The 72089-nt window shown below is 33.4% G+C and overlaps 4 protein-coding genes and 1 non-coding gene across 6 annotated transcripts; 3 read left to right on the top strand and 2 right to left on the bottom strand.

Moving 5' to 3' along the window:
• Nucleotides 1–3439: 3439 nt before the first annotated feature.
• On the bottom strand, nt 3440–7409 carry LOC132046757 (large ribosomal subunit protein uL23-like). 2 transcript variants are annotated; one of them, XM_059437497.1, is made up of 3 exons: nt 7219–7409; nt 3963–4521; nt 3440–3633 (listed from the first exon to the last, which is right to left on the bottom strand). In XM_059437497.1, the coding sequence occupies exons 1-2, from the start codon at nt 7366–7368 to the stop codon at nt 4012–4014; spliced, it is 660 nt and encodes a 219-aa protein (XP_059293480.1). In that variant the 5' UTR covers nt 7369–7409; the 3' UTR covers nt 3440–3633; nt 3963–4011. The 2 variants fall into 2 exon arrangements, with proteins under 2 accessions (XP_059293480.1, XP_059293479.1); XM_059437496.1 differs by having other exon boundaries at nt 3440–4521.
• Nucleotides 7410–20090: 12681 nt separating this feature from the next.
• On the top strand, nt 20091–20181 carry LOC132048498 (small nucleolar RNA snoR126). Its single transcript, XR_009413025.1, has one exon. It is a non-coding gene; the product is annotated as a small nucleolar RNA snoR126 (small nucleolar RNA).
• Nucleotides 20182–23485: 3304 nt separating this feature from the next.
• Nucleotides 23486–27648, bottom strand: LOC132046756 (growth-regulating factor 1-like). The gene is made up of 4 exons (XM_059437495.1): nt 27078–27648; nt 26162–26383; nt 24894–25248; nt 23486–24601 (listed from the first exon to the last, which is right to left on the bottom strand). The coding sequence occupies exons 1-4, from the start codon at nt 27445–27447 to the stop codon at nt 23791–23793; spliced, it is 1758 nt and encodes a 585-aa protein (XP_059293478.1). The 5' UTR covers nt 27448–27648; the 3' UTR covers nt 23486–23790.
• A 23241-nt stretch (nt 27649–50889) lies between these two features.
• Nucleotides 50890–51895, top strand: LOC132048313 (short-chain dehydrogenase virD-like). The gene has a single exon (XM_059439220.1). It carries the CDS (start codon nt 50985–50987, stop codon nt 51831–51833), a length of 849 nt encoding a protein of 282 aa, XP_059295203.1. The 5' UTR covers nt 50890–50984; the 3' UTR covers nt 51834–51895.
• Nucleotides 51896–53443: 1548 nt separating this feature from the next.
• On the top strand, nt 53444–57664 carry LOC132046755 (AP2-like ethylene-responsive transcription factor ANT). The gene is made up of 9 exons (XM_059437493.1): nt 53444–54645; nt 54742–55381; nt 55485–55567; nt 55706–55714; nt 55822–55910; nt 55993–56066; nt 56169–56219; nt 56315–56394; nt 56984–57664. The coding sequence occupies exons 1-9, from the start codon at nt 54324–54326 to the stop codon at nt 57559–57561; spliced, it is 1926 nt and encodes a 641-aa protein (XP_059293476.1). The 5' UTR covers nt 53444–54323; the 3' UTR covers nt 57562–57664.
• Nucleotides 57665–72089: the final 14425 nt, after the last annotated feature.

The raw sequence follows: 72089 nt of genomic DNA, 5'->3' as shown, positions 1-72089 counted from the left end.
TTTACATGATTTATCACGATGATTTATATCATGGGTTTTAGTGTTCTTATGTAGCCAACCTTTATTATCTCATGAATTAGGATGTAGTTTAGGGATCCGTTGATAGAGGATTTTTACCATGTATATAGTTGAATTCAGGAATAAGTTTTCGTAGTTTAATTTTTAATGTTTTCCTTAATTTTTCAGTCTTATGTCTCAGAAAGTACCGGAGTGGTGTCGATGAGATTATTTTTGTTATTGCAGATACCACCTGCAGTATAAACATTCGATATGTATTTTTCATATGGATCTTCATCTAAAAGGCAAGTTGCATAAGGTATATAATTTTGCTCCTCTGTACGATATATACATAGCTATTCAATTATTTTTTGACTTATGTTACATGTAATTTTTATAGGAGAACAAAATGAAAACGAGCCCTAAGATAAACGGAGCTAAGAAATAAGTACTTTTAACAAGAATGATCCATTACGCTGGACCTTAATCCTCATGAACCTCTTAAAAATCATCTGAATGTAGATTCCAGAAGAAGTATCACAAATTATTTTTCTTCTTTGAGTGGTTTACTAATTACTGGTGTTACTAATCTTGATAATTACTAATCCATAGCTTAATGAAGACTGTATTCCATTATTAATTTTTTCTTTGTTCCTAAGCCGAAGGATGATCCTGTAGGTGTTATATTATTAAGTGGGTCATATTTTTGAGGCTTGCTAAAAACTCCTTCGTGATAGGATATCATTTACTTCGAAAATTATATTGTGCGTAACTTTTTGCTTAGTATGGAGTTCTCATTTTCATGAGGCTTTTGGAAGACTTGAGTTACTGTAACATATATAATGGTAGAGGTCTTTTTCTTATTCCATAAGTTAATGGCCAAAACCTTTATAAATTCTTGAGTATTCATATTTAAATTCACGATCTGCTTCAATTCAATAAAACATTTAAGAGTAGAACTAATTTTTGAGGAGGTACCGACCGAATTATTCAATCACGGGTGATTTAATTATTGTTAATAGCAATGAGAGTGAGACTATTCTCTATTAGCGCATATAGTTTTGGTGTTCTCAAATTAACGTCTGTAGTCCAATTGGTGTAGAGGGTGGTTTTGCAATTTTTTTGAAGGTTAAAAAAATTCGCTCTAAATGTGAATATTATACATATGTTATTTTTTTAATTAAGCTCGCAAGCAACTGACATTGTGACATATATCTATGGAATGAGTACTTGAATGGAGTTAATTTTTTTTTTTTTTTAACAAGTAACTGACATCGAAGCAAAAAACGCCGATAATCCACTTGGTGCGAGGGCCTTTGATACTTTCTTGCAGGTTAAAAATCTTTTACACTCGAAATTTGAATATTGTACAAATATTTTAAAAAAACTTGCAGGCAATGTTGTACGTATAAATTTGCTTATAAATAAGTACTTGAGTTGAAGTTAATCCCTTAAAAGAAGTATTTGAAATAGAAGCAAAAAATTATAAGTTGTGTGGATGTATAGTTATGTACTTCACGCAGCAAAAAGAAAAAGTTGGTGAAATTTGAAGACTTCTGAGAGAATATACCAATAATATGTTGGTTGTCTTTTTTCTTTATGGTTTTAGTTTAGTTAGATTTTATTTCATGTTTCTTTTATTTGAATTACAAATTTTTCCTTTTCCAAGAAAAAAATTGGATAATGAAAAATGCAATTTATCTAAACTTTAATTCAGATAAATAAATAAAAATTCAATAAAAATATTATCTTTGTGTTTTAATCAATATAATAAAATTAATTTTATGTCTTCATCTCAACTAAATCTATAAAAATATTAGTTTTTAAAAATTTATTGATATCTTTCATAACCGTGCGAAGCGCGGATAAATTTACTAGTTAATAATTGACAAGTATTAGCAAGTGTAAATAATAAATTTCCAACTGGTGATGATAATGGACAGAATTTTAGAACAACATAATGATACCCTCCTATCCAAATTAAGTTATTTTTGCTCTCTATTTTAAGTTGTTCTAGAAAGCAAAAATAACTTAATTTGGATAGGAGGGTATCATTTAATTTGGATAATTATTAACATACTCTTTTCCTACCAGTTTTAGTTGCGACCAAACTTTTGGGACAATTTTCTTTTCATGTTTAGTTAGCATTTTTCTTTTAATTCGACCTAGGTGGGGTAAGATGGTATTAAAGTAATAATTGTCGAAATCAATTGATGCGAATGGAATAGACAGGTGAACAACCAGAGATCACTATATGGAGAAATTTAATTGCATTATTTGGGTGGTGTTCTCTATTTAATTTAATTTGAAGGAATTGGTAGGTCACTTCCCCATATAGAAAAAAAGGTACGAGTATCAATTAAGGGTTTCGAAGTGAGCATGTTTTTCTTCCTTTCTTCACCTCTAAGTTTATTAAGATGAGATAAAGGCACAAGTATCAGATTGTAATTCATATTACTTACTATTTTCATTTTAGCTTTACTTTTCCAACTAAAGGAGTCATAGTAATATTTAATTACGTATACAAGTGCTGCATGCAAATTTTTCCACCCAATAATCTTAGTTTATAAGTGGAAGTCTCCAAATTCGGGAAGTAGTAGTTTATGAAGAACATCTAATAAGTTTCGACTTGAGTAACTGAACATCCATATAAAACGTGCAAACAAGAGGAATCCAAATAATTTTCGCATTTATCCTGAAAAATAGCTTTCATAAAGTACTTCACTTAATTATGTTTGTTTTTGTAATATTAACGTCATTGTAATTTGAAATATTATTCAACTAATCCTGTTTTTATACTTCTTTTTGTAACAAGATTGTATTGAGATGATCATGTTTCTATAACATTCCAAAATTATCCATGCACGGTTTTAACGATTGGATGTTGATCTTTGTATCCCAAAAAAATTCTCCCCCCAAATTATTTTTGGCTGCAGAATTGGTGTGATTTGTTATTAAAATCCACGAAAGTTTTGGACAACCATACAGTGTTATATGTATTAGGTGACCCAGAAACTACAGTTCATCTTTATACGTAGCTGACAGTGCTGGTTCAAGATCCATGAGAAGGATAGCACAACATAAGAAAATGGAGTAGCAAAAGCTATAATGGAGGAGATAAATTTCAGAGGGGCAGACATAGTCTATGTCTAGAGAAAATTGTGCCCTTGCTAAGGACGCTAGCAGTAGGACAATTTTCAAAAGAAGCCAATGATAAGGAGGATTAAGGGGTCTCACCAAAATTGCTGTGAAATATCCAAGATAGATCCACCAGGCCCCAGGGATGATCATTTTTCCATAAAGCAGAATCAGTGAGAGTACTGTGAGAGACCTTTGAGAAAATGATATAATAATTAAGATAAGTGAAAAAAGGACTTATTATGCCTTCCACTTTTGTCAATACTTGGTAGGAACTAGGAAATGTCAGCAATATGTCACTATCTTTCCCCAACTAATCTCTGCATTATTGCATTTGCAATGAATCCAAAAAACATCAGTCCAATTACAATGAAGAGTCACATTTAAAAAAGAATGTAAGCTTACTCAACTAATCTCTGCGTTACTCAACTAATCCTGTTTTTTATACATCTTTTTGTAGAAGAGTCAAATGGCTCCCATGTCATCAGCTTGACAAACCTACAGGAGAAAACAGAAATAGGGGAACTGTTATAAGCTGATCCTACTGTTATCAAGTATTTGGATGTAAGCTTGAAAGCTTATGATTTCCCACAGATTATTAGTTTTCCCAAAATTTTGGGGGAAAGGTTGAAGTCGTTGAACCAAGACGTATATGCATACAGGAACGTTTAGCCAAACCGCAATGATTGAGCACTCTTACTTCCTGGAAGCGGTCAAAATTAAGTTGAAACTAGAAGATTATACCTATAAAAACTAGAGACCATTGCAGCATAAGATCACCTGCATACAAGTATAAATCATAAGCTTCTAGTTTCTAATTCCCGCACCTTATACAAATGTCAGGTTGGCATGCAAATGAAGAAGGAGAACCAATATTTAAATGGCTTTGATTCTTTTTGCCACATCTATTGCACTATGGTTTGGTGTCAGCACAACATATGCTTTCTTTGTCCCATCAGGCATGATTGATGTATTTATTTTCTTCATTTCAATCTTAAACAGCTTCTTTACAGCATCCCTTATGCTCTTCTTGTCAGCGTCTTTATGAACAACAAAAACCAAAGTATTGTGACGTAATATATTCCCCATTGTAGACTCAGTTTTCAAAGGATATTGGATGACCTGGTAATATTCGATTTTGTTCCTCTGTGATGCACTATTGTTGAGACGCTTGGGATTTCTTTCCATTCTCAGCGTCTTCTTCCATTCGCATGAGACTGAATTTTGGATATCCAATACATGCCTATTGGTTGATTCACCCGATTTCAATTTAACGGCATATTCTAGCCTTTGTTTCTTGGCATCTCCCTCAACTTCACAAGATACAGGACACAGAAACCTTGGTAGAAACTGAGAACCTCGGGCACTGAAGCTTGTCAACATTTCCTGATATCAAAAAGGGATCAGAAAACCTCTTTTCTTTTTAAGTGCAACTGATGCTGGAATTAAACCTGTTTTCTAGTCCTGGAAAAGTGATGCTGGCAAACATTAAAATGGGGGATCGTGTAACATAGATCAAATGCCATTCCCATCGGCAAAAAACATTTTTATGAACAAAATTTCACATTTGCAGTTTTGCCTTTATTTGTCACCTTAGGTAAAAAAATAGGCTAGGGCCTCGAATCATGAGAGAAAATCTCAATATCCTTCAAGCATCTTGTCACGTTTCCTTATAGATGACTATGCATGTTTAAACTTCCTATACATTCAATTTGAAAAGCTTTGAAGTATCTTATTCATGTAATGCAACAACAGGAGTAAACTCATCTGAATTAAAAATAAACTAAAAAAACATTTAAGAATATGTGATCCCAGTAACAATAGAAAATATACAGTATACACAAGCTGGCCAGGACACCATGGTTATCAAAGAAAAAATTGACAGTAGTAAATGCAAATGTTTGATTGCTTTAGAGTGGGTGTGAGGACATTTCAGATGTCCAAATGGGTTACAATTGGAAGGGCTGTAGACCTAATTATAGCACTTATCCTCTTACTTTATCCTTGTTAATTTGATCAATACATTTCTGTCAGCTTAAATCTTTTGGTTTAGGCAGCAGCCTAAAATTTCCCTTGCAAAACCCAGAATATCGTCCAAGGTTCTATAATCCTAACAATGAGGTGTTTGTCAGCAACCAACAGGAAGCTAATACAGCTTCTCATTTATTATTGTACATTAGATGATCAAACTGCCCTAGTGGGTAGAACTCTAACTAAGCTTAATCAGAACCACATTTTAGATCCACCAGCTCCTCCTAAACCAAAGAATACAAAAGGAAGTGGGACACAAACATAGAACCGAGGATCATACATTATGAATTTCAAAATCTACCTACAAATTATCAAACTCCATCCGTCTCAATGTATAAAAATATTAACACCATGCAATTAAAAATATTAATCTATGCAACTTGCAGAACTTTCAAGAATCCAAATTCATTTTGTTATTCAAATCTTATCTTTGAAGTAGTTGTTTTTTCTATCAAATACGATAACACACACCTCATGAACTTCATAGCGACTCAGTAGTAAAATTAATTAGGACTTCCACACAACGCAAACTTTGTTACCAAGCATCTAAACCAAATGTCTGCCAAACAATACAGTATCTCCGGAGAGCAAGAATTCGACATAGGCATACATGTCAAAAGTTTATAGCCATCACCGATGCAATAATCATGCCTTTCGTATAATCTTGGGTTTAAGCACTTGTAAAGTTAAGAACGTAGAGAAGTAGATGCCTTCTAGACAATCAAAATAGTCAGAGTAAGCATTTTAAACCTGAGATGCAAACTTCGCTTTCTCCCGATATACAGCAGGAGATAGAAGTTAATAGCAATAGCTACTTTTCCCATCCTTTCTCAACTTCAAATAACTTTATAATCTTGACTCATAAGGATGTATGTATCGTGCTCTGGTGATTTATGAAAGGGTGCAGATGTCAATTACACTGGTAAAGGGAAAAGCAAGTTGCAGGGAGAAAAGGATACTTCGAAGTGATCATCAAAAAAGAATGATTACCTACTTTGAAGAAGGTATTTGCCCAAGGCATGCAGCAGACTCAATTTTTGACGAATGAAAAAACTTTGTTTTTCCTTTTGACAACTAGAAAAACATTGTTTATCCTTTTGACAATAGTGACAGGTCCAAACACATCCCCAATACTTCCAAAAGAAAAGGTAAAAAAATTCAGCAAAACTGGTATAATAGGCCCAAGTAAAAACTAGAGCATAGGTTAATTCGAAGCTGAAAAAAATATCTAAACAGAGGAGATGAAATGAAATGAAAGAAGGATAGTCACATGAGCTCAAAATAACTGACCACATGAACTAGAAATCTTAAAATCAGGGAAATAGTTTCTGAAGATGATAACCAATTTCTTAAACATTTCACCTACCAGTTCTCTTATTTCAAGATTATTCTCTTCGGGACTAACACAAGATATTTGAGTTGGGCTGGAGAAAACGGTTTTTTTTTTTTTTTTTTTTTGCTATTAGAAGAAGGACAAGAGAAAAAGAACTAATGAACTTGAACTTATGACATATTACATTTTTATGCAAGAATGATCCCCAATCGTTCTATGATTCTCGATGTTTGAAGGTTATATCAAGTCCCTGTACTTTTAACAACCAGAAGAGGATGATTCTGTTATGTTTTGGAAAATTAATCCCTGAAGGTCGAATATTTCAAACCAGAAGAGTTCTTTACCTCTTCTAGGTGTCTAGTCAGCAATCACCATTTGGCGGACTTATACATTAGCCTTAAAAGGAAATCCTAAATCCGAGCGATATGTGTTATTTTTTTTTTTTGGGAGCGATATGTGTTATAATTAGAGAAAGCAGTAAACTAGAGCAAAATGTAAAGCCTGGACTTGGAGCTATTTGCCTACATCGCAGACAAATGCATACATACTTTCTCAAAAGGATCAATCTACTGGCGATAATAAGAGTGTTTCAACCTCGAAATATGAATATTTCCACTTGAAAATTGAATTTACACGCAATAGAAGATGACGAAACAGTCTATAATTAAACATCAAGTATTTAAGAATCAATAACATGTATATCGGGAAAAAAGACTGACACTGGTGGTCTGACGAGAATTGCCGAGAAAAGAGCAGAGCTTTATAGAAGACGACACTTGAAATGGACACGTGGCCCTGGTGATTGATACTGAAGACTTGTAAGTTTGACCGTTAATAATAGCCGCCGGAGAGGCTATTGCAGCAGCCATTGGACTTATGCAGAGCAATGAGTAAAAAAGATTAGGGTTTTAGAGAGGAGGAATCAACAGGCTTTCTCATTGAACATTGCACCAGGCGGGTGATTCGCAAATATTCTGCTTTAAATTTTATTCCACTTTGGTCCCTCTTTTGTTCCCTCTACCAATGGACAACTTTAAATTTTGGCTTAATGCATATGCAGCCCCTTAAATTTGTCCCTTTTTTTTCACTTTGACACCTCAGTTAAGTGTTATTAAATCAACTCTCCCGGCCTTTTGTGTCAATCAAACACGATCCAACTTACATAACATATATGGTGAGTTTCACTTTCTTTAGCCTTGCGCGTGAACGTCAATCGCATCCTACGTGAAAAATTCAACCAATTAAAACCCTCTATGCATTTTAATTATACACATAATTAAAATATGTGTCTAATGACCTTTTTTCAAGAACCAAGCAATTCAGCCAACCGGGAATTGAAGATCAACCTTTTGAGATTGATTTTGAAGCTTTTTTGGGATTCTAGAATAACATAATAGGATCTGGTGTTGCTTAATATTTTTGACTTCTTATTTTTCAGTTTTCAGTTTTAGTTTCCAATTCTGATTTCTTACTTTCCAGTTTTGTAATTTGATTGGTTTAAGCGGTGCTTCTTCACTTGTATAACACAGTAACACACCTTTTCCTATCTGATGTGTATAATTAAAATGAGTGTGGCGTTTTAATTGGTTGAATTTTTCATGTACGATGCGATTGACATTCACGCGCAAGGCTAAAAAAAATAAAACTCACCATATATATTACGATGTAAGTTGGATTGTATTTTGAGGCCAAGTTCAGTGGTTCAATAGGAACAACACTTAGTTGAGGTGCCAAAATGGAAAAAAATGACAAGTTTAAGGGGTTGCATATGCATTAAGCCTTAAATTTTTGGTACCCATATATTTGGAGGAGCTTTTAACCAAAATCATCCCTCTTGTTTCATCCCAACTTTCACTACATCCTTATAATATTTCACGTAGTCCAAAACATCCTTTAAGTTTTCCAAAGTTGACCAAAAACATCCCTCTATTGACATTTCCATCCATATTTAACAGATTCTTCATTCTCACGTGATTTTTTCTTTTTCCAGAAGGAAGAGCCTTCAACTTCAGCGAGCTTTTCATTATTAACGAAAGAATGTTGTATCGTCTTTGGTGTTTTCCGATTTCTTTCTGCGAAATCAATTAAAAATATTTTTTTCCCCCAAATTATCTTCTCTTTCCTTTTTCTGTTTCAAATTTTCTATTACTAATCAATCAAAACTTGTTATTTCTTTTTCCTACATTTTTTTTTTTTGTTTGCAGAATTGAATTCAATACCTTTTTAAGTATTTGAGTAGAAAATCATGTGTAGAAACTGAAAAATATGCAGATTTTGGTCTGCAGAAACTTTAAAAAAGTGAAGATTTTAGTATGCAAAAATTGAAAAATGTGTACAAAACTCAAAAGTTGTGTGCAGAATGCAAAAAAATATGTGGAGAATGCAAGTATTATGGTGCAGAAACTGAAATTTAAGTACAGAATCAAGAAAAATATCATGCAAAAATTGAGAAAATGTGTGCAGAAACTGAACATTAAGTGCAGAATCAAGAAAAATATAGTGCAGGAATTGAAAAATGGGTGCAGAAACTGAAAAATGTGCACAGAATGCAGACACAACTGCAGAATGCAACAAATTACGGTGCAAATGAAGAATCTGTTAAATATGGATCGAAATGTTAACAGAGGTATGTTTTTGGTCAACTCTGGGAAACTTAAAGGATGTTTTGGATTAAGTGAAATGTTATAAGGATGTAGTGGAAGTTGGGGTGAAACAAGAGGGATGATTTTGGTTCAAAGCTCCATTTGGAGCAACAAATAGTTTTGACGGATTGCTCAGATGGTAAGTATCTTCCGCCTCCAACTCTCAAAGTTGAGGATTCGAGTTACCAACGGAGCAAAAAGGAGGAGCGTTACTAATTACTCTTTCTATCCCAAAATTAGTGTCACTTTAGAAAAAGAAATTGTCCCAAATTAATTATCACCTTAAGAATTTAAGACAAAAAATTGGCAAGTATTTCAAACTATATGTCCTTAGCAAGAAGTAATCCTCTTTAATATTGCTCATTTCTAAAAAAAGACATCTAATATATAGGGATAGTTTAGTAGATTACACATTGTATTTATTGATTCTTAATGAACGTGATTTTTGCTAGGTGATATACTTATTTTGGGACGGATGGAGTATCAAAAACGAGCACAGTTGTAATTCAGTGAATTTACTTAATAGTCTCCATCTTGATTCAACATTTACTTAATAGTCTCCATCTTGATTCAACATTTACTTAATAGTCTCCATTTTGATTCAACATTTAAATTCTTTCTTATTTGCTCTTGGAGCAGCAATTACTTTTCCTCATGTGATCATTTACTGAATGGACAAGTAGTCGTCAATTTCTAAATTTTGCAATGTACTGTATTTAAGTTTATTGAGTTACAAGCACTCATTTTACCTAGAAGTTCTTGTTAGTAACGTATTCGAAAAATATACTTAAACGTTTTCGGAAAATCGAAGAACGAAGATGTATGTGTAGGAATTAAATCGAGCCCACTGAATGCACAGTGTGTCCTTAAGGAAATTATTCCCCTCAATGTACCCGAGGCTGTGGAATATATCCTTCCAGGATAGAACGATTTACTCACCATAGTAGCGGTACTACAAACTTTGATGACAACGAACCACTCGAAGGTTGTAAAATCACACAAGAATTTTATGAAGTGCAGAAGAAGAAGAAGAAGAAGAAGAAGAAGAAGAAGAAGAAGAAGAAGAAGAAGAAGAAGAAGAAGAAGAAGAAGAAGAAGAAGAAGAAGATAAAAGAATTCAGAATTTTTCATCCGGAAATGAAGGATCGAAAATATAGCCATTGACGGTTTAGTGAAAAGGTGCAACTCAAAAGTTGCAAATTTTCAGTTTAGTTGCATCTTTTCAGAAATATTTCCCATTCAACTTAACTAAAACCCAACAATCCCCCACATGAATGGGGAATGGCTATAAGAAAAAGGAATGCACGGACTAGTGTGTGATTTACAAGCAAGGATTAATTGCATCTGGATAAGTAGGTTTCCCTTTGAACTTTCCGTAGTGAACATATGTCGGATATACTCGGTCAATCGGTAGATTTGATATCTTTGAACCGTCGAGCTTTGGTGTATACCTAGACAACCACATGTCACACAATCAACCCTTTACCGTCTATGGATCTCACGGTTGTGTTCGTTTCAGCCATGAACACTGCCTGGTTTAATGAGTGTATAGAGAATGGGCTTTTTTAATCATTCTCTTTGAAGCGGCTTACACTTCACACTCACATAGGTGATTCCTAAAACGTTTCATCACGTAGATACACTATTTGGTCATACCTGCCAAACTTAGAAACCATTAAACAACTTAAGCTTTATTAACTCGTTAAAAAGCCTTAATGTTGTATCCTTATCTTGAACATTGTCATTATCACGAGAATGGATTGAGTTATTTGACAATGTCGAACCGTCATTCATAACTTTGTTTGATCTCTTTGAACCTAGCTCCTCCATATTACCGCCATGATGACTTGTCCTAAGCCTTAAACCCATTCCCTTCGATGATCTTTCAACTACCTCTCTAGTTAAGTCTTTTGTAAGCGGATCCGCGACGTTATCTCTAGACTTTACATAGTCAATAGTGATAACTCCACTAGAGAGTAGATTTCGAACGGTATTGTATCTCTGTCATATGTGACGAGATTTCCCTTTATACATAATGCTCCCCGCCCTTCCTTTTGCTGCTTGGCTATCGCAATGTATGCATATTGGTACCAACAGTTTGGGCCAGAATGAAAAATCTTTCAAGAAATTTCGGAGCAATTCAGCTTCTTCACCGATCATGTCTAAAGCTATGAATTTAGACTACATTGTGGAGCGGGCGATACAAGTTTGTTTAGAAGACTTCCAAGACATTGCTCCTCCACTAATGGTAACACCATATCCACTTGTGGATTTTATTTTGCCTGACCCGGTGATTCAATTGCATCATTATACCCCTCAATAACTTTGGGATATTTATTATACTGCAAAACAAAACTTATAAAATAGGATATATCGTAGACCACTGACTACACTTAAAGTGACATCATGATATTTGTGGATGGTTGACATCAGTTGTGTCCACAACCTTTTAAGAATATATATATTTCTCAACCATTCCACTTCTTGTAAGTCTACTTCTTTAAATATCCAACTACTAGCGCATTCACCAATGTGAAAATCCAAGCTATTGTCGATTTTTATCATTATCATCAATTGGTTCTTCGATTTATAAACCAACGAATTTATACATTCAATGAACCGTCTTGTCTTTTCAAAGAATTATCTTTCAACAGACACATTTTATCATGAAAAGTCACAACCTTTCAAGTGACATCCGTTCACGAAATTAATGAACATGACCTATAATGAAAGGCATATGATCAACCTCATCAAATTAGTAGTTCGATCAACTAGTCCTTACCAAGACAGAACGAGTTATGCGAATATTTCACTAACTACCACATCAATACCACCAAGGGCATACCATGTCAATATCACCAAGGACATATATCGTGGGGTTGACATAATAGAATAATGTCAATAAGTCAACATTTTCTGAATCTATCAAACTTTTCTGATTTGTGAACCGAAACCAATATCCTTTACTATTGGTGGCACATCCTACGAAAACACAACCAACAGTTTTCGGTCCTATTTTTACCCTATTAGGTTTAGGAACTTGCACTTTAGCCAAACACCCCCACACTTTGAAGTAATTCAAGTTGAGCTTTCTTCCTTTCCATTTTTCATATGGAATAAATTGTATTTTTCTATAGGCACTCGATTGAGTATTCTGGTAGTCATAAGGATAGATTTCCCCCACAAGTTCTAGGTAAACCAGAACTTATTAACAAGGCATTCATTCTTATCAATTATTAATTGATTATCATAATTATCAATCAATAAACATCGGATAGCCTTTCACCAACATCCATGTCAATATAAATAATCGTATTTTAATAGACACGTCTTTTTATGAAAGTCACGACATTCCTAGTGATACACTTTGATGAAAGAACATAATTCTTCTGAACAAATATATAACCAATTATCAATTTGGTATACTAGTTAATCTCAACGACCACCATATCAACAATCCCTTAAGGATTTTGTGGGTCTGGCATAATACAAGAATGTCATTAAATTTCATATCTCTTATTCTTCCTAACTAAATTAGATACTAAGTCTAATATTGATTCTTAATGAGAAGACAAGACCTCCACATACGTGCCAAATCTGTTGGCAACTCAAAATCCTATTAATGCCAAACAAATGCACAAAATATTTATACTTTATTTTTCTCATTAGAAAACATCAAATAAGTATAAAATGCCCCTCAACTTAAGCTTAAGTAGACCCAAAAATGACATTCATATTATTTTCATGATCTCAAAAATAATTTTCAAGTATTAATGTAAGCCTAATTGATGACTTACTAACTTGAACATCATCATCCACATATTTCATGCATGCTACCAAATTGTATATCACTTAATTAATTTTTATGCCACGCAAATAGAATATATTTTGAGATCATCAAATAATAAACGTCTACCCTAACATTTATAAAAATTGAATTTCATACAGTATAAAGGGTAGAAAATTTTTTTTTTAAAAAAACGAACAGAGAAAGAAAATAGAACCCGATTTTTAGTTCCATCGAGCCATTCCAATCCCTCTGAATAATAGCCTTGCAGATTGCTTGCCAAGTTACTGGCTTTTGCATCCTCACGCCTCACAAATGCCATCATAAAAAGAACCGATCAAACCGTTATGATTGTTAAATCCAAATAAAGTCATCTTACCAAAATATGGACGACCTTGGCAAGTCCATTACAGTTGCACAAAATAATCTAATTTAAACATTGAGATTGCCATCATTACTTGCCATCAACAAATGATTGCAAACATTATGCCAGAACTTGGAGAAAACAACGGTTCAGTACATTTGTTTTCGTTGTCTTTCTCAACTGTCACACATAAACCATTTTAATATGGCCTTTAAATCTAAAAGACACCATCTTCCAATAATCCAGGAAACATGGATATCCTCATATGCTCAAGGCAGATTTATCACGTTCCTCATCCAACTCTTGAAATAAATTCGATGTTACGGCTCGCCGCACAAACCAATGCAGTAGTGAAGCAAACAGTACCGCATTAATTGTTCGACCACGGAACATTTTTTCTTTGGTGCCGGTATCAGTTTCAAATGCAAAACATTAAGCAAGCGACAATCTTTCAGAAAGGTCAGGCAGATCAACGATAACGGCGCAGAGACAGAGTCTGGTTCCTCTCTTTATCATTCGATAAAGTAAATTCTTTAACCGTATTTAGTAAGCGGCGAAGTTTTTTTTTATATCTTCAAACTGAATATAAAACGGTCAGATTTAATAAACTAGTGAAATTTTTATCTCTTCAAACCGAATAAACAACGAACAATAATTTTTAATATTCTTTAAACCGTCACATTTTTTAATCTCCAAACAATGAAAAACCACAAAGAAGTACTTTTTATTTTTGAAAAGAATACTTTTTTTTATCTTCTGTACCTTTTTATCTCTCTATTCCCTTAGCCATTTAACACATTTTTTATCTTCAAGCAAATACATTTACTCAGAAGTTTTATATCTTCAAACCGAGTAAAAAATGAATAGAAAATCATTAAGACTTTAATCTCAATAATGGAATAGAAAATTCAAAGATTTTAATCTCCAAAACGGAAGTAGAAATCACTAGAATTTAGTCTCCCACAAACGGAATACGGAAGGCCTGAAAACACACAGTACATTCTTTTCCAAATTCTCAATTCAAACGATGCAAATGTTTCCATAAACAATATCATCGTATTTATTTAAATATGCCACCGCAAGCAACACTTCACGGAACTCTTTCCCATAGAAAGTAAATAAGAATAATAATAAAGTGAAGCGGTGCCTAGTTCCAAGGATTATCCATTATTTTAAACATAGACATCATCATTACACTTGAAAATCATATTGGACTTTCAGCTTTTTCACCATGCATTGCATCTATGCCGCTACAATTTTTGTCTCTAAATAGAAGTTCTATTGACTACCATGATATTCCTTGCCACGTGTCCAAACAGAATCATATCAGGCATGAATTGGGTTTAAACCAAAAATGCAATGCCATTTTCTTTGACAAAAGAAAAGTTATCAAGAAGATTTTAAGATATGAGACAAAGTTCACTTACAACTTTGTAATTAAGAGTACACAAAGAGAACAGACAATTTCGGTTACGACTTTTGGGAATGCAAATCACTTTTCGGATTGCAACTGAATTTCGGATTAGAAGCAGACCAACACCCCCAAATTTTTTCCTATCATCTGTTGATAATTCTCTTTCTCGTTTTCTTTCCACCAAACATATGTTCAGAAGAGAACAGAAAATAAATAATATAATTTCCTTAAGATTGTTAGTAACTTATCTATACTTAAACAGAAACGAAACAAATTTTGAAAATGAAAATCGAACTTGTGAGCGAGCCCAAATTAAATTATTCCCCTCAATGTACCCGATACCGCGAATATATCCTCCCGGGTGATCATTTACTCACCATAGAGCGGTACTACAAACTTTGATGACAACGAACCACTGGTTGTAAAATCACACAAGAATTTTATGAAGTCGTCAGAAGAAGAAGATAAAAGAATCTAAATTTTTCATCCGGAATATCCGTACTTTATATAGCCATTGGTGTGGTTTAGTGAAAAGGTGAAACTCAAAAGTTGCAAATTTTCAAGCACTTTTCAAATATTTCCCATTCAACTTAACTAAAACACAACAGTTCTTAATTACCCTTATATGATTCTTGCTGAAGTGAATACTCGGGGAGCATAGGTGAAAGGAAGACGATTCTAAACGTAAAATTTGTTTCAATTGTAAGAGCTTGGATCAACTGGTCACTCTATTAGTTATAATGTCAATTTGATCCAAGCACTCTTATACATCGGAAATGCTCAATTATATACCGATTCACTCCAAGCCATCTTTAATTAACTTGATCAAGATCACCACTAGTTGACTGAGGCAAATCACCTCCACCGCAAATTAGACAAATTTTCGAGTCAATTGCAGGATAAATAATGCACCATTAAGTAGCCCAAGTATATACTGTAACATAAAAGAAAGAAATATCCGCCGACATATGCACATATACAACATCGAAAATATACTACGTGTATAAAGGAAAAAAAATTAATCAGTTGAATGAATCACAACACAGTTTATGGAACATACGTATACGTTGCATATGTATTGCCTAGGACGAAAACTAATAGATCGAGCTGAACCTTTCAATTGTAAAATGCATCATAACTTACGACACGATATACTTTTGAGTAAATCAATCTTCGTCTTCATTTGTCAGAGCCTTGTATGATCTCCCTCTAGGTCTAGGGAGAGGTGGAAGATTAGATAAGCTCACTATGTTACCAACTTTAACTTCACTTGAAGCCTGCTTGCAAGAAAAGATACACAAAGAGCTGCCCTTCTTTGATCCCTTTGATAATGCACTACTCTTTCTTTGCTCATAATCAATAGGAGGCATTTTGCTGTTTCCAACATAATTACTACTTTTGGTGCACTTAATTAACGCTGCAATAAAAGGGTCATTGCCCCTCATTGAAGAGCTTTTGCTAATTATTGGAGACCGAAAGGCTGTGTACGGCGGTGGCGGCGGAATCTTTTGACGGTTGAAATGATAATTAGACGAAGAGAAATTTTGTTGCATGAAATATTTAGGCACTCCAGGTGAATCTTCCCATGAAAATGCTACTACACTTCTTTGAGGATCAACCCTTCGATGACTCATTTTTTTCTGTGTGTTGGAATAAACTGATTTTCGCTTTTAATTGTAGCATTCCCTTTGTATTATGCACGAGAATTTAAGTACGTTCTCTTGGCTAACACACTAAGATCAGATTCCATGTCAGGGCCAGCAGTTGAAATGACGTCAAGAAAAAGATTATTTTGCTTGCTAGGGAATTTAAGAGGTAAAGTTCAATCATTGGAGGATTCCCAAAGGAGGTTAATTTGTACGTCCCTTTGTTATTTGCTTTAGTTCTACTTAATACCCTTATTAGCAAGAAAAGAGTGCTGAAACTAAAGTAATACAGTATGATTTTTTTTTTTTTGTCAAATATTTTTTTTAGTCAACAATAATTTTATTGACAGGGACCACCTTCTGTTTCTTTCATTAATTAGTTACTTATGGAAAACATATGCGCCCAAAAAACGAAGGTAAAATGTCACTATTTGCTTTCCTTTCTCCCCTTTCAGGGCATCTTTAGGTAAGATGGATGATGTTCTTCACTGAACTTATCTTGTAATAATTACTTTAATGACTTTTATGGTCTAAAACAGAATGCCATCGATAAAGATCGCATGCGACTGGCAAAAATTTTAATCCAGTGAAAAGCTGGCAACATGTGGAGTATGATTATTTAAAGTTATTTCGTATATATGTAGCAATTGTACAAAAATACTCTAAATTAAAAAAAAAATTATGATTAAATCATTCTAAGAACAGGTAGAAAATTCATAATGTGAGATAAAAAGTTTATTTGACTTCTTGAATAATACAGCGGACATAAAATGTGGGAGACAAGTAAATGATACATACTCCATTTGTTATATATATATATATGGTTATATCTTTTTCTTTTATTTAAGCATTTGGTATCCGAAATTCGCTAACTTGGCTAATCCAGGGTTTAGGTCGTGGAAGCCCGCCAAGGAGGCTAAGCATTTTTTAGTTGCATGTAGATTATGATATTAATTTGAATAGCTTGTTGTGCCTTCGCCATCGAGCTCTTTTATCTGCTGTAAAGCAAAAATGCAAACAGCTTTCCCTTTAGAAAACAGAGAACGATATTTACCATCTTAATTTACATCATCTAGTTAATTCAACTAGAGAACTTGAAAAGGAGATACTCTAGTTCCTTAGTTAGAGTTGAGGCTTCATTAGAGTTGGTGAATTGTAAATCTTGTTTTTATCAGCTAACATTACGACTAATCTTCTGCTGCTTCTTTTTTAAGATAAGGTTTGGTAACAACTACTCCAAGAGTGAAATCATTACATAGATATAAAAACATATGTGAAAGGTGATGGTTAAACTGGCAATTGCACGTTAAATTGCGCCTTAAGCAAGCAGGTTGGTTGGAGGTACCAAGTAGAAGCTATTAACTTGGTCCGTAAAATTAGATTTGGTAATTGGACCACCATGAAACAAAATTTCCAGCTTGTCGTCTCCCTCATCGAGAGCTTATGACTTAGTGTTCGCATGATAAAGGCTTTTCTTCTGCAAATCATAACGAAATTGGGACTTATTAGCGAGCAACACGTTTTTTTTTTTCACCGTCAATGATAAAAAATATTGGTTGATTCTGGTCTGCATATTATATTAGGGAAGATACAGGAATGCCGATCACCAAATTAAACTTTACGTTTCATTTGTGTTATAGGCAATTAGGCATGTACGATATGTTACTTGCACCCGCTAAATCTAATTGCTAAGATGGTTTAATCACATTGTTTCACAGTTAGTTAGTGATCCACGGCAGAATTTCTTTTAAGGAAACACTAGCCACTGAAAAGATTACTGGGAAAACGAAGTAAATACGAACTAGAAAATGTCTAGTGAATGTTTAAGAAGACGAAAAATAAGACTCATTTTGCAAAAATTAACACCATAAGCTATTCGTCCTGTCCGCTTTTGGAAAATAATATTTCAATATTTGCGAGTACTGAAGTTAGGGGTGGGCATGGTACGGCATTTGAAATTTCGGTACGGTAATTTCGGTTTTTGTTTTTTAAAAATACTATACCATTACCGTACCAAATTAATTCAATATGGTTCAGTATTTTAAAGTTCGGTTTCGGTATTTTACGGTACGGTAAATCGGTACCATAGTTTGTCCAATTTCGACTTACATATACTCATATCGTGGAGAATTATGACTTCTGCTACTTAAGAAACGTCTCAATTATTATGTACTAAACACCTTACATATGTAAAAATATTCAAAAGAAAGTACAAGCAATCCCCTTTGCAAATCAATTACCCAAAAAAGTCATTTAAATCAAGATAGAGTAGTCAAAGTTCCAATATTTAAACAATTAATTTTCTAATAATACTAGTTTATATATTTGTTAGTATTATAATACTAAGATATATGAATTGTACATGTAATTATATACTTCGGTATGGTATTCGGTATTTCGATATTTTTTTAATAAATACCGAATACCAAACTTTTTAAAAATGCATACAAAATACCGTACCAAATATCATAATCCCGAAACCGCAGTATAAAAAATTTCGATTTCGATATGATAATCGGTCTCTACCATACCATGCCCACCCCTAACTGAAGTTCGGTATTTCGAAAAATTGATAAATTTGAATATCACAAAAACTTGTTTGAAAATTATACCAAGTGAAGTAATAATTTTTCTCACAATTTTTTACTTTTATTTCCAAGTGATATTTATATACAAATATTTCTATTCAATTTATATTTGGAATACAGCTAAACCTCTCTATAACAGCATCTGCAGATAACAGAAACTATCTATAACCACAAGTTTTTTTGGAACCGATCTTTTTATGTTATATTTTATTTCTCCATAACAGCATTTTACCTATAACAACAATAACCAATTTTATAACAATACGCTCTTTATAAAATTACCCTTCAGATAACAACTGTCTTGTATTTTTAGTATTATAATAATTAACCATCTTTATAAAAATAAAATATATGTGGTTACCAATAATAAGTGTAGAGATTTTGACCAAATATTTTATCCTTTAATACACTGTTTATGACGAAGAATATCATATGAATATGTATATTTTCATCAAAAAAACAAATTTCCTTCGTTATACAAAGTGTGATTAAGCATAGAATTTGACAATTAAAAATGAAAAATTAGATTTTATGCATCTGTTTTATCTATAACAATAAAATATTATTCAAATGTCATTGATATTATAGGTATATAACAGTCATTCTCTATAATAACCAAAAAATTTCGAACCCAATAATGCTCTTATAGAAAAGTTTGAATGTACTCTTTTTTCTCTTTCAACCAAATATTCTCTACTCCTAGTCCTCCGAAGTAAACTCGTTACAACTTTGCATCTGGTCCAAAGCATCGACATTGTACGTAAAGCCCAACTCAAAGTCCATGTTCAAGCCCAAAAAGGGTACACCTTCGTAGATTGGAGGCTAGGGTTTTCTGTGTGTATAAAACGTTGTTCGTCTTCTTAAGCTCCTAGTTTGAGGCGGTGAAGACAAAAATGCGTTCCTGAGATAATTGTATTTCTACAATTCTCATTAATTTGATGACCTCCTGTGCGTGTCGTCTGAGCCTCTCCTCTTTGCTTTTCTATTTTCTCCAAATTTCCACATTATTATGAAATTTTATAGTTAATATGAATGTCCGCTGCTAGTGTCGAGAGGGGAGTAGTGAACATTCATATTACTTGTAATAATTCATAAAACACATGTTTTTTCGTTTTTTTTCGTCTCCCTTTATTTTTAGTAATTTTTTAAGAGGCGATGAAGAAAGAAAACATTTCTCGATGCTGATATAACAATAGTATGTTATATACTTTTGATGACCTATTTGTGCGTGTCTGAGCCTCTGTTTGTTTTATCTTTGATCAATTTTTGGTTTTGCTTTGCAACATATTTTCCAAAGTTCCTTGTTCCTATTTCAACATAAAGAGATGACTTATGCAAACTTTGCTTCCTCAGGCAGATGGATGGATCATCTTTGATGTTTTGGACTTAGTTTGAGGCATACTAATTATATATAAAGAGATAAACTAAGCTCAATAAATAAATAAAAATCAGTCTCTGTGGTATTAATCACAAGCTGATACTAATCTTAATTCAACTTGAAGTCGATATTTTAATCTAGAAATGTTTTGTGGTTTCTTTTTACACTCGTACTGCAACATTTCCCAATCTCATTAAGCAAAACTTTGACCTTAATATGTGGAAGTTTAGAATCTGATTATTGCTGGTCAAAAAGGGGTGAAAATAGGACATGCGTGCCGCAGCTTGGCTGACCGCTGACCGGTCTGACCAATTTCTAATCTGAACCAACTATCATAGTAGTATTAGAGACTACTAAAACATGGAACTCAAAAGACCTAATTCTTCAATAGTAAGTCAGTGACCTGATTCTCCAACATGGAAAGTGTTCCAGTCATAATGATGCAGTTCATCAGATATTTTGGTTTACCTTTAATTTTACAATTGAAATATTCCCATCAGAATAAATAACAATTGCTGTAATTAGTTTCGACTATGTCCTCAAAACTTAGCAGTTTAGTTCAGGAAAATCTGTCCACCTGATAGGATGGATAAGTCCTTAATCTAAAGATCTAGACTGCAACAGGAAATAAATCAAACCATTGATCTAACCTCAAATCCAGCTCACAACTGAAGTTTCAGTAGTAAACCAGTCACTGACCTATTGTTCTTTTCACAAGGAAGCAGGCATCATCCCAACTATGTGGTGAATGGAATCCGGCACCGAAAGCATAGAAAAAGATTTGATTGCGTTAACAATGCACAATTGAGTTTTTTGTCTGGTGGATCTAATTTGTAGTTAAGGGGCAGTACGCACCAAAGAGGTTCCAAGAAGGGAGGCACATAAGAGCAGGGCCGGCTGAAAGGGCAGGCAAGTAAGGCAATGGCCTAGGGCCCCACCTTTTTGGGGGCCCCACTTTTTTTAACATCCTATATGTATACTAGTTTCACCAGGCCCGTGCTAAGTCCGGGCCCAACTCCAGATATAAAAAGTAATATTTTAATTAAAGAAATAAATTTTATGTTGGTAATAATTAAACTTCAAATAAGTATATTTTCAATATATAAAAGCAAAACTTTCATTTCACTCCAATAATATCTTAACTTTCATTTTGATGAAATTATTTACTCCAAATTAAATGCGGAGCCATAATTTGAAATACATGAGCTTTGAATCCTAATTTTTTAAGTTATTTATTTCTAAATTAATAATTTGGACATATTTAATGAACTTTTAAGACAAATACGAAATTTGGACTAAAGTACTTTGCGAATCCGACCAAATCGGTAGTATCGAGGCTCTAATTTCGCCCTACTTCAAACTCATTTTTTGTTTAAAAGATTAATTTTAGTTAACCAAATAAGAGATTTTAAAGATAACCCGATCTTAACTGATAATGTTGTCTTTATTTTAACATTATATGGCATCATTTAATAATTTTTAAAACTATCTGAAAATCATTTTTGTACTAATCTTGGTAAACACATATGAGCTCATTAGAGTATAAATATAAAGTAAAAGAAATGCTTACATGTAAAAATTTATAATAAGCAACAAATGAAAACGAAGAGCAATAAGAAAGAACATCTAGCGAAGAAATGATTATTTTTTAGGTTAATAGATAAGATCAATATAAGAAAGCAACAGGGAAAATAAAGTGCAACGGATGGGGTTGTTCCTCCCTTAACAAAGGATTTCGGGGTCGAGCCTGGCAAAAAAAATTCTGGGTAGGGAGCGCTCCCCCAATTGGGCCCTATGCTACACAAATCTGGATTAGGCGAGCTCCAATGGGTACCGAATACCTGATAGAAAACAGGTAAATAAGAAAGAATGTTCGACAGCTTTTAAAAAGTAGGTCATAAGAACAAAAAATAAATTTGACTTTAAAAAAAAAAATTATGACCTAAAAGTAATTAATTGAAAAGTTTAATATTTATTGGGAAAATTTTGTGAGGACTACAAAAGTCCTTATGTTCTCTCTTATATATAATAGTAATATTTACTATTTAAAAAAAAAAAAAAAAACTTAAATTGGAAGTTTGAAGATATATGGGGAAGAAATACAAGAGTTATTTCTTCCTTTTATTATTTGTTGATTTGGGGGGGGGGGGGGGGGGGGTCCGCATTGGGGTTTTTTTGGGGAGATAAATGGTAACTTCTTCCCTTTTATGGAGGAGTAGTTACGTTGAGCATAATTGGGGGAATGGGATCACTATTCTTGGTAATTTTATATTTGTAGTATCCTTATTTATTTGGGTAAGTATTATATTGTTTATATTTACCTATTTTCTTCTTCCTTTCATCATTCTTGTACTCTAATTATTATTGAAAATTCTCCGTTCTCCTAAACACCTAAACATTCTGCTGCAAAACTTAGTACTTACGAAAGATCAAGATTTACTTTTTGGCGTCTTTCTTCAAATTATCAAGCATTGCAACAAGCATGAAGCAAAGTTAACACTACTTTGATATCATTATATCAACTTATGAAATTCTTGAACCAGATTTTATTGTTCTAACTTTATCTTATATTTCACTGAAAATTTGTCATTGTTGACATTCTTATTTCATAAGTAAATATTTTTGTTGTAGTTATTATTAGAACTTATTCAATTTAAATATGTCAACTAGAAAATATGAATCCGATTATGCAAAAAGAGATTGAATAGATTAGCCATATTATCAATTGAAAAAGAATTGTTAGAACAAATAGATTATAAAACAATAATTAATGAGTTTGCATCTAAAAAAACTAGAAAAGTAGACTTTAAATAAAAATATATATGATGATCTTTCTTTATTTCTTTTAAAGAAAATTAGGACCTCTCTATGAAGTTTGGCCTGAGGCCCCCAATCTTGTTGAGACGGCCCTGCATAAGAGCATATAACTAACCAACTCTCAGACCTTTAGAACCATCTTTCCTGTATACAACAAAAGCTTCCTCATAAACTAAACCTAAGGCATGTTCTATAGCGAGAAGCTTGCTCCAGGTTTTGCTAGAGGAGAACGACCAGGAAGCAAAGAAACAATTTGATCAGTTGTCAAAAACTTATTCATTATGCATTATAAACTAATTAAGAAGCCTTACACAGCCAGCAAATTACACTCCAAACTGCAATTTTAGATATGCAAATAACTTATTTTTTTATGTAAACCTCCAATAAAGAAAAGCTTACGAAAACGAGAATTCCACATTACTTTTACAGGAAAAACAAGGTAACAATCACAAATACACTGAGTTCTCCGGAAGGATAAGCTAACATCAAATGTATGTTTAAGTTACAACAGGACATACTTATCAAAAGTATCTGCTTTGATAAACATGCAGACCCTGAAAAGCGAGCAAAGGGGAAATAACCGTCAAAGTAACTTTCTACTGCTGAGGATCGGTCGAGTACACTACTAGTGTCTTTTCTCAATGAACCACGAGACTTACATCGAGGGAATACACAAAGAACTCGCCAGCGTAGAACCGATCACCTCATCACACATGCCAATACCCTCATGAACCTTCTTGCTGTCACCTCGTGGACTACTTCCTGAACTGCTGTTTGAGAGTGAAACAAAGGTTGACTTCTGCAGGACACCTGTGGGAGATGATCCAAATGGAGGGCTGTTATCCCAAACCTCTGTTGCCAAGTTCAGAGCTGACGCATTCTTTCCATCTCCCGCACTACCTGCAGTACTGTTAAGGACTTCGCCTAATGGACCACCAAGTGAATTTCCCCAGGATACTGGTACCCAGTTAGCTGTCTTTTGCATCGGTTCACCATAGCTATTTGTCACTCCTAAGCCCATTTGGATGGGGTCAAAATCACGAGATAACCTTAAAGGTGAAAGAGTGAGCTTCTCTTGCTGAGGAGAACTTGAGGACGATGAGAAATCTGAGGCAGCCATGGGAATGGACATGGACAGTTGAGTCCAGTCTGATTTAAGTTCATCTGGCCAAGATGCAGAGGCGCGTGATGAGTGTTCCTTGGTCCAACCATCAATGAAATGGTGAACTGGATGTTGTTCACTTTGTTCTTGGTCATTGAAATCTAGGAAAGCATTAGGATTCTTAGGATTTACAAAGGAATTTCTTTGTGAAGGATTGAGAAGAGAATCCGATGAAACTAGTCCAAAATTTGTCTGCGAGGATAGTTCAAATCCATTATGTTGCTTTTGAACTGAAATAGCTGAGTCCTTGGGCTTTAACCCAATTGTTGGAGATATCACAGAGACACCTTTATGATCTTGCATTCTGTCATATACATGCTTATCGATCAGGACCAAAGAATAATAACTATGTAAGGTAATGCATTTCTATTTCCTTTTTCCCCTTATTCCCCAGCAGGGTTCTGAGAAGGTGAGATGGTTAAACAAAAATGCTGTTGACAATCCTTTTCATGATCAAAATCCTCCTAGAGAAATATTGTCTAATTTCTGTTTCACTCTTAATAGGAAATAAAAGGCATCTACATCAAGGTTGACAAGGAGATGAAAGCATTAAAATGGGCATATCCATTAGCTGTCAGGACTTAAATATTTAATACCTGTTGACAAGCTGCACAGTGGAAGGATTAGCAGCGCTGGGCTGCAAGCTATTGAACTGGTGCTGAACAGCACCAAGGCTGTTGGATACACCGCTGCTGGATATCACCGACGCTGATGAGGAGGGCGTAACCGATGCCACCTTTGAAGTGGTGGATCCAGAGACAGCATGGCCATTTTGGCCTTCCACAGGCTTTCTTGAACGATGGCGGCCTCTGTTTATGTGCCTTTCACAGTACTTCTGATCAGGAACAGCTTCTCGTGAGCACCGCCATTTCTTTCCATCTGTTCGACGACACCTACCCGGCTCGGGATCAGTGTTGTTTGCAAAACCAAGATGGAAAGCACCCCATCCCCCTACATGTACCACAAAGTAGGCAAAAGATTATTAAAAAACAAAAAACGAGAGAAAGAAAAGAAGAAAAATTATAGGAGACTAAATCATTGGTAAATGACTTCATGGCAAGAAAGTCAAAAAACTACAAGAATGTGTATCCCATACACTGCGACACTGTCTTCTACCCTTTCGAAAATTAAAAGGTCTATGTAAATTACCTATGAACATTCTGTAAGTCACCTAAAATGTGAGACTGAACAAATATGTGCCAAACAGTAGGGAAAACTGAAATACAAGATGAAGTCTGGAAATATGCCAATTTTTACGAGATAAAATTACTTCTGAACTGTATGCAGAAGAATATTACTTCCAAATATAAGCCATAAGATCGATTTCTATGAAAAGAAAAACAGACCAAAAAAAAAAGTAACAAAGTTCCAATTGTCAAAGAGATGATAGGTAACTGAGACAGATACGCGACAAGGTTTTGGACTCTTCAGAGTTGTTTGGTTGACGGCCTTGTCATGCAGCGACAGTAATATATTGACTGTTACGCAAACTAATACATGGATTTCTATGCAATGAATGATTAATATGGATTGTTACGCATAGATTGGGATACCAAAGGCAACACCGACTTTATCTAATAGACGTACTTTACTTCCACATTTCATCCCCTATACTAGTAAAAACTATAGTACTTAAACAGTCGTTCCACTAAACCTCATATAATTATGCACGTATTAGGTACAGATAGTTGTATGCCAAAAAACCAATGTTCTATTAGCAGTGTCGTATATGGAAGATCCTACGTCGTATAAAAGTGAATTCACATACGACAACCAGAAGACATCTGAATGGATAAGGTATAAAGACATGTTCCATTTTGGCACAATTGATGCCAACATTCGGTACGGAAAGTGAAAACCTTACAATTGGAGGCATAGGATCCAGCGGATAATCCGGAAAATGCATAAGGGTTCAGAGACTTTTTAAGAGGAATAAGCAACTGGTGAGGGACCGGGACATTTGCCACGAGGTGCTTGTAGATCAAAGCCTGATGTTCCAACTCCATCCACTGAGAAGGAGTAAATGGACCTCTGAACCTAGCAAACGGGCCACGCGTGCTCTCATTCGATACTCCAGAGGCATAAGCTGAACCAAAAAAAAACACAAGCTAAGAAAGCTGACTTGTTGAGAGAAGCATAGAGCAAAATTTATAATCAGAACTTGCATAGTATGAGTAACTGCAAATCAAAAAGTAAATAAATAGAAAGATCAATTAGCCAAAGACATCTTAAGCTTGACTGGGTGAACTTCATAAATATCTGAAACTCAAATATAAAAAGAGTCTCATTCTTTCTTTCCTTTTCTCTCTCCATTTTTTTTCCTTTTTCCTTCGTGCACTTACTTTATTGCTCCCTTTACTTTTTCCTTCCTTAAATGATTTGTGAGATTTGTCCCAAGATGGAACATGAAAAGACCAGATTTTCCACCCAGTATAGGATATCATCAACAAAAGATTCTTCAGCAGTTCTATTTTTTTTTTCCTTTTCTGTTTTTCTTTTATTGACAAGACCATCAAGAATGTATAGCACAGTGGTGGCATACAACAAAATACCCTTTTTTCTTACATCTACAGTATTATTTCTTTGAAAAGACCCATCTATTTCTCCTGTACAGGAAAATAAAACAGCTAAACATGATAAAAAACAGATCTTTAACAAATCCACGTCATCATCATCCAAATCTCCAAAATCCCATTATTTCCCAGTCACCATCTAAACAGAATCAGGCACCCAAATAAAATTTTTAAAAAAAAAAATTAACACATCAACATTTCTGATACCTGAAGCAGCTCTGTTGTATTGGGATCCAGAATCAAACAAAGGGAAAGCAAGACTTCTAGATGAGTCTTGAACAGAAACATTATTATTGGTACAAAGAAATGGTATTTCTTCAGATTTTGGAGATGAAAAACTCAACATAGTAGAGTGACCACGTCCATCATTTGTTGATGAACTAGATCTCATAGAAAGACCAGAAAAGTCATCAGCAGGTCTGGCAACTTTAGAAAGCCTCCAATTAATATCATCACATGGCCCAGATCTCTCTTGTTTCATTTGCTGTCCAGATCCATTATTAGTAGTAGTCTCAGATTTTGAAATGTTATCAGATTCTTGAATGGTCTCCATTGTCATCACACCACCAAAATCCATAACTTAAAGTTGCATAGAGCATTAGTTCATACCCAAAAAAAAAAAAAAAAACTCACAGACAAGACAGAGAAAAAAGAGGCAGAAAAAAAGAGTATTAAGTACTTGGAGTTGCTTTGGGGTTAGTGAGAGAGAGAGAGAGGACAAAAGGAGTACAAAGGGCAAAGACCATCTTCTACATCTTGGACACTGGAGACATGTTAGCCCATATATATATATCTAGTTTTGTTTCCCAAAATGAAGCTGAGTTACATTAATAGCTAACCTATATTTAGAACCTATATTTAGATAATTTTGTTAACATAATGGTGTAATTTCATCCTATTCTAGGGGTTTGTGGTAATTGCCCAACTTGCCCTCGCTTTCATTTACTTACAATTTAGACTCACACAATCAGAAAGAAAGTGACGTTTTCGTTTGACCCTATTATGAGTTACGTAGGTCCAAGATGTTTCTTTGGATTAATATTTTTAGGAACTAAAGTAATATTTTTTTCGAAAAAAAAAAATATTATACCAGGCTGTTGGAGGAGAAATTACTAAACGTCTAAAGATTTCCTCACGCTTGGCGCCAATGAGGTTTTTATTTGAGAGAAAAAAGAAGTCACACCAATGGCAAAAACACTCTATTGGGCTGACACTACGCTGAGAGACGAAAGCTAGGGGAGCGAATGAAGTTGCCAGAGTACAATTAACCTTTGGATTTGAAATCACTACTTATATACCCGGTATTAGCCATAATTCACAAGAACATTGTGTAGTCTTAGTAAGAGGGGGAAGGATTAAGGATACCCGGTGTGAGATATCACATTGTTCGAGGAACCCTAAATGATGTCCAAGCAAACGATTGTCAACAAGGGCGTTCTAGTGCGTTGTAGATTCTTATCCAAGACTGGTATCATTTTATGATGCCATGTGAATCGCTAGAAACATGTGAAGTTTATGGCTAACCCAATAACGAAAGTTTCGTAAGAGGACTGGAGCAGGCTACCATTTGAAGAAAAAAATTAAAAAAAAAAAAAAAACTTCTCCAAAAATCTAAGTATTTAAGGGAGGCTATAAAAAGCAAAACCCTAAATCAGGGTAAAGAAAGGAAATTTTGATAGTTTTGACTACAAAATTATACATTTAGTGCATAATTTATTTTTAGATAAGCCCTAAAGTAGATAGTCATGTTTTAAAATGGTAATGGTAATTAAGACTTCATTTAGAACTTTGCGCAGGAAAAGTATGTTTCAAAATAGAGATTGACCTCTAGATAAGCAACCTCTAACATATCAGCGACTGTCAGTAGTAAAACGTACTTCATGAGACTAACGTCTATATAAGTATGTTATTTGTTGCATGCGCGTTTTACGTATTTGAGTTATTTGTCATATTCGCCTGAATTAATACATTATACATTCTTGATGCTTTAGATCTTGTACACCCTGACATATTTTCTCAAAATATTTCTTCAATTATTTGACTATAACTTGTATAGTATGTTGTTGCTCTACAATTTTATAATTTTGATTATTTGGATATTTTGAACATATACTATAAAACCGACATAGTTAAATGTATGATTTGTACACTTTTTTTCTTTTGAATTTTACAAATTTCATTATATATTTACAATTCATATGTTACAACTTATTTTACTTGTTAAGCTCATTAAAATTTTAAAATTCATGGACGCTTACATCATGTCTTATGATAGGTAAAAATGCACTATTTAAGCATTCATGCAATATTACCATGATCACCGTCAATTGAGGATTATGTCAGGTTTAACTAGTCATCAAATAGAAACGGAGCAATTCCTCTTGCTAGTTCCTTGTGGTGAAAATGTGGATACATTTTTACAAGTTCTCCTCTTTATTCGCGTTGGTTGGGTGAGTGGTTTTTCACATGAGAGATCTGATATCGATTTTTTTTCCTAGCTCAATTCCAGAAAAAATGTGGAGATATATACATACTAGCTATCAGAAAAAATGTGGAGATATATACATACTAGCTATTCCTATTAAGGCATATTAGTTGTCTTTATTTTGAGATCAGATATAGTGGAATGATGTATTAATATGACGAACGGCCAACAATAACCGATGGAAGAGCTCTCACAATTATTTGTTTCTTGTTAATCAGTTAGCTACACATAAATAAAAATTGTCATTTAGGAAAATAAGGCTTTACTTTCGTCGTGGGTGGAGGGCCATGCCCATTGGATTATTATGCATCCCAAGTGACGCGTGGCAAACATGCAGAGGGGTTCACCACACGACAATTCTACTAGTGTAACGCTTTACTTCTAACGACATTTTTAACAATTTCTGTCCTTTTCCTCTTAATTGTGGAGGCTAAGTACTCACAATAAATAAAAGAATTTCCGCATTCACATGATAAAATCCCCTAGGGAAAAGATAGTAGAGTCATGAATAACAAATTATAAACTCAAGATTACGTACCCGCATTACAATGAATAACAAAATGTAAAGCCGTTCAATAGACACATGGACAGGGGCGGAGATTAGATATGAATGCGGTCGATTCAGTATCTTTTGCTTAAATAGTTTAGTTTTATTAAGAAACTCATTAATATACGCACAAAATAAATTTAAGATTTAATTATTGACACTTGAAATTATCGTTCTAAAATTAAGAACTTATATATAGAGTTGAAATCCTAGCTTCTGTAAATGCATTCTTTGGGGAAAATTACATGACGTATACTTATTTCTTATGTAGTGATAAATCCCCAAATCACATTAATGAGACCATTTGTGTGAAAAACATTGGAAAAGCAATGAAATCTTTCGGGTTTGCTCAAGTTTTGGTTACTCAACCTCGACAGATTGATGGGTATCGTTTTTTTTTTCTTTTTTCAAATGCCCTATGTATCCTGATGTTCTGTTTTTGAGCTTTTTAGTCTCCAACCTTATATGCTGAAAATCAGTGTTAAATTTTCTTTAAATTTAACAATATTGTCTTAAATTTAAATTTTGTCTTTGAAAGTTTGGCTCCCTTTTGAAAATATTCAAACTCAAAAGAACCAAAAAAAAAAAAACAATGTTATAAAGGCATATAGGTCATGAAGAATAACTTAGTGGCTTAGTTCAATTAAAATATCAAACTCTAGGCCACAAAGTACTTTATTTGGAAGGAATGAAGCAAAAAATTAAATCCCAAGATTAAAAATCCAACACGAAAAAATAAAAAACGAACTGAAAAATCCGATTTCAATTGGATAATCAATTTGTCCTGTCGAATCTAAAATCTGAATAAGTCAAAATTGATTGAACTAATCGAATGCTAAGACAGGAAGATGAATCTCTTTTTCCTTTTCTTTACTCAGTGGTGATTAGAGTAATTTTTACGCAGCATGTGAATCAAACATACAGAGGATCTGGGGGTAATTGTAGGATCAGAACCCAAAGCATATCACCTAGGTAACGTTCCATGCTCCGTCACTTTCTTAGAATGTCTAAATCTAATAAAAGATTTGCATTATTAAGTGTTGGTAGTATTTTTTAACATAATTAAATGTTTGCAGGTTTACATTAACTTACTCAAAATGAAGTGTCTGCTTTCCATCAAGATAGCTAGCCCACCCTCTATTATTAGAGTCTACAAGGCCAAATAAGTTGGTGGGAATATAAATGAGAGATATTCTCAAACAAGGAAGATGAATTCTTTTTTCCTTTGATCAAATAATTACAGAGGATCTGGGGGTAATTGTAGGATAATTAAGTGTAATTGATTTGCATTATTAAGTGTTGGTAGGTAATTAAATGTTTGTAATTGCACTCTCCAATTCTCAGGTGGGGGTTGAGAATTGGGTGTAATTACACTCTGTAATTACATGATTACTTTTTAGTTTGTTTCTTTTTTTGTTTATTTTTAATTTCTTTTGATTTTTAATTTATTTTTTATTTCAATTATTTTAATTTCTTTTGATTTTTAATTTCTTTTTATTTCTATTATTTTAATTTCTTTTTTACTTTAAATTTTTAATTATTTTTATTTTTTAAAATATATTGTTCTTTTTATATTATTTATTTTTCATTTTCTTTCTTCTCATTCCCAACCTTTACTTCTTGTGGTTCCATGTAATTGCTCGTATTTTTTTTTTATTATTCATTTAGCATAACCGTCTTATTATTCTAATTTTTGAAACTACATTTCTTAATATTGAAAAGAATGAGTCATTAAAAAACTTGACATATAATGAGTGACGTTATGAAAATAGAATTTCATTGTGAATGAGATTATAGACTTATATTTTCCCTTTCTTTTGAATTTTTTACTTAAGTTACATTGGAACTTACTTATGTAATACTGAAATTTGACATGAGAGTATTATGTTAAAAAAAATTCTTTTGGATTTTGAATTTAGGTTATATTTTCAATTTTAAGTTATTTGCAACGTTGCATGTTGTTTATTTTTCACTTACATTTGATTGATTTTTTGTGTCAAACATTTGAATAATGTTTTGGCATTGTATTTATAAATATTATTATTTTTTTCAAACACCCAATCCATGAAGTTCTCACAAAAAAGTCTTCTTTTAAGTTTTATAATTAATTAAAATTAAATATTATTAATTTGAAAAATATATAACAATTATTTTTTACAATATTAGTTACAAATATTTGATTATTAATTAATATATTTTCAAGAAACAATGTGTTATTAAATAACTAATTTAATATCATTTATAAAGGCAAATATTTTTTAAATATTTATTTTAAATTTTTTTATAATTAAATATTATTTTTAAATTAAACTAATTGTGTAATTACACTTGTGCAACCAAACAACACGCTTGTAATTATACTGTAATTACGTTATGACAAACAAACAGGTCGTTGTAGTGTAATTACTTGTCACGACCCAACCGGAGGGCCGCGACGGGCACCCGGTGCTAACCCACCCGGGCACCTCTTAACATACTTTCACATTGCATCTAGGTGAGCCACATAGCTAAATCATACTTTTCATTCATCAATCATACTAATCCCATTGGGCAACAATACATTTATACCATCATTAGCAACTATGCCCATATCAATGTACTTAAGCCGACGAGGCTAACAAAATGATATCCAAAATATAGGCTGACAAGGCCAAACACATCTAACCATATATATACACATGTCTACGAGCCTCTAAGGAGAGTATGTCATATCATATAAATGACAGACCCCGCCATGCCCATAAATATGTACACAAAGAAAAGCAATACCAAAAGTCAGAAATCTGAATGAAATGGAGCTCCGCTATGTAGTCCCCGGGTAATAAAGCTATGGATCAAGCACAGTATCCCCGGCCACCTGCGGCATGACGCGATCATCCACAAACAAAAGGACGTCGATTTAAGAATGTCCGAGTATGTAAAGCATGATCAATATCATTATGAAAGCATAATAGACAATATAAGAAATAGCATAGGATGGGAGATAGTAGTATTATCATCATAAACACTTACTTGCTCTTCATAGGGACTTTCCATTTCTAATGCGTGATTGTGTACATACATCCATATCCGTATTCGTAGTCATATTTCCCTTCATACTCGTATTCATTCACATATTCATATTCATATTCATATTCATAGCATTTACATAGCATACCCGACCATGAAGGTTCGGTGTTTCACATACCTGGCCCTACCAAGGCTCAGGGTCATACATACCTGGCCCTACCAAGGCTCAGAGTTATCCGTACCCAACTGCAGTGGTGTGCACGCAATACATATCTATATACATATATTCTACCCGGCCATATAAGCTCGGGATTTCATAGTAGCCATACATAGGCACATATACATAAAAGCTCATAAGCATCTTTAGCATCATTACTATCGTCATTCATTACATCTATCCCTAGAGGATTACTCATCATCTAAGGAATTTAGTACAATGGTAACATATCGAGAATCATGAGCTTGGTAGCTTTTAGAAATCGAATCATTTGGAGGACATCATAGGCTCATAGAAGAATAGATATTTGGCCAAAGAACCATGCCTTATGAAAGAAAGGTTAGCCTTACATACCTTTTCGTTCAACTATTCTATCACTTGCACGTTCTCCTTCAATGCTCACGTTTCTACCTTCATTAGAGTTATACTACCATTAGAAAATCGATAGCTTAGCATACATAACTAAAGCTAGAGAAAATTGGACAGCATCTCCTTTATTTATACGACTTCCTCCATATCATATATCAACTCCCAAACCTCAATAATAACATTCACAACATCATAACAATAGCCTTTATTCACCTACATTATCTTTACCTCTCAATTCACTTCCAATCATCCATATTCATGGTCATAACACCCGATTACGATCATTCATATACAATGTCTATCTCGTGTTCTTAACATCATTTATAACATAACCATAATCACAACACATTAAGAATCATGACTCAATCCAAACTATTACTAAAAAATGACACTATTCCCACATTCATGACCCATTTTCTATATCCTTTTACAATCCAAGTGTTTCAACTTTCAATACCTTAAACAACATGGAAGTACCATAAAACTTACCTTAGATGGTGTAGGAATGAACCTTGGGTGCAAACACTTCACTTGAACAAAACCCTAGTTTCACCTTCACTTGGATTTCTTGTCTTGGATGAACTTTAATGGGTTTCCTACACTTGATTCACTTGGTTTGATGAAGTTGATCACTAATATCCCTTGAATTTTTATGGGAGAAGTGTTCTAGAGAGTTCTTAAAGAGAAGGGGTGTGAAGGGAAATGAAATGAAATGAAACTTGGTCCCTTTATTAATAACACCAAATGCTCCGACCAACCTACGGACCAACATACGGTCCGTATAAATTATATCTTGACCGTATGTCGGCCGTAGATTTGGTCCAGAGAGGGGTGCTAATCTGGGCTGATTAGACGGTTAAACATACGACCCGTATGTTTTATACGGCCAGTATGTTTGGCCGTATAATGCCCAGTTTTCCGAAGTTCGTTCTCGTCGACTCGTTTGATCTCCAATCCTTATGGACCCTTCTTAACACTTGTTTATCACCTCATTTACAATCTAAGGGACGTTATAACTCTTCTCCAAAGCATCATTAAATCATCATTAACTTGGTACTCGTAAATCTCTTCCGATACTTATCGTATGCCTTGCCTTCTCTTGGCAAACTTTCTCGTCTAACATCGAATGTCTTTGAAATCTTACTTAGGATCATCAAATGTCATTCCTTACTTATTGCAACACCGTATACTTCGTGCTCTTCGTTAGTCTATTCACTGTGCATCAACGGAAAATTTTCCGAAGTGTAACATTACTACCCTAGTAATTACACCAATTCCAATTACCAGGTGGCTTTCCAAACAGGCCCTAAAGGACATTTGAGATTTACAATTGATTTCTCTTTTCGTCACAACTACGATTGTACCCCGAAAGTTTTAAAAGTATTTCATCGAATTATCATACTGGATGGGCCACACATATGTCGATTTTCATAATTAAATTTATACTCTCATTTCCAATTTAAGTTGGCATATACATAATCCATATAACTTGTACTGTCATGAGGTTTCTTGTGCTTCCACAATATTAATTACCGAAGGATAGCAGGACTTGGAGGAGGGATCTTTGCACAAATATTTTTCTAGTGTATTTCTTTAAGAAATTACTACATTTTTGGTTCATTTCTTAGTGTCTAAACGACAGTAGCTGACATATAGTAATGTAAAAGGTGTTGGATATGGTTGTGCATAATGTATTGGTGATATTTTTGGATAATAAAGTTTAACAATGACATGTTGGCATTGATTGGAATTTGGAACAACCAAAATTGAATAAGAGTTCTAAGTCAAAAGGAAAAATAATTGACTATTCAAATAGTGATACTATCTTGCAAAATAGAACAAATTACAAAGTATATTATCACGTTGCAGCTCTTCAAGTTGGATCCTTAATATCTATCTTGCCATCCTGCAGGAGTGCTGGTTGCACCCAAATTTGAATGAGATTTATGTTCAAATGTAAGTATTCATTACTTGTCGAGATATGCATAAATTGACAGAAAGTGATTAATTTAAATACTGCGTAATTTAAATTAATATAACTTTTACCTCGTGTAACTCTATGTTAGAAAAAAGGTTGAGATAGTGCTGGTGAGTATAATATAAGATAAATCGACCATATTGATCATTTGACTGATAGTAAGGTAGAATTGTGAGCGACATTCTGAAAGAGGAGGAAATGGATGAGACATTGAAGGGTAACGACGTGGGAAAATGAGCAAACATTTTGGTTCCCATACTGAGTGGCATATCCAAAAGGACCACTTCTATTTTCCAGTTTACTGCTATATTCAACGTACCCACCTCCAAATAATTAAAAGCCTTCTCATTCTAAGCAGATTCTGTATACTGCTCCCATCCACCCAACATATGCCAATCTTTGGTTTTTTGTGCACATACACCGCCATTCCTTTTCATCTTCTACCCATGTTTTTGCATTTACTCACCATATTTCGATTCTACGCATCTTTTGGGCTATCCACTTGCCCTTAATTACAGGTAAACAAAAATCACTTGCATAACCAGAAATTTGAACTGTAGAGGAAATTTTTTTTGACTACCCCATCCACTATATATCGTATGTAAGTATTCAGAGACAATATTCATAATTTTGAATCTATGGCTTCTGAAAGTTTAATATGGTCTAATAAATTATTTATATATATTAAGTGAATTTTTTAACATAAATTAAAAAAAAAAAATTGGCTAAAGTTACCAAGGTCTATCACATCCATAGCTAGATCAATTCTAGTTTTGCCCTGGGGTGAACTTAATTATATATAGGACCACAATGATTGCTCTTTCTACCTGTTATAGCGGCCTGGCTACAACTGATTATTCCGTGGCTTAATATCTTTTTACGAAATTGTAGTATGAATTTGCAGTTGTACTTTTCTCTGTCAAGAAACAAAAGCAGAACGGGATTCAGTAAGAACGGTTTGACAAAATTTTCCACTGTATTACTTAGAGCTTTCTGCTCCTCCCATTCTTCATTTCTCCAAAAGTTTTGGGTAGGTTCCAATTATATGCAAGTAGGTATATTATTTGGCATTAACCTCTGCTAGCGATCACATCAAATGTAATGAAAGATTTTCCTTATAGATTTAGGATTTAAAATGCACGCATATATTTCTTAAAATTCATTGATAGTGTAAAATATTCCTTATACTATCATTGTTATAACTTAATTCACACACACATTTAGACTTATTGAGAGTACTTGCTTAGTTGACAATTCATTTCCTTAGGCAACTATGTGCGGAAGATTCTTTTATTTTTTAAGAAAGATTTCAATTAACAAGTGTAATTGCTTTTTTCTCCACTTATTTTTCTTTAATTCTGACAACTTACCTTCTTTGATAAGGAAGAAACCAAACTGGGGTGACTTACCTTTGAATTTACTCATTTCCTCTCTCAGAAAATACATTTTCTCAAGTCAATTTCATGAAAGTCAAAATATTCAATTGGAATATATAGACTTAAAGTCTTCCTTTTATTACTTTTTGTTTTTGTTTTTCATTGATTCGTTTATCTTACTTAGAAATGAAGTTTTTGAAAAATCGTTTTACATAATTTATTATGTATTGGAATTAAATGTCTGTAAGAGAAATAAAAGCACTGATGTCGCTGCACAACCAACAAATCATAACTTTTTTTTCCCTAAAAAAAAAAAAAAAAAAAAAAAAAAACAAACCATAAGGTATCACGTTCTTGAGAGTTGAGGGGATCAGAAGACATTGAGAAAAAGCAAACTTTAGTTTCTCTTATTTTCGTCTCATACTTCTTTAAAAAATTCCATTCCTATTATTGCCTGTAATTCGTCACTTACTTTTTAACTATTCGAACAAATACTTACCGGTTATTTCTTTCGTAATGACCGAGTTTCAATTCATTGTTTGTAAATTGAATCTTTTACTATTAATTCTGAAATTGGCAACAATTAGCAAATGCCAATGAAACAATGCTTTAGTAATAAACATGTTAATGTGGATGTATGAAGTTCTCGTACTCAATATATCGTAAAACGTATAGGTTCGTGCCCGTTTATAATGATGTTGTTTTCCTTGCTAGTGTAACGTTAGATGATGTTAACTTCACTACTAGAAATAATAAATAATTACTGAAATATAATCCTACCGTCTGATACAGAGAGTAATTTTGGAAAAAGAACAATGAAAAAAAGAAAAAAAAGAAAAAAGAAACAAGGTATAGCAACATTATACGTGGGCCTTTAAGTTTGTTGATGTCTTGGGCCTCTTGTAAGCTAGTCGTTTTGCTACCAACGGGTCATTTGCCCTTCTATCCCAATTTGGTCCTGTCTTTAATTTTGTCCCTCATACTAAAAACTTTTTGCGGAAGTAAGTTTATATTTTTCGTTTCATAATATTTAGACAAGTTATTCCCCCCACGCACTTAAATGACTCATGGCCCGAGATATAAGTTAGATTTGAAGGGCCAAAATTTAAGGACCAGCCCATTTGAAGAACAAACCGTGCAATTAAATGAACCGGACCCAAGCACTTTTGCTGCGTCTTGGGCCTTCGCTCTAGAGTCATTTGGATTTGTCTAATTTGAGCGACCCAAGAAATCGTTTTGTCTAATCATTTGCATGATTGACCTTCAAAGGCATTGGTATGTAATTTTTGTCCTTAGCCTGATACCACGAGGTTACGGTATAAATCCTGGCTCAATACAAAAAAAAAATAGAATTTCGTAGCAAAATTAGGCCTATTTGGGCAAAAGTTAGGCCTTTAGGCAGAGTTTTACAAAATTATAACTGAATAAAAAAAATTTTAAAAATCGCCTTAATGCAAACTTCTACCTTAAGCCAAAACTCTACCTTTTAAGGTAGGCAAAATTCTACATTAAGGAAGAGTTTGCCTCAAACTCCACCTAAAGGTAGCAAAACTCTGCCTGAATGTAGCAAAACTTTGTCTTGCGAATCCATTTTTGACTAAGCCAGGATTCGAACTCGGAACCAAGAAATTTTTAGCGAAGAGCAAAAATTAAAGACCAATGCCTTTGAAGGACATTATGCGCAAAAAAAAGGAAATTTGAACGGCTTGAACGGCCCAAAAAAATCTACTTTTGAGGGTGGAAGGTATGGGGTGGTCTTTAATTTTTGTCCCTCAAATCAATGGTCTTTAATTTTCTGAGAAAACTTTACTTTGTGTGAATTTTTTATTTTTTTTTATTTTTATTTTTTAAACTCTAATGAGTTTTGAACCCAGAATCTCTGATAGACAACGAATAAGGTAAATTTGGCCCACAAATTTTTATTAAATGAGAAGCAGAGACAAAAATTAAAAACCAACAATTTGAGGGACAAAAATTAAAGACCAGTCAATATCAAGGCCAATCTGCGCAATTTCTTGGGGTGGAAACGTACTAAGCTAGCAAGTAAATTTCTCTATATCTATACTTTCCCATGTTTCCCTCAACGTACGTAAAAGCTCCTTGAGTTCACTCTGTAGATTTGATAAGGTTAGGTGAAATGGGGAATAAAATGTCACTTCTTTAAAGAACAAAAAGTCAAATCTGTGATCAATAAAAAATACTTATGGAGTAGAGTTAGAGCTTGATTGTATCATTATCATTTAAAAAAAAAAAAAAAAGTAATAAGGGAAAAAGAAAAAGCTGCTGAACATTATAAGAGGGACTTGATATCCTTGTTTGTTGGTAGGAGATGAAGATTTCACAACTCAGGCACTTAGGACCGTTTGCCATAACATAAATACTGTATACACTTTATTCGGACATCATTTTTCACTTTATTTAAAAATTAGTGATTCACCATGAAAATTCCAAATTCATGATTCCAAACTTGAAAAACAGCTAATAACCTGTTTTAACTCCATCTTCATAAGTCCAAATAAAATGCTCTCGTCTCTCCTCTTCAAAAAGTATAATCAAACACAACTTCATCTTCAATAAAAACTGCAACTTCAAAAATTCCAAAATAAAGTGAAACAACATTTAGTTTCCATACGCCTGCTTAATATTTCCATAAGAGGAAACGTATTGCCCCAATATCAGAAGTTATATCAAAATTTCAGACTTGATTGGTAGATGACTGGTGCCATTCTTTAGCAATTACTAATAGGGATTCTGGTCCCTAAAGTGTTTGTGGAACTCTGGACCTCGATATATGTTTCCTGATATCTTAACATACTAGTCAAATAGGGTTTTACTTGTTCTCTTACCTTTTTGGATCCTTATTAGCAAGTGTTAAATGAGCGAATTTGGCTGAATTTGTATATGTCAAAATGAGTTGAATCGATAAAAGGATGGGTCCATAATCCCTACTCGTTACTTAAGTCGAGATAGGTTGGATTTTATATTATCTAAAAAATCGATCATAGCTCTACCCATCTAACTTTTACCAAATTTTAAATTCTATTTTTATTTTCTTTTCATTAGTTTGATTACGAAAACAAAACTAATCATTTTTTATTTATTTATTATGGTTAGATCTTATAACATATCAAAAAAATTAAGAAACATGTTAGACAAATTTTCTTATGGATGGGGCTAGATATTTAGTCCAAATCAGTCTAACTTCAAAATGGCTAACTTGATGGGGCTAGATATTTAGTCCAAATCAGTCTAACTTCAAAATGGCTAACTTGACCTGTACCCATTAACCCGTCATGAAAATATGCCCACTCAACCCGCTCAAACTTAAAGAATCATATTTTCATGAGCTAATTAATTTACTGCTCATAGTTTTTATTACCCTTTTATTTTTGGTGCGAAGTACTTTTATCAACTTATCATCATCATCATATGAGATAATGTATCGTTTTTCGTGGCTTTACATGTAGGCGATTCTTTAATTTTTTTTCTTAAACCGTTTAAGTAACAATTATTTTTTAATTTATTTTCCGTGCATAATTTGTTTTTTACATTTGGTATGGATAAAAGAAAAAGCAGAAATGGAAAAAGATGATAAGAACAAAACTGAGACTGGGGAATAGGCGATGGTTTGATTCTCTCGTGCTGGTACGATTCTATTCTGTTGACTCATCTCTGCAGAGTTTTATGAAAGTTGGAAAAGTGGATGAAAGAAAAAAAAAATAAGTAAATTATTTCCCTTTCTTCTCTTGACTTTATTTCAGTTTTGGGCACGCCATGATCAGGTGATGTGTATTTGTCTTCTTGTGTAGATATATTGCATTAATTGAACGGCATGTTTAGGCCTTTGAAAAGAAGCAATTGCATGAGTTTTGGTACTCTTTTACATGACATTCTGAGCAAACACAGCCTTTTTTTTTCCAGCTTTAACTATCCCCCGTAAAAATGGTTGTTAGTTTGTTTATTCCTTTTATTGCTGCAAACCAAAAAATAAAGTTTCCATAATCTGTTTGCTGGGAAAGAAAAAGAAAAGCTAAAGTAGATGACGAATAGTGAAAGCCCGATTGTGGCAGACATGAAGGGCACCCCTTGTACACAAACATCAAACATGAACTACAAATTTTGGATATTCTTTAATCTCTCAGATCTATGTAAAGGGAAGTCCAGTGCATGAAGTGCCCAGCATATGGTTTGGGAAAAAATCGCACCTTAGGGGGTGTAATGTAAGCAGCTTACTTTGGCGAAAATACCAGTGGCTGATAAGGCTCGAAGTACTCGTCACCTTTAAGTTTAAGACAACTTTATTATTGTTTCAAGGATCCATTTAACTGAGATCTATGTAAGGAAAAAAAATCTAGAAAAAGATGAAAAACAGATTTCCACACTTTTAGAATTGATAATAAGCTACATATAATAAGATCTAACAATACTCTTAATAATCTCATTAGACCCTAGCTGGGGGAGAACCATGCGAACTTGCTTTAAAACGGACAGTGTCACACTATTTTGAGAGTAAATGGTGCACCGTATTAAGAGTGACTTTGAACAGTCTTCGCTTAGGCCAACAAGTAACAACCCTTGCAGATAATATTTAATGCTTTCTTGAACAGAAGTTTGTGTGTTTTGGCTGGATACTTGAAGTCTACCAGGTGTTATAAATGTTTAATACTTTAATGTCCTTGAGGATGCATGCCTTTCAACATGGTACTCTAGTATGGGCCTCCTGTTCAGTTCCATTTATGTCCTTCCATTTATTGGATCTTTTCTCTTTTTGTGACAGAAAATCCAGGGGGGCAGTGGCCCTTCTGCAAGACTAATGAATTAAAACTACCCAATTCATTCTTTTTTTGTACTTCATTTCACATGTGAGTAGTTGAATACTAAAATCCAAAGTTGTTTTTGGACTTTAGGTTGATAAGGAAGATGCTAGCAATAGCATGCTGCATGCATGCCTACTATAGCAAATCCTATAGGAAGAATGAATCAGAATTCAGAAGCCCATTTTTGTAATTTTGTCATCAGCAATGGAAAAATCTAAAGAAGGTCTCAAGCCAATGACTATAGTGGGTCTAGATAGAGAGAATCTAAGTTGACTATGACAAGACACACATGCCTTGGACTATGACATTTCACACACATAAAGAATACGTAAGCGTACCGTATACGTTTGTCCATTATATGCAGATAGTGAATGTGTAATTTGTGTAAGGAGTTATCAACGAGAAGTGAATTGAACTTTAATGAGGAGGAGGAAGGATGAGTGTCACTCACTAAAAAGGGCAAGTAGGTGAAAGAGCTTTTGATTTCAAGGGATAGGGGCAGGCCACTGCAGCGTTATGTGGTCGTTCTTATGTTAGGTTGCTGTATACTTTAACTTTTTTTGTTGACTCCTGTTTTGCCGTTGCTCTAATCTTAATTAGATTTTGCTTTGGATTTTCTGTACCCACCTGAATTTACTGGACCAATTCTTTAACATCTCCCCTCTCTGTACCTTGCCCTATTTTTTCTCATTAGGTGTTGTCCGGACCAATTTGCACATTTCATTATGAGTAATTAACTTCTCCGGTCACTATTTCACTAAATACATGTTATCTTTTACTCTAAGTTGCACGGGATTTCTTGTTGCTTTTCGATCTTTGCATTAAGCTGTCGGATTTTCCAAAAATACACTACTTTTGGAGAATCAGACACGCACCCGTTGATATTTTTGAAGAGTCCGAGCAACATAGCTTTTACTAGCACACATATCGAATAATTCAACCCACCAAAATTTAGGCATATTAAGAAAAAAATCAACTAGTATATTTTTTCTTCCATTGAAATTTAAACATGATATCTCATTTTTCTTTCCTGCTAGGATTCAGAACAAATACAATTCTGCTGGTATATGAATTCACGCTTTTGCCATCCACTCACAAAGGTCACTTTCAGACTCAAACCTCAGCTTTTTGTTACTCTCGACAAAAACGTTATCTTTCGTTTCTTTGCATTGGGTGTGAATTTAATTCGACTTGACAAGTGTTAGATGGGAATTGGGATCACGGGATACATATTTTTTTCATTTTTATTGACGTTTCCTCTTCAGTTATAGTTTTTTCTTTCTGTTTTTCTTATTTTTTCGTTTTGAAAGAATCCAATGTTTTCCTTTATTGAAGTAGTAATTTGCTCACGTACGTTTGAGGATTAGCTCATATTGTATTGAAATATTATTAACAGAGTATCACCGAGGTCCACTACAAGTGAACGCTACACCAAGCAAATCAATGGTAATTAAGAGAAATGTCACTCCGTATGGCAGAGTAGGCTGGTCTTAGAAAGATGCTGTTCCTATGAGCATGTATGTTGCGTTATGAACTTATGGTGGTTATGGTAATTACTGTTGTCAATTATTCAGTACCAAGCCCAACGATAATAAAATAACTAGTGAATTTATCTGCGTGAACTTTTATAATATATATATATATATATATATATATATATAGAGAGAGAGAGAGAGAGAGAGAGATTTTAGTCTTCAATAATTACTTGTATAGTCTACGTATAAGTGAAACAAATCTTTTATTTTTCTTAAAATAAAGAAAAGTAATAAAGTATTCAACAAAAACCAATCTATTTTTGTGCATATATATTCAAACTTTAAATATTTAAGTATCTAATTATATGAATCTCTTATGTAATTCTTATCTTATTCTTTTCTTTTGCCATTTCTTACCTTTATATCTATTTTTCTTTTTTCTTTTTGACCTTTTTACTTCCATACTCAATCACTCATTTTCTTTTAAAAAATATCAAATTCTATTTTTCTTTCTCTTTTAACTTCCTAAACATAAAAATAAGTAACCAAAATATATTATTATCAAATCTCAATATGAACTATAAAAAAATATATTAAATAAATATTGCATAAAAATATATCATAAAATATCGATAACCATAGATATTATTACTATTTATTCAATTTAGTTAGAGACTATGAAATAACCGATACAGTTAGAAACAGAAAAAGAATAAACAATTTAATTGGTGAACAAATCATTAGGAATACGAAAAGAACTCAACAAAATATGAGAAATTAGTTCAATAATTTTTCTTCTTGATCATTAAATATTAATATAAGAAATTTTATTAAAATTCTAATATTAATCCGGAGGTCTTCTTCGTGTTGGTAGCCGCTTCCTTCTTTTTAAAATTTTTGATTTACCATAAGCTTCGGTCTTTTTAATTGCTAAGCAATTGTGACTTATGTTTGGTTGATGATTATTGAGATTCACACATTAATATTAGGCAAATAATCATTTCTTGTTAAGAAATTAGATTTTTCCCTCTTTTTTTCTCTCTTCATATATTAAGTTTCAAAACAGTTTTAAAATTACATTGTGTCAATTTTTGAACAGATCTAATTAATCATATCCACAACATATCTAATCTGAAAACATTGTTCTTTGTAAAAGAAATTAAAGCAAACTAAGAAGTAGAAAAAATTATGAATTTAAAGAGTATATAATTACCGTAGAAGAAATGCATCCAATGTTGAGGTAGATACCATCGAGCCGGCTCCTATATATAGATGGCATAGCACAAATAATTTAGCAAATGTTGAGTAAGATTAATTATGAGAGTCAAAAGAGTAAAGTTTACAACCAAAATGTTGCATAGCTTTCACTGTAAAGAAATGGGACCGTTTGAATATGCTGGGAAGATGATACACACAAATAAGTTCAACCAAGATAGAATATCTAATAACACATGAATCTCACAAAACAAATTGTGATTGTGCAAAATAAAAAGTAAAATACACTGACCATGCAAAGTAAAGATCAACATTCTTCTAGCATTCTTCCTTTGAATTATGTATATTATGTGTATATTATGTTCAAGAAGATAGGGAATTCCCTATCTTCTTGAACATAATATGCATAATCTTATCTCAATCTAACACAAAATAATAACAAATCAATAATTTATTGAAACGGCTACATATACTTTACCATACATTAATAATAATACAGAGCGAACTTATTACAAAATTAAACTTGGGAAAGGCCTAAACATTCACGTGATCAAACTGCTGAAGAAGAAGAACAAAAAAATGACTACTAAACTTCATATTGCACTTCTTGTTTTCTCTTTTGGCAGCCATGCAGCACCCTTACTCACTCTTGTCCGAAACTCTCTCCATTTTTACCCTCAGACACAATCTTTCCTTCTTCAATACATCACAATCCAACACCACAATGTTCTCCACAATTTCAAATCAAGAAAACATTAAAATATAAAAATGTTGCGTTTGGGATGGTGTCATAGAAGGCAGTGTCGCCCCTTTTGGGCGTGAAGCCACATGAATGAAAAACGTGAGGAGAAACTAATATGGAAGAAGATCAAAAGCATAGGCATTAAACTGTATTAATTGCTCAATTTAATTGGAGATTAAAGTGGTCGTTGAATGTTGACCCATGAATCCAAAAAAAAAAGAGCAAAACGAATGAAATGAAAAGGCATAGACATGAATGTGTATTAAATGTTCAGTTTAATTAGAAAAATAAAAATGATTGTGGCTGCTTTAAATAAGCTAAATTAATAGGATGAAGGAGGAAAAAATTGCAAAAAAAAAAAAAAAAAAAAAGGAGAAAAAATATAAATAGGTTTCTTGGCTTTAGAGAGTGCCACATCACCTTTTTTATACCTAGCTTTATATTATACTAGTGAATATATCCGCACTTCGTGCGGTTATGAAGTATATTTTATCTTAGAATTATAAAAATTGAATACAAAGAGAATTATCAAGAAATAAGCAAAATAAATGTATAAACATTATTTTTTACATTTAGTTTAAACTATTTGTGTCGCCGAGAAAAGAAATTATATAAATACACAAAAAGTAGAACTAACACATTGATAAGCATAAAAACGGTAAATTTACCAAAAATGAATGAAATATGAAAAAAGAAAATTGGAAAACAAAAAGGGAATAAGAACATTGCAAGTGTTTGTTAGCTTCAAAACTTCTCTCGAAGAGCATAAACTTGATACAAAAACAAAGGAAATCAAAAAATTAAAAAATACAACCCGTAAGCATAAAGCACATCCATTGAATAAAATAATTCAAATTCCCCTCTGATTAACAAAAGGAAAGGAAAAAAAATAAAAGCGTAATATAAAAATAATCCTACTCTCATTGATGATTAAATCCACAATTTTAAAATCTATCATAATATTTTGAAATCCTCGTGATATTTAAATACACACATGCATTGAGTAGAATGCGGAGGAGAAATTTTTCATGAGATGCCTAAAGTTTGATTACTTCGAGCGTTGTGATTTCCAAGATTCTGGTTCTCATCTCAAGTTATAATAAGATGATTAGAAGTCAATTCTTTGCAATCTGAGCAGAATATTATCACCATATATTATTTTTTTCACAGCTTGTGTAACATAAGTTAACGAACAATATAAATGTGTAACTGTTAGCTCATGTCAACACTTTTACTTAGTAAATACACTGTTGAAAATAAAGCATTGATAGTATATATGAAGAGGAAAAGATATGATTTACCGTTAATTATACATGAAGAGAAAAAATATTTATAGTTCATTATTTTTTAATTACCACCATTCAGAAGAGGCATGATTATCTGTGTTGATGGCAATAAATTGGATATCGTTTTCGGCTCCTTATAAATTTTATCAACTAAGTGTTCCTTCTCAACAACTCTGTATAAACTAAACTATGAAAATTTGAGTAGTTGTAATGCTTCATCTAGATAACTAATTTGATGTTCATGTTCAATAATCAACTGAAAGACACCGGAGGAAGGATCATTACTCTTTATTTAGCTTTATAGTTAATTATAATTTAAAAGATAATTAGGGCTCACAACCTCTCATACACCTAGTGATAACATTTAATCATATAGGCACAATATGTATATGGTGCTCATTCCTTGTAAATATTCAGGCAATTTTAACAATGATCAACCATAATAAAATTGTACTTTGCCTATCCACATACTAATTTCAAATATTTCAAAGTGGTGAAAACACAAACGTACATTTTAGCAATACTTGATATCATTTGTTTGTCGTTATTCAAGGCTATAGGAAGATCCCAAGAGTTTCAGATTGCCTACTTTTCGTGAACAATATTCATCATCCAATAAATGAAATCTATAGAAGAACATGATTAGGAGTCATCACAAAAATACTTTAGTAATTGACGTTGTAAAACATCTAATAAAAGAATTTCATAAAAACTTCAATTAGTTATTTGAAGGAACCATACAAAAGATACATATGAGCGCAAAGGATTACAATAAAAAAAAAAAAAAAAAAAAAAAAGGGACAGAAATATTGTGCTTACTGTATATTATGTGAGAGAAGAAAAACTCTGATTAGATATGCGTGATTTATACATAGAGCTTACTTTTAAGAGTTCTTTGTTGCACTTGTTGGAAGTTATCGCCTTCCCAGATGACAATATTTGAGCAGATGCATCTTTGACCGGTAGCGACTTAGTAACTGTGACAAATTATCTGTGCATCTAAAACCTACATACAACAAAGAAGAAAAGCTATATTATTAATTTTATCGAATCCAGTCGTGATAATTTCAGAAAATGAAATGCACAGTAGGAATAACAAATGGAATAAAAATCCATACCAATGTAATTTCGGAAAATGAAGTGCACAGTAAGTTATAACAATGGAATAAGAAGCCATATCGTAAAACTTCTTCTGAATTTTGTAGTGTCCAAAGGTACACATCAACAAAATACACAAAACAAATTATAAAGAAGAAAATGGGATGAAAGGTAAGATAGCACAAATGTGAGAGAAAGAGGGTTGCTATTTAATAAAGGATTGCTTCATATGTGAAGAGCCATCGTTTCATGGACTGGAATTCAAAAAATTACATATTTGTTATGATGTAAGTAATTGCTCCATTATGTAGACGTTACAATCTTCATTAGTGGAAGAAAGAATTAAACATATATTTAATAGAAGAAATTAAATAAGAAGAAAATGTCAAAGTTTATCACTTCCGATTCTTTGTTTGTGGGTAAGAAACGGTAAGAAAGAGAAGACAGACAAATGATTTTAAGTGAAAGAAATTATTTTTGAGATTAAGAATATGTACATAATGTTACATCGAGAGAAATAAATCACTCATTTACAAGTCATTTATTTTGGAGCACCCATTTACATAACACATAAATGACATTTTGAACTTTTTAATATAGCACATAAATGAAAAAAAATATAAAAAAGGCCAAAAAAAGGAGAAAAAAGATAAATATCATTGGAGGTCATAGAGAGGTGCCACATAGGATTGTCTATGCCTAGCTTTATATTATATATAGATATAGATAATACATGTGTATTCTGTAGAACGTCCATCAAAATAATGTTCCAATGAGCTCTTTTGTCCAGTGACACAATCGACCAAAACACATGTACTCCGAGTCCGAAACTTAAATGGCTCAAAAAGTGGGATTTGGAACTAAAATAACCCATTAAAAAAAACGACATAAGTTTAGTACGCAATAGGACTAAACTGTAACTTTACAGTTAAGTCATATTGCTCACTAAATTAGTGCGCATAGGGGTATAAAAAAGGGGCCCTTCTTCCCCACTGATCGGTCCCCCCATCTTTTTTAAAATTAAAACCGCCATTATCAAGCAAAAAGACCGTGGTTCCACATCAAAAAAACGTCCTTTTCGTGTTATTTTTTAACCCGAAAGTCAATATTCTTGGTATATTCAAGGCAAGTAACAAGTTTCAAAGCTTGGATTTCGGAATAAAGTGGCGTAGAGTTCGATTTTAAAAACTCAAAAACACCTTCAAGCTAGGTATTTTATTGTGAATTTTCTATTACATTGTTAAATATATTATTATCCTAAACATGATTATTGTGTAATAGTTGCGGATTTTGAAAAAAAAAAAACTTTTACGCAATATTTTTTGCGTAATTGGGGGCTATCCACTGCCCATTTTTTAATTTTTTTTATTAATTAACTGCTAATTGTTAGTTAGCTAATTTTGTAACGTAATACATAAGACGATTAATAGCTGGAGGTGGTGGTGGCAGAAAAGGGGGAGGGGGTGATAGAGGGGGTGGGGCCAAAGGGGCTGGTGGCCAAGAGGGTAGGGGCAAAGAGGCTAGTGGCCGAGTTGGTAGGGCCAGAAGGGTTGATCACAGAAGGGGTGAGGCCAGAGAGGGTGGGGCCAGAGGGGCTGGTGGTCTAGTAGATGAGCCTGACGAGCATGTTCCAGCTCCAGCCCAACTGCTTTCGTCGACTTCAGAGATCCCGTCGACTTTTTATCGACCGTCGACTTCAGAGCATCTGTCGACTTCAGGGTGACCGTCGACACCTCTATATATGCTAGATTTATTTTCACATCACATGTTCTGGTCATCGTCTGCACAACCCCTAGTTCGTTATCCACAGGGTGAGCGGCCAGTTCGTGATCTACAGGGTGGCACGGAGCTGGACTTCGAGTCCTTATTCGAGGACTTCGACATGTTTCCGAGCCAAGATGTAAGTGTTTAAAATAATTATTTTAACAAATTAAAATATTTATACTAATTATTATATAATTTCCCATTTATTAGGTTTCAGCTCCAGCTCCGGCACCATCTACATCTCCGAGCCAAGATGTAAGTATTTAAAATGATTATTTTAACAAATTAAAATATTTATACTAATTATTATATAATTTTCATTTCTTAGGTTGCAGCTCCAGCTCCGGCACCATCTATATCTCTGGTTCCGGAGCTCGCTCAGGAGACCGCTGAGCAGCCAGCTCAGGAGACCTTTAAGGAGCCCTCTCACCACCCATCTCAGGAGCCCGTCGACACACAGGTTTAATTTTTTACAATAAAATAACGTATTAATTAATTGTTCATATGTTATTTCATGTTTAGTTTAGATTTAGTTTAGAATAAACCTAAACTAAATTGTTTATATGTTATTTCAGGTTCATTCTTCTACGCCTGTGGACCCGTCTCCTGCTGAGATTGAGTCATCTCCTGAAGCTGATGATATTTCGGCCAACGTCGTCTCCCATAGGAAGCATATTTTCAACAAGGCCTCAAGGAAAGGAAGGCAGGATGATCATGCCATAGAACATGTAAGGATTAAGAGGAAGAAGGGGGAGAGAGATGATGGTGAGGGTGGTGGGGTTCGCCTTAGTCCTAGGGTTATTCTAAAGGCTCCCACATGTGGAACCTAGAGGGATGAAGATTGTGTATTTGTAAATAAAATGTACATTTTATGTTAATATTTTTTTTTTGGTATTATTTTCTTAATCATAATTAGTTATCTTAGTTTTTATTATCGTTTAATAATAATTCGTGTGATGTCCTAAATTAATCAAAATCCTATAAAATAAAATACTTAAACCTAAAGATAACAAGTTTTCAAACAAACAAAACTTACTTCGGGGCACTTTACAACTCCTAAAACAATGATCCAAATATACATATAGGTATACTTGATGTGTTAAGCCTACATTATTGTTCGCAGAAAAAGATATCAAGTTCTATATAAAATATTGATATTCTGGCGTTTTGAAACATGACTAATCTTTGGTCAAAGTACGGAAAAAACGTGAATTTCAAATCTTTTGGCCAATGAACAAAGGGTTGTGCACTAAATTAGTGCGCACAAATTACTTATGTAACCTTTTTTTTAATGGGTTATTTTGATCTCAAATGTCACTTTTTTGAGTCATTTAACTTGTGGAGTCCATTTACTCCTGGTTTTGCTTCGTCTTGCTATGGAAATGCACGTTCTTCACATTGTCAATCAACATCAATAATTCTGTACTAACCTTTTATTGTTATTATTGCCTGGAAACTCAATTGGCAGTGTAACCAAAAATTAGGCGCATAGTTTTGCCCTCGACGTATACGCCCACTAAATTGATGTCTTCCACGATTTTGAAATAGCTCTAATTTAATTGGCCGGTCACTCTTAGTATATAGATGCATATGCCTCAGCATATTCTATAATTTTAGTTCATTCCTGGATTTTTCAAAGTACTAAGAAAGGTACTGGCGGAGAAAACAGAGATATATTCATATTCAACCAGCCTTATAAAATTTACTGGATCAACGAATTAGACGAACGATAAAATATGGGTGACCAAAAGGTTGTTCTAGTCACTGGTTCCGCCAAGGGTGGCATTGGTTACGAATATTGCAAAGCATTTGCTGAGCAAAATTGTCGAGTTTTTGCTTCTGACATAGCCCAACGAATGCCCGATATGTTAGACCTACAAGCAGATAAAATTGAGACACTTGTGCTAGACGTTGCATCAGACGAAAGCGTAGAATCAGCCGTGAATTCAATAATATCCAAATGTGGGCACATAGATATTTTGATCAACAATGCTGGAATTGGTAGCACAGGCCCTTTAGCTGAGCTACCTTTGGATGCAATCCGAAAAGCTTATGAAATTAACTCGTTGGGGCAACTAAGGATGGTTCAACAAGTAGTCCCTTACATGGCATCGCGTTGCAGTGGAAGTATAGTGAACGTAGGGAGTGTTGTGGGGAAAGTGCCAACTCCTTGGGCAGGGTCATATTGTGCAAGTAAAGCTGCAGTTTTTTCTATGTCGCACACTTTGAGGGTTGAGTTAAGCCCGTTCAATATAGATGTAATTATCGTGGTCCCGGGTGCTATAAGATCAAGTTTTGGGAACAATAGTGTGGAAAGATTGCAAAACTATGAGTGGAAACTTTACAAGGATTTTAAAGAAGCTATAATTGAGCGTGCAAAGGCTTCTCAAGGGGGTAAAGCGACTGAAGCATTAGTATTTGCTAGGCATGTAGCAAAGAAGGTGTTGAGTCCAAAACCACCAAAGGTGATTGAATTTGGGCATATGACTGGACTTTTTTCTTTGCTTTCTTGGTCCCCTCTTTGGGCAAGAGATCTGTTCTTATCGACTAGATTCAAGTTGAATCGCAGGATCCTTAGGGTGTAATCACAAGTGATATTTTTAGTTGTTTTTACTCTTGATGATTAATGTTACTTCCACATGTTTTAATGTATGAAGTGATATCCAACAACTATATTCTTCTGCCTTGAACAATAGATAAGAGAAAAAAGAAAGATCCGTCCAAAACCTAGTTGTTTGTTGTGATAGGGGAATTCTGCATATCTGATGTTGTCTCCAACTTGGTCCAGCCCTTATAGATAGTCTAATTTAAATACTAGATCTGACGTTGATTAGGATAGGGGAATTCCAAGTGATAATGCTAATTTGCATAGAGGTTGTCGGTCTTGAGTATTGGACATTAAGCGTTAGGTGTCCTTAAAACATATAGTCGAAAACTTTGAACATAAACGCCACGAGATAGCACCTCCCACACGTTTCCAGGATTTTTAAGTTACTCGCCCTGGCATGAGCACTGAGACGAGTCCTAAGAAAGCCTCTTTAACTCATATTACAAGCTAATATAGTTTAATTCTTATGCCCTGCCCTTGCAAGACTAAGTAAGACAATAATTAGTCATTTGTAATACCAGAACAGCCACAAGTAGTATAACACAGTGTTGTCTCAACGGTGGAGGGCATAAATGGTCTTAGAGTATATAAAGGATGGGAAACCCTTTATATACAGGTAAACCACATTACCCAAAAGGTTAATTTGACAGGGCCTATTCAAAGCAGACAGCAAAAAATAGAGACTCCTATCCTGCTATCCACATTTCATTACCCAAATCTCTTTCAACAGCCAAATGGAGATGAAAATGAAAGAAAGCAATGTTTGCTGGGGTAGCAAAGAAAGAGTGTACCTTTTTTTTTTTTAATTGTTAGGCCATGCACTTTAGACAAATTGTTATTGGCCCGTTGTGTATCGGTGGAGTTACTCATCATTACCTCAATCAAAAAGAGGGTCACCTCTTTCACATTCCGTTCTCTCTCCTTACCAGTCTATAGGCAAAATCATTCTCACAGGAAAATTTGTCTCCGTGGAATATACATTTCATGCAAAATTGCATGCAATATTTAGGAACAGTCAAGCCAGCGCAAAAAATTGGAGCTTTCCCTTGTACGATGAGAAATTTACCTCTATATTATTTGCTTATAAGGAACATAAGACACCAACGGAATTCTCAAGAAAAAAATTGATGCTTAAGAAAAATGATTTGAGTGGTAGGCCTTATTATGTTTTTTCCATTGGTGTCTGATATCTGCATTGCGATCCCATTAAATTGAATTCGTGCCGAGGAATTCCACGTTGGATAAAACGCTCCCTAACAAAGCTGATTCCGTACATAGGGGCTCAAACCCGAGACTTGAAACTTCGCTTTATGCCATAAATAAACTCATACAAGATTTACGGAATAGTCACAATTTGCAATGGACTAATGCCTGGTAGAATACTTAATAAAAACACCAAAAGAAGATCTTTTTTTTTTTTTTAGCCCGTGCTATGTGCAGTTTCAATATGTGAACCCATCAAACTGCTTGCAAAGAAAAAGAATAAAAGTACAATAATATAAATGCTGTCTGTGAAGTCACCAGACGGGCAGTATGTATTTCTGCGTATGTTGAAAATCTAAAGCTAAGCTTCCCTGATGCAGTTGGAAGACTGTAAAAGGCAATAGGCCACAGCTAATTGATTGTTATATCATTTCTTATTAATATCTTTGTAGTTTTATGGCTGTTTTCTCTCTCTCTCCACTGATCTTTTTTCCTCTGACACGTTTACTAAATTGACCATTAATGATTTCATTTCTTACTCATTAAATTCCAACAGATAGAAGATGGAATTTGATTTTCGTTAGTACAACAATTAAACCAGTGTTGCTGGTACTTTGTGCACTGTTTACTTCATCAACTCCTCGCAATTCTTTTCTTTCTTATAAGTTGCAGTCTTGCAGAGATTAGTTCTGTTTAGCAAGAAGAAACGTTTGTTGGTTCTCATTTTTATACAATAGCCATTATCAACAGCATTATTACGTAATTAGTACATGACATGTATAGTCGTATATTATAGAAAGCAAAAGGGAGAAAAGCAAAAGCAAGAGAAGGATGCAGAGTGGAGCGTAAGAAAAGCAAAAGAAGATGTCTTTCTCAAACACAGATCCCAATGGAATGCAGGATGGATTTCCGGCATTTCTTGCTGGAACTCATTCTTTTTGTTTACTAGTTTAAAGGGACTCACTTTGTTCTCCTAGCAAATCTTTTCAATGGGAATATATGTATGTATATACTCTCACACACACACACAGAGCCCATCCATTCAGTTGTGTCTACGACTTTGTTTTTAGCTTTTGTTCTACTTAGCAGTCCACAGCTAGAAAACAAAAATATAAAATGAGTTTCAAAATGGAGGGGGAACAAAAGAAAGGGTGGATGATTAGCTTATTTGCCTCCCAATGATTGACTTGGCTTGCTACAAGAGAAACTTGCTCTGAATCTCTTATAAAAGTGTCAGGATTTTTTCAATTTCATAGCAACAAAGATGAAGTCTTTGAGTAATGATGACAATAGTAACACTAACAGCAACAACAACCACTGGCTTGGTTTTTCACTTTCCCCTCACATGAACAACTTAGAGGGTCCTCCTACTGACCACCATCATAGTACTCAACCTGGCTCATCAAGTGATGTTCACAGTTCAGTCCCCATTAGATTTTCTCCAACTCATCTCAACTATCCAGCCATGTACTATGATACTGAAGGTGTCAATGCTGGCCTTTTCTCTTCTTTCTCTGCTATGCCTCTCAAGTCTGATGGTTCATTATGCATTATGAAAGGTTTCAACAGGTCACAACAACCACAAGGTTTGTCCTGCTTTTGCCTTCTTTAAATGGTGTCCTTTTTTCTTGCTTATTTATGCAATCTTTTTTTACTTTTTTTTTTTTTTTTTTTTTTTGAAGGTATGGTAAGTTCAACACCTAAACTGGAGGACTTCTTTGGTGAAGCGGCAATGGGGTCCCATCACTATGAAGGTTGTAACAGAGGAGGTATGGCTCACAGCTTACACAACATTTACTATAACCAAGAAAATGAGGCCACAAACAGCCAAGATTTCTTGAACCATATTCAAGAAAACTCTAGACAGCAGCAGCAACAACAACAACAACAGAACTACCCTGATTTCTCAGCATTTCGAGGCCATGAACTATATCACTCTACTGAGCAGGGGAAAACCGAGTGCAATCTTGTTGATGAAATGTCTGGCATGAATAACTGGGTGTCAAGAAACTATCAGAATCCAACTGGACATGCATTGGAGCAGAATATGATAGGCTGCATGGCTGATAATGGTGGAGAATCTGGCTCTATTGGTGCAGTGACATATGGAGATTTTAAGTCCCTTAGCTTATCAATGAGCCCTGGCTCTCAATCAAGTTGTGTCACTGGAACACAACAAATTTCGCCAACCATCACTGAGTGTATTGCTATTGAAACAAAGAAAAGAGGGCCTGAGAAGGTAGATCATCAAAAGCAAATTGTTCATAGAAAGTCTATTGATACATTTGGTCAAAGAACCTCACAGTATCGAGGTGTCACTAGGTAATTAGTACTCTTATTTTGTTATAACTGCATATTTGATCTGATCAGAGTACTTAATAATCTTATACTATTGGTGTATATTTTGGCATGTAAACTAAATTAGGCATAGATGGACTGGTAGATACGAAGCTCATCTATGGGACAACAGTTGTAAGAAAGAAGGACAGAGCAGGAAAGGAAGACAAGGTTCGTGTCAAACTTATTTATTTTCAATGGCGTTTCTCTTACAGCTTTTGATGAGTTGTTCTCTGTACTGATACAAAAATTCTCCTGTTTTTCTTCCTCTTCATGATTATTGCTGGGGATGCATGTCGGTTTTTGCAGTCTATCTAGGTAAATCTTGATTTATATTTCTGTATACAGTTGTATAAATGATTGAGCCATGAGTGTATATATCAGTATATCTATCTTGTTCTTAACCAAATGATCATAAAATGTAGGTGGCTATGACTTAGAAGAAAAAGCTGCAAGAGCATATGATTCAGCAGCACTGAAGTACTGGGGACCCTCCACGCATATTAATTTCCCGGTATTATATTGATCCTTCACCAACTGTAATTTGTTTGTTTATGCTGTCATTTGGTAAATTTCTTTTTGTAACTCTAATGCAGTTGGAAAATTATCAACAAGAGCTTGAAGATATGAAGAACATGACAAGACAAGAATATGTAGCTCACTTAAGAAGGTAGGTCTTTAGCTGCTTCAATATATTGTCTTTAAGTCCATCATTATATTTTTTTTTCCCGTACTTAATCAGTATTCATTTGATTTGTCCAAATTTTTGCAGAAAGAGCAGTGGTTTTTCAAGAGGAGCTTCAATCTATAGAGGGGTGACAAGGTTTGATACTCTCTACAATTTAAGTATGCTTTTAGCATGGAGTTGAAATTTAGTTGTTAGTGAAAATCGTCCCTTTTATTTATTTTTCGTTTTAGCAGACACCATCAGCACGGAAGATGGCAAGCTCGTATCGGCCGAGTGGCTGGGAACAAGGACCTCTATTTGGGGACATTTAGTGAGTATACTTGACCAATAACATGCCCTTTGATTAATTCTCATCCCAGATAGTATACTTTATTTTGTGATGTGTGCACATAAAATTCAACTTAACCTCTTAATAATTATAAAGGCAATTTTTTAAATCATTATCTGTTAGTAAAAATGCCAAGTCTTAAAATTGCTAGTAAGGTTGATCACGAGCCAACAAGAATATGTGGAGAACTTTATGTCAGCAGGGCTGGATTTTACTCATAAGGCTGTTTCTTTTTTATGGGAATCTTTCGCTTTTACTGCCTAATTTAAGTCTAAGTAAGGTTCTATCTTTTTCTGCTCTTCTTTCTCTCCTTATCTTTGTCTTGTTCTACACTTCCTCTGTATGAGAACTGCTTCTGCATATACTTGGCTGACTTTTCAGCAAAGCTGTCTCTGATTCGATCTCATTGGATCAAGAATTTAGCTTATATGTACAGAAAGTATAATAGTATTTTAGTCTCACTTTTTAAGGACTTTTAATTGTACTAGTTGTTATTTAGGTGACATGATTGCTTAAACAATATTTTATATTGTCAGTGTATAAAAGTTAAATTCCTGAATCAATACTGCAGGCACCCAAGAAGAAGCTGCAGAGGCCTATGACATTGCTGCAATTAAATTTCGCGGTGTAAATGCTGTGACAAACTTTGACATATCAAAATACGACGTGGAGCGTATAATGGCTAGTAACACCCTTCTTGCTGGGGATTTAGCTAGGAGAAAAAAAGACACAGAACCAAGCAAACAAATCTGTAATCAAGATCTTATTGCAAATGCAAGCCATCATGGCGAAATTAACATCCAGAACAAAGAGTTTAATGGAAATGCAGTAGACTGGACAATGTCACTTTATCAGTCTTCCTCTGCTGGAGTTGAAACCAACACAATGAGCTCTACAACACTACAAGATCAGGTGGATGAATCTGCGCGAATTAATACTCATGTGTCAAATGCTTCTTCTCTAGTAACTAGCATTGGCAGCTCTCGTGAAGGTAGCCCTGCCAAAAATAATGGCCATTTGATGCATTTTGCGATGCCTCAATTAGAACCAAAGCTAATCTCTAGTCCATCAACTAATATTACCTCTTGGATCTCATCAGCCCAGTTGAGGCCTAATGTCCCTGTTTTTGCTGCATGGACAGATTCTTAATGCTAACATTATGCAAAATTCCTGGTAGTAAACATCTTTTAATGTATTTTGGACAGGTAGTAGGAAGAAAGGAATTTAATTTAATGTATCTTTTTTGTTTGTTTGTTTTGTTTTGTTCTAAAAAAGCGCAATTTGCCAACTTCTACCTATGAATGGATGAATCAATGGAGATGGAAATGCTTTAGGGAAATTAATGATGCGTTAAAATTGTACGAATTGGTTGACTATTTTAGAAAGATCCAATTGATAATTAGTGTTATTCTATTTGCGGCCCTATGAAGTACAAAAACAGCTCAATATGTTGCCAATAATGCAAAAGATGATCTTTAATTAGCTTTAACTTTTGAGGCCTTGACCACAACAGGAATATTGCTGTCTTTTCTCCAATGTAGTTGCAATTTTTTCCTCTTAAAACATGATTACAAGATTTCTTTCTTTCATCAATTTTCTCTAGAGGTGATAAACGCGCCAGCCTATTTTTCAAAAAGTTAGGGCAAGGAGCAAAATAGATTGCCCATCGAGACGTTTGCTGGCTTATTCATTTACTTTAGGATCTAATTAATTTGCTGGATCTTATTCATATTTTTCTCACTCAGTTACTTCTTCCTCTCGTCCCTAATCTTATTATATTGCTAATGAGTTTCTGAGAGATCCTTGTTTGTAGTCGTAACTAATACTATTAACTAATTGAATTGATTTGTTATGTGCAAGAAGCCACAAGACAAAGTGCAATATTTGCTATTGTCCTTCTTATGTTTAACGGCGAATCGTTTCAGCACTCAAGGATATGTCCTGTGGTCAGTATGTGGTCAGTAAAGTGAGTTACATATGCAATTAGTTGAGGTAAGACGCAAGCTGATTTAGACACTATAATTATCAAAAAAAAAAAAAAATGAATCAATGCATTTAAAATTATAATCCAGTCTTCGACTTGCATGATCATGAGTACATTGAAACTCTGTATGTTTGAAATTTCGTGTATAAAAAATTAAACTATTTGAAAGAAACTTATGTATTTATTTATTCTAGGTCTGGAAAACTTTTAACCGCACTAGCTCTGTTAGTCAAGCTGAAGAGCAGTGCTTGCTAGATCCGCCTCCTTATTTTCTGTTCATCATTTTATTTTATTTTATTTTATTATTATTTCAACTTGAACAAATTAATATGCTCGTAAACAGAAAATCAAGGTAGCTAAAAGTCAAATTTAATCTTTTCAAAGTTTCTTATCTTAAATAAAGCATAACCAAAAAGTAAAGGATTTGGAATAAAACGTTCCGTCCAGTTAGCAGGGGAATATTTAACCCGATGAAAAAGGGTTTCGACACTAATAAAAGAAGACATCCACTTAACAGCTGGGGTTAAAGTAAAAGATACGAGAAAAGGAAGGATTTTTATAGTCAAAGGGAAGATTTGATTGTGGAATAAGTGAGACGACATTGAATTTGCATTGATATGTCAAAAATGACCCATTTTTTCTAATATCATGAATTTGCAGATTGTATATGCTAAGCTGATTAGTTGATGCACCGTTTTACTTTTTCTCCGCGCTGTATTTTCTCTATTTAAGGATGTAATGTCACTAATCCGAGAATCTCTGTCAATTTACACTTCACTAAGAATTTAACAATTTTAAGAGTTCCAAAAATAAAACCTGTTTGCTTTTCAGTATTTGGATTATTGTTGTTATCGGTCTTACCCGGGTAATTTTAGGGATGATCTTTTGATTTTTAAATTATTACACCAGAGTCGCTAAACTATTTTCTATAAAAAGAAAGCCACTCAATTTTGATTAAGTATCATAGAAAGTTGCTAAACAGTTTTTTGTTACCAAAAAGTCACTCAATTTTGCCTATCACCGAAAATGTCCCCTTTATTTTCTCTTAGTTACTTTATGTGATACTCGGGCAAAATTGAGTGACTTTTCATAACAAAAAATAATTTAGCTACTTTGATATGATAAAATGAAAGTTGAATGAACAAATTAAACCCTACAAATGATAATGGGACAAATTGCTCCTTATTACTCTATTAGCGGGATTTTAAATGGTTATAATCGATGCTTAGCAAAGTCATATCCGTCTCTTTTAGTGGACTTAACAGATATTACTTCTATCTTTTAGCAGATTAATTGCAAGCAGCAATTGTACTGTACTCTCGATTCTTAAATATCAACGGAAACTTTGGTCTTAACTTTTAAGCAGCCAGACCAGAAGGATTCCCCTGGTACAACTACATGTGGTTGAATGGTGAAATGAACAGGCTCAGGTTAATCAATTTGTCTTTAATTTGCTGTTAATAATACTGTTAACAACGTAGTCCTTTCATGGCACTATAACATTAAGCCCGTGTGCATTATTCATGATTACCTAAACACTATTATTATGTCATGTCGGCATGCATACAGAATATATTCATCCCTCGGGTTAAGTAATCATCATTTTCAATCTCATGTTGATCTCTCAAACACTGTTTCTCCATTATTAGGCTCAATAGTGTAAATTATAGCATTTGACTAGTCTTTTCGAAATTAACTCAGCAAGGGGCTTCTCTTTCCTTTAGTAAATATTTAGATTGTTGTATCATTTATTATATTATCCTTCACAACGGAGACCATAAGTTCCATAACCATAGAACTTACTAATTAGTAGAGGCCAGGACTTAAAATGGTTTTCCAAGTATGTAAGACGAAAGGAAATAGTATTTACCAAGTACAAATACATGAAGATTTTATGTTCATGTGGCGATTGATCCACCAAGTACAGATATCGCCACATCGAAGCAAACGTATGTATCAAGAAGTTCGCCAATTTCTAATTCTCAGATAAATGGTCAAGTACAGGTTATACTAGTCTGACCGGTGTTTGCTGGATATTGAAAATGAAAAAATATATAGAAAGATGAAGAGGTAGGACGATCAAGGACAATTTGGTCAAAGCACTTGTCATTGAAAATTTTCATTAGTTAAAAGTAGAATCTTAGTATTGCTTATTATTAGATATTTCTGTACCTTCCCTATTTTGCCCCTGCCCATTAAAATTGAACTACAACAGATTATGTCTTCTTTTTTTTCCATACCGTAAGAATTAAAAAAACACATAAAGGACATACATTATCCTAGTTACCTTTATTTGTTAAGGATATTTGATTTTTTCAATTGAAGTGGAAAATTAGGGATACAAAATAATGCTTTAAAACTTAATGGGCTGGAATATTTTTATTTTTTTGGTATGTATTAAATTTCTTTTGTCCATGTGTCACTTTTAAGACTCTTTTTACTTTTCACTACTGTTATCATGCTCACATGATTTCACTTCTTGATTTCATCTAGATTGTGGCACATATATGATAAAAAATTATTCAATCTTACGGTAATCTTCATGATTTTGACTTCTCTTTGATAATCAATATATAGTTGGATATTTTATAAAATAGGGAAAAGGCTCAAATATGTCATTCAACCATCAGAAATGACTCATGTATGTCATTCGTCAATAGTTTGGCTCATTTATGCCATCAAACTATAAGAAATGGCTCATTTATGCCATCGAACTATAGGAAATGACTCATTTATGCCATTCATCAATAGTTTGACTCATTTATGTAATATCGCATTTAAAAATGACTCATCCATGCCATATTTCATTAAAAATTGGTTTTACAATACCATATATGACACGTGGCCTTTAACTAGATTATGGTTGTGGGTGGATAAGGTGTATGGGTCGGATTTTTTATTAATTTGGCATTTAAAATTAGGCTGATTTAATTAAACGACGTAGACCTCTAATTGGAGGTCACATGTCATATTTGGTATTATAAAACAGGCGTTAATAAAAAATGACATGGATGAGTCATTTTGATAACGGGCGATGGCATAAATGAGTCAAACTATTGATGAGTGGCATAAATGAGTCATTTCCTATAGTTCGATGGCATAAATGAGCCATTTCCTATAGTTCGGTGGTATAAATGAGTCAAACTATTGACGAGTGGCATAAATGATCCTTTTCTGATAGTTGGATGGCATATTTGAGCCTTTTCCGTATAAAATATATGGTGGCTTAACTTTTTAAAAATCCAAATAAAACTTTACCCCTTAAGTAATAATTTCACTATTTTTATGAACTAAATAAAACGTTCATATGGGCCTCTTTAGCAAAATATTTTGATTATATAATTAAGAAGAAAGTAATCTAACTTATGAATACACACAATATTAGAACAAAGGGAAAGAGGTCAAATTTACCATCTAAGTATGGTTTGTATATTAAAAGTGCCCTCCGTTAGACTTAGGGATCAAATTTACCCCATCCGTTAGCATACTTGTTAAAATTACCCTTATTGTGGATAGACGTGTGACTAAGACTCCCCATCCATCCATGTAAGCGCCATGTGTGTACATAATTTTTTTTTTCCCTTTAAATCATGTTAGTGTTAGTGTAAAAACATAAATGGGTCATCCGTCCATATAGGCAATTGTAATCTATAAACCATAATCTAAGGAAAACGTCATTTACATTGATACAAATATGATTACTTAGTTATATGTATCTTTTAGCATGAATGGTAAATCTATTAAAAAAATATGATTTATTATCTAGGAGTTTTTACAACTATAACAATAAACTACTCTTTTAGCCTTAGTTAATAAGTTAGGGTGCAAGATTCACTCAATTTTTGCTCTTTACTCCCTCCGTCTCAAATTATCTATGTCGATTCTCTTTTACACGCTCTTAAAAAATATTAATTTTGTGTGGTTTTAACTATTTTAACATTCATTAGTATTTGAACAATCATAACATCACCCCATTATTGAGGTGTTTGTATTTTTCAAGAATAATTACTACTAAGGGTACAACAACAACAACAACCCAGTGAATTACTACTAAGGGTAAAGTGAGAAAAATAATCAATTTTGTCTTGAACTTCTAAAATGACAAATAATTTGAGACAACTATTTTTAAAAATCACAACAAATAATTTAAGAAGGATGAAGTAGTACTTATTTCAATTTGGGAACAAGAAGCTGAAGGAAAACTTTGGTGGACAAAAATAAATTTGAATTACCTAACTAAGGTAATGTATTTAACTTTGTTAAACTTGAGTTTTATGCACAATTAAAGGTAAAAATGGTTGACATGCATATGCTAAAATTATATTTTGAGTTTCTTTTATAAATCATATCTCCCTACCTAAGGTAGGGATAAGGTCTGCGTACACTCTACCCTCTCCAGACCCCACATTGTGGGATTCATTGGGTATGTCGTTGTTTTGTAAATCATATACTATTAAAATTATATTATATGATGATTGAATTTTTTTTTCTTGAGCGTAAGTTTTTACCCCTAATTTGTTTGACTCAACACGAAATTTAGAAAGAATGGAAACTTTCAAAAGTTGTGATATTAAATTTGTCATAATATTTGTGGGGCTATAAAAGCTTTTTATTAAAGCTAAAATAAGAAGTTTAAAGTTTTTTTTTCTTTTCAACTCTTTAAATCTAATTATTATCGAATACAACAATATATCATTATTACTAAATTAGATTAATAAAATATAATATTAAACAAATTAAAAGGAAAGGTATAAAAATAATACTCCTTCTATCCCAATTTATGTGATACACTTTCCTTTTTAGTCGGTTAAAAAAAGAATGATACATTTCCTTATTTGACAAAAACTTAACTTTAAACTTTACCTTTAACGCTTAATGAGATGATCTATAACCACACAAATATCTTTCGCTTATTTTAGACCATAAAATTCAAAAGTCTTCATTTATTTCTTAAACTTCGTGCCCAGTCAAATTATATCACATAAACCTTATTGACGAGGAGTAAGCAATAAGCGAAAGACACGAATTGTTGGCCAGTGGCATCTAGTTGAAAAAAAGAAGGTAAAATAACATGGTTCGTCACATTTCTAAACTTAGGCACATAATTAGCATAACTTTTCAAACTCTTCAAAAATAACACATCTTGGAAACTTCATTGCATATTTAAGTACGGTCATTTGTTCCACTAAACAAGGGATTCACATTAAAAGTTATCCCACTAAATGAGGGATTGCATTTATTTTCTTATTCTTTATCTTTATTTGTGTTCTCATTTCTCTTTCTTCTAACAGAGACACCCTATTTCTTATAATCTCCCTGTTCTTCAATTGATACATAATTTTCCATTCTTATCAGATTTTTGTTGTTCAATCATGGCTTGATTGATCATAGTTTTCAGACTGCAAGACAAAAAATGTCATTCCAGTCCTTATCCTTTTATATTGGGCTCTACCATGTTTTTCCTTTTTATGTTTTCTTTTATTTAAGGGAAGATGAATTAAATATAGCTTCTAGTTATTTTTGCTTCAAAGAGTTGTCAAGCGAGGATATTTATGTGATACTAATGGTCTTGAAAAAATGTCAAAGTCAAATTATTGTTTTATATTTTTGTATAAATTTATGGGGATATATTCGTGGTATAAATTTGTTATATCAAATGTATTTTAAAGCTTTTTTACATATATATTTATATTTGTAATATATGCATGGTATAAAACTTTTATAACTAAAATATACCATGTACTTTTATGGTACAAAATTTTTATATCTAAAATATACAATGTATTTTTATGGTATAAAATTTTTATACCATAAATATACCATGTATTTTATGGTATAAATATAGTATATGACAACACAAATTATTGTTATATTTCTAGTACAATTTTATGGGATATAAAGGTTACATTGTATATTCATGGCATAAATTTGCTATATCAAAAGGACATTTTTGTGATTTTTTTAATTAAAATATAAATATTATGTAAGATATAACTTTTATATCTGAAGCATACCACGTATAATTATGGTATAGATACTATATATGGCAAAGTCGGCTTAAGGGAGAGGAAGGCCAAACATTATTGTGGTGAGAGGAGATATTTTTGAGCCAAAAAATAGGAACAAAATCAGTAGGTTTGTTAGTGGTAACCGTCATAGAGAGCAATATTGTGGTGAGAGGAGATATTTTTTAGCAAAAAAGTAGGAATATAATCAATAGGTTTCTTAGTGCTTATTCTTCCAGTTGCTACTAAATGTTAACTAAATATTTCTGCTAACATTTTGTAAATATTTTTATACTTTTGTATAATTACGTTTTTTCCCCAAAAAAGAAAGGAAGAAAGAAAGGGAAACACGTTGCATGGCCTCAAGATGAAGAACGGCCCAATACAGTAGCCCAAGTTCTGTTAAGCCTGTAAACTGGATACCCTTTGCAAGACATGATCTGTCGATGAGCTAATTACAATTTTTTTGCGCGGATTGTCCACCTTTTGGAGTGTTCTTTAATTTTCCTCCCTCAAATTGGTGGTCTATAATTGTCCTTCACCTAATACCAGGGAGCGGTTCAAACCTCAGCTCAGTAAAAAAAAAAAAATCGCAAGGCAGAAGTTTGGGTTCCGAAGTAATATTTTGCCTTCAAAACTCTGCCTTAAGACAGAATTTTGCCTTCAAAACTCTGCCTGAAGTATGCAAAGCTCTGTCTTGCGATTTTATTTTATTTTTTTGACTGAGCCGGGGTTCAAACCCGAAACTAAGGGATTCTAACGAAGAGCAAAAATTAAAGACCACCAATTTAATGCACAAAAATTAAAGACCAGCCTAAAATAAGGCCATTCCTGCGAATTGCCGAGCTAATTATTGGTCGATTTGCTCTTGGGCTAAGACTTAAGAGGGATCAAAATCTGTTTCTGGCTAAGTTTTAAATTGGCATCAATAATCGAGGGTAAGTGATGCACAAAAATTAAAGGGAAAATAACATCGTATGCCATTTTGGGTAAACTATTTACCCGAAATGGCCATACTTTTTTTTTCTTTTACATTTTGCAGCCTCCATCCCATATTGAAAAACTTTTATTTACCCGAGTAGCGCCTCCTCATATCAAACTCCAAGATGCTATTTTTCCCTTCCAAATCTCTTTCTAATGTTGGTTTTTTTTTAGGTATAGTGTGTATAAAACACATACATTATGTTATATTTTTAACACTTGTATAAACACTGTATAAACTGTATACAGTGTATAAACATTGTATAACACTGTATAAACCCCTTTAATGTATAAACATCTCCTGTAGCAGTGTAGAAGTGTGTATAAACACGTTCTTTATACATTATTATACATGTTTATACAAGGTTTATACATTATCTACAGTAGGTGTATAAAGTTATATATTGTTGTATAATATTGTATATACAAGTTGGGGCCATAATTTGTTGGGTCATGGGTTTGTAATTTAAAATTATGACTATGCAAATCTAATTTTGTGTGCTAAATTGTACATTACTGAAATTTCCCCAAAATTAAATACCACCCTAAAATAAAGGTAGTCTTGCGAATTGCCCAGCTAATTATTGGTCCATTTGCTCTTGGGCTAAGACTTGAGAGGGATCAAAATCTGTTTCTGGCTAAGTTTTAATTGGCATCAATAATCGAGGGTAAGTGCACGGATAGCCGATTTAGGGCCCCATTTACGGCATATCCATAGTGTATAAATTTTTGTAAATTTAATCACTTTAAAATTAACTTTAAAAATTCTCTACCGAAGTTGTAAAGCACCTCTGTAGCCATACAAAATGATACTGAACCGTATCCGGGAATGGCCGTCAGATTAAAACAGGGTACTGCTCTTATTCAGTACTATGACCCTCAAGTCATTTGGAATCGGCGGAAAATCATATTTGTAATATTGCGTTAAGAAAAATTTTAAGGCTTTTTGTGAATTATAAGAAAGCAGACTTCAAGTAAGGCAGTGTATAGTTTACATTATTAATCAGAAGATATGGATTTACCATTACTAAAAATTCAATAAATCTTGTAGTAATTTGATTGCTATATACAATTCTCTCATTATCTCGTAGAACTACTTCGTTTAGGGGTAATGGGTAAGGTCACAATCACAATTTTCATCAGCCTTCTTCTTCCCCCTTTTTTTTTTTTTTTTTATTTGTTGTTGAAATTGGGACGTACATAAGCATTATATCATCTGTCTCGTACCCTACAATAAAGGAAAACAAATCTATTAGCATGCACAACTGTTGCCAGCAAGACAATTAGTCCCACAGGCTTGTTGGCCAACTCATCAAATTTTGAAGTATCAAAAAACAAATCAAGAAACGGCAAAGGATTGGTGGTACTAAAAGAAAGGTGGAGACTTATAATAAGGATACCACAAGAAGTTATTGATTATCTCCTATTTTTTTCAGGCATTCTTGCCTCTGGTTAATAATAGAAAAAAGGGTTGTTACGTGTGCTTCACAGAGTTGGTAAATCACCATCAGGACCAAACTGTGGATAAAAAAGTTTTGTCGAGCATAATATCCAACCAGACAACAATCTCTCCACATCAAAGATCTAAGACGTTGCCTCATGTTTGAACTTTGTCACACCAAGTCTTTCCAGAAGATTTTGACACAATTGTCTTCATTCCTAACGTTAGAACATCAGATAAAGAATATTTAACATATATATAGATATATTTATTTACACTAGCTAGGATTGTGAAGACGAATTTCAAATCCATATAATTTTTAGTAATTTGAAGTGTAATAACAAGGACACTTAATTACTATAGCTGGTCGGACAAGGGCATCTTTTCAAAGTCCTAAATAACACTTCAAAAGAAAGGGGAAAGAAAAATAGTAACAAAAAATGTGAGGCACTTAATATAAGTGGTGATCCACCAATTCCAATTATTTGTCCATGGTATAGTACAAGTGGAAAATGTACAGACCAATTATAACAGGATTGAATAGTACTACTTATTTCACTTTGAGCTCCACCATGGATGTCGTTACCAATGGCGCTCCATATATAAGCCATGTTACTTAGTACGAAATTGAATGAACTTCTTCACCACCTGACCAATTTTACCGAGAGCACATGTATGGTATGTACCTACCTTTCCCATATGTTAAGTTACACTCACCTTTGTACTCTTCTTCACATCCTCATCACATATCTCAGTGAAAACAACCTATATAACTTATCACGAGATGAAAGGAGAGGATTTAGGGTAGATGCAACAAATTCGACAGAATTCACTACTTATAGTTTGAACTATATGTGGGTCAAAAACGAATCATATATAGAAAGAGCGGATTTCACTGACTCTATATTTTGAATTCGTAGCAGCTGGTACGTTTCTAGCATCAATTAATTTAAGATATTGTATGAATATTCTAGAGATTAGCAATGTTCCTATTCCTAGAGACAAAGAACAGAGGTAATATTCATCTCTCTCACACATGCATGCACAAAAAATGACATTGTCTAGCATATGCCAAGAAAAATTTGTAAGTTGGTGGCAAGTGAAGTGACAAAGAGAGAAGTAAGATGTTATTGGCCAAGGAAATGGATATTTGTTGTCTGAGGGACCAGGTGGCTGAAGGGTACTACTGCACTTTGTTGATTATTGGAGAGGGATCGTCCCACATTTTTTATTTTTACGCCCACGAAAAATTCCGTGGGCCTCTTCCATGAATGGCAAGGGCTGGGGCGGATGTAGCGTATATTAGTTACGGATTCAACCGAATTAGTACTCTCTGTTCATTTTTATTTGTCATGTATATTAAAATAGATGTTAATTTTTATCTGTTCAGTTTAAAATATTAAAAGATAATTTATTATTTCACACCTACTTTATCCTAATTATTAATTATTGGGTAGGAAACTTCAAGAAATTGTTACTGGCAGCAACTTTTAAAGTATTTTGATTGATTTTAATCATTAGATAACTTAGTAATAATTAGGATAATATAGTAAAACTCTCATTCTATTTATGGCTCCTTAGTTCACGGGGTTGCTTGCTTTTTGCCCTATTTATGGCTTCTTAAGAGGTGTGTCAAGTCAATACAGAACAATTAAAAATGGACGGAGGGAGCATATACGTACTTATATATGTTAAAAATAATTAAAATTTCGAAAAATATTAAATTCCGATTTCATAATTTTAGAAGTATAATGTGCTCAGATTAAGAATAGATTGAACCAATCCGGTTCAATTAGATCCTAGTTCCGCCATTTGTAAGAATTTTGTAGAAAAAAACAAAAAAAAAAAAATATAAAAACAGCTAAGGGAAACGAACAATAAACAAACTTTGATAAATTAGTATCTTCCGCAATTTCATATAATTTGATGTGAAATTTTGAAAAAACGATAAACTTGATTTAATCCTCATCCATGGATGGTAGGTCCCTCGCCTATCAGGCTGGCCTAAATATAATGACCCATGAATTTTGATGCATCCTTTTTCAATCTTAGACCCAGATCCCAACTGTGTGTTTGTTTGTAGAAGCTCATGTTGGATTCTTGTAACATCAGATGACTCACTTTTTGTCCTTACTTGACTCTGTTTTTTCTTCTTTTTTCTGTTAATCATTCTTTTTTGTAATTTGTAGGCTATATTCATACAAAGGAAATGTCTCAAGTAAAACCATGCAAATTTGCCTTTAACTGAAAGCATTAACGATACCTATTGGTTATTTGTTCTTTTCAAATAACATCATTAATTATAAAATACTATATTCAAACTTCATTAAATTTACAGTAGTTTATGTAACTTTGCTTTAGAAATATTGAAATGCCAGCATGCGGATAATAACGTGAAACCTGAAACTTTGACTTAAGGATCGGCAAGTGGGTTTAGTTATAGTGGGCTGATTGGGAGAATGGATTGGAATGGGCTAAAACTAGACTGGGCTTTGATGGGTTGAATGCCCCATATCCAATTCCTTTCACCTCAACAACGGGAAAATAAAAATAAAAAACTGCATATAGTTTCATTAAACTTAGGACAGAAAATTCTGAGTTGGTAATAATAGAAAGCGCACTCAATTTTTAGAAATGAAATTCAAACAAAAAATATATGACTCCAGAAGGAGAGGGAAAATAAACGTTACTGATTTGAATGAAAAGTTTATCACATTGAGGGATCAGAGAAGGGGAAAGGAAGACGCTAAGAATTGAACCCGTCAATGATTGTGTGAGAAGGTCACACCGGAATCACTTTAGAGGTAAATAAGGAATTACCTTTGATTACTTTAATGTTAGCCACATTTCCATAGTATTATTTGCTAGGAGTACGGCAGGAGGCAGCAAGGAACAATTGTCAGAAGGGATTTTTGGCTTTGCTTCATTGTTTTTTTCTCCTTCTTAATTACTGCTATTTAACTATAGTCACATGCAATACATGTGAGCCCTACTTACATAATGGTTGAACATTGAAGCAAGTAGTAGGGTACACCAATTAAGTTAATTTGTACAAATTTTATTCCTAAAGGAACCAAGAAATTGAAAAAGAGACTCTTCAAATGAAGAAGGCATCATTAATTCATAGAAACGCTACTAATAGAATGGATCCACAAGAAATGCAATAAAGCATGGTTATAGGATGGTGTGAGATAAGTCAGTTATAACTCTTCCCTTTCTGTTTTTGGGCACCATTTCTTTTCTGGAAAAACGTATTCAATACTATCTTCAGTACGGAGAAAAAATTGACCTTTTTATAATGCATATCATTTAATTTTGTATACGTAAATGCTTATACGCAAGACATGACTTGTTCACTTAGTGCAGGCAAGTTTTGTACCATTATTTCCTTTTATGCTTTTGTATGCTTTCCTCCTTTTTTCTTTCTTTTTCTTTAGATCTACAAGAATCACTACTACTAATTTAACCATGTGAATTATAATCATGAGTCTCAATTGAGTACGACGTTTTTTAAAAAAAAAAAAAAAAAAAATCGTATGGCTTTTTCTTTAGACCTGCAAGAATCACTACTGCACATCCAAAAGAATGGAATCAGGTTTTTACGAGTTACATCGGGCGGGTCATGATTTTAGATACAATTTTCATTCTTCTTATCTTTAAATTGTTCAAAACTCGTGCCAGATTAAAAAATTTGCATGGTTATGAGTCATGTCGGGTGGATCATAACTTTAAGTACAGTATTCATTTTTCTTATCTTAAGTTGTTCACAAGTCATATCGGATTGACAAACTTGTCGGGTTGATAAGTCCGGCTAGACGGGGCATGACTTGTACAATGTTCATTCTTTTTGTCTTTAAATTGTTCATAATTCATGTCGGATTGACAAGACTGATTTTTATCATTCAATTGTTGCCACAATGCGAGCTTTGATACTGTCTTTATTCGATCCATTTTGTTAAATTTTTCACAAGTTTTACTGTATTGGCACACTTGCCAGTATTGTTAAATTATTCTTAGATAAATAGTAGCATTCATTCTAGGTCTTCGTTTCTCATATTGTTATACTATAATTTACATTCGTATTGCATCATTTGGCTGAAGTTAAATTCAACTAAATGCTATTGCACTTTGTCTTTCTTCCTTGTTCTTGTATCGACGATGTCACTATTACTTGAAAGCTCTAGAAAGCTACCAAAAATAAAATCACAATTGCTTTGCGCATATTGTGAAATGAAATACCACAAACTTTAAAGAATGATGTAGTAATTTTTTAGAAAAACATTAAATTTTTTAACAAATAACATCAAAAAGGATGAGGAAGAATAATAATGTAAAGAAAGCGTGGAAATTTGTAAATTGAAATACAATTACACATCAACCCTTACAAAAGATACCTTGTAAATTTGTGCAAACAAAAAAAAAGAAAAAAAAAAAAGAGAGAGAGAGAGAGAGAAGGGGTGTGTACTGTCAAAGTGGGTACAGGACAAGAGGTCGAATAGTCGTTTTCGTAGTCCTTTTAAGTATGCTCCACAACACAAAAAATGAATAACTCTTAACGCCCACTCTCTCTCGTGCCTCCATTTTCCCCTTCTTTCACTTTCACCTAACACCCTTCTCAATTCTTCAGTATTTCCTCCGTTCATTTTACTTGTTTAGTATTCTAAAAATTAATTTTCACTTTTACTTATCACTTTTAGCATATCAAAAGAAGACAATTTTTTTCCTGTTTTACTCATATTATTAATTACTCACTTCAAATTATTTTTCAAATTCAATAAAAATATGCACCAATTAATATTGGTACATTGGTAAATTATGTACTTCATTTATTATTTCTTAAGGGGCGTGCAAAGTTAAAAGTGGACAAATAAAAGGGAATAGAGGAAGTACTTCTCTAACACTTTTCGAATTTCGAGATTCAAACAAGTTTTTTTAATCTTAAATTTTTTTATATGTCTTTTACATATGTTGAACTGTCAATTATTATGACTTATAGTAATTGTTACGTAGTTTTAAATATGTAAATTTTATTTCAAAAAATATTTAAGATTTCATGCTCAAATATACATTCAAAATTAAACTATTTGACTGTAGATATTGGAACTGTGCCACGTGAATCGGAATAGAGGAAGTACTTAGCCCCCGTTTGGCCATAAAAATTATTCACTTTATTCCGGAATTTTTTTTCATTTTTTTCCGGAATCAGCGTTTGGCCATGAAAATTTTGAATACAACTTGAAGTTGTATTTCGGAAGACCAAAAACTC

This window comes from Lycium ferocissimum, chromosome 2 (assembly GCF_029784015.1).
Source record: "Lycium ferocissimum isolate CSIRO_LF1 chromosome 2, AGI_CSIRO_Lferr_CH_V1, whole genome shotgun sequence".
In the NCBI taxonomy this organism is placed as follows: domain Eukaryota; kingdom Viridiplantae; phylum Streptophyta; class Magnoliopsida; order Solanales; family Solanaceae; genus Lycium; species Lycium ferocissimum.
This window is presented reverse-complemented; position numbering and strand designations above follow the sequence as displayed.

Excerpts from the sequence above, each read along its gene's own strand:
- LOC132046757 (XM_059437496.1), bottom strand. The coding sequence starts at position 7,368 with ATGGCTGCTGCAATAGCCTCTCCGGCGGCTATTATTAACGGTCAAACT. Across the intron at positions 4,522-7,218 it reads ATTCTCGTCAGACCACCAGT|GAAATGTTGACAAGCTTCAG; the intron begins GTCAGTCTTTTT and ends TTTTGATATCAG.
- LOC132046756 (XM_059437495.1), bottom strand. The coding sequence starts at position 27,447 with ATGGATTTTGGTGGTGTGATGACAATGGAGACCATTCAAGAATCTGAT. Across the intron at positions 26,384-27,077 it reads ATACAACAGAGCTGCTTCAG|CTTATGCCTCTGGAGTATCG; the intron begins GTATCAGAAATG and ends TTTTTGGTTCAG. Across the intron at positions 25,249-26,161 it reads TGGATCCTATGCCTCCAATT|GGGGATGGGGTGCTTTCCAT; the intron begins GTAAGGTTTTCA and ends TGGTACATGTAG.
- LOC132048313 (XM_059439220.1), top strand. The coding sequence starts at position 50,985 with ATGGGTGACCAAAAGGTTGTTCTAGTCACTGGTTCCGCCAAGGGTGGC.
- LOC132046755 (XM_059437493.1), top strand. The coding sequence starts at position 54,324 with ATGAAGTCTTTGAGTAATGATGACAATAGTAACACTAACAGCAACAAC. Across the intron at positions 54,646-54,741 it reads CAGGTCACAACAACCACAAG|GTATGGTAAGTTCAACACCT; the intron begins GTTTGTCCTGCT and ends TTTTTTTTGAAG. Across the intron at positions 55,911-55,992 it reads CCACGCATATTAATTTCCCG|TTGGAAAATTATCAACAAGA; the intron begins GTATTATATTGA and ends ACTCTAATGCAG.